The sequence below is a fragment of the Halichoerus grypus genome, chromosome 8 (genome assembly GCF_964656455.1).
Source record: "Halichoerus grypus chromosome 8, mHalGry1.hap1.1, whole genome shotgun sequence".
NCBI classification, from domain to species: domain Eukaryota; kingdom Metazoa; phylum Chordata; class Mammalia; order Carnivora; family Phocidae; genus Halichoerus; species Halichoerus grypus.
In genome coordinates, this window is record NC_135719.1 from 23284407 (window position 1) to 23356495 (window position 72089).

Below are 72089 nucleotides of genomic sequence, written 5' to 3' on the forward strand. Positions count from 1 at the left end.
TTAAAATAACATCTCTATAAATAAACACGTTGAGTAAATAGAAATGAATAAAAAAAATGATTCAGGTCTCTTACCTGTGCAGCCTCAATTTTTTTTTTTTCTGGAAAACGGGTACTATATAATAAATGATTGCATTTTCAATACCAAGTTCAAGCATTACATACAAACATTAATTTGGGTGAAACCTCGAGAAGAGCAGCAGCCTGAAAGAAACAATGAGGCACCAGAGGAATGCCAAGAAAATGACTATCAGAGAGAATACATGAAAAATGTGGTCATCATCATGAAGTCAGGTTACAGCGTGTAGATGAAAGCCAGTTCCACGACCACATGAAGAACACAAGCAAACCTCAATATGATAATGGGAATTTCAGCACCACTATATTGCACAACCTCAGGGGACACTGTTGTCATAGACTATAACGTGAATGATGCCCTTTGCATTTGTACACATCCTGGTTCTGAAGCTCTAAACATATCAGATGTGATTTGGAGGGGGATTGTAAGTGTTGCATCCGCTAGGTGCCATAAGTAGCTAAGAAGAGTGCCAATGAGAACACAAGCCTGCGAGAGGTATGGCAGTTGGATGGTGACACACTAGGTCAAAGAGAGTTGGGATAGGAAGTTCAGAGAGACAGATGGAACTAAGTGATCATGGGCTTTTATATAATTTCACTTTATTGGTGGGGCCTTGACGACATGAAAACTCTGGAATCTGGTATAAGTCTTGCTAAGAGAATTTCGGACATGTGGGTGGTTACAAAATGTGTGATGATCTCTATCCAGTAGAAAATAAGAAATGATCAGTGATTTGGGGGTAGAGAATTACCATGATCATACTGGTGCTTCAAACAAACTATTCTATAAATGTAGGATGAGTTTCAATGGGACAGAAGTGGATTACAGTGGCAGGTTATTTAAGAGGTTTGGAAATGAGATGTTTAGCACTTAAAAATAGTTTATGAAAAAAAAAAAAAACAACCCTGAACAACCAAAGACACTGAAATAAAAATCAATAGGACTTGATCACTTTGAAGTTCTTTTCAAATTGGGATGATTAGAAGAATGATAACGCTATCCACAGAAATGGAATCGTGGTTTCTGGCATTGGACATAGTAGAAAAATTGTTTTAATATTGAGATCATACCCATCAGCACAAGACCCATAGCCAAGCCCAGCGTCTGTGTGGGAAGACATTAGAAAGAATGTGGTAGAGGAATTGTTAAGGAGAATGCACTTCATATAAAGGCTTGCAGAGTCCCTCCATGGTGTTGCTAAAGAAGATGTGGCATCAGCCAGTTGTCATTATGATAACATAGCAGAGGGCCCTGGGATCGGCTTGATGATTTTTCTAGTGTATGGCCACAACCTTATCCTTGCAATTGGGAAAACTGTCCTAGTCTTCTTGAGTTTCTTTCACTGACATCTGCTGAAATAGCTTGAAAATATTATTAGAAGTTTCTTCTGCTCACTGTTGCTACCTCAGGTTATTTAGATGGTCTTCTGAACAAAGGAGAGTTCATATTCCCATTGAAAATTATCTTTACAAGGGTTGATGCGTGTATTTAAGATGCATTTTATTTATTTCAAATGGTCAGACTATTTTTCCCTAAACATCTTTCTTCTTCTAGAATTAAATAGCCAATGTGTAAACAATGTGCTATTTTAAAAGTGTTGGCATTTTCATTTTAATCCTGAATTTTTTTTTTCAGAGATCAATGTCATTTTTAACAGTGACAATCACTTTGGAAAAGACTTTACACAGCATGTTCAGTCATGGGATACCATGTGGACAAAATATAACATTCCATTCTGTACTTTTCAGTTTTCACTCAAATATTAGTTTTCAAATGAGCAAATATCTAACCTTCTACCAGGGTTTCTTCTGTGAATTGCAGGTCCATCAAGGTGTGAGAGATATGTTGACTTTCTAGGTTAGAAGAGCCTTCCGGAAGATGGGTAATATTACCTTTATTTATTTCCTACCCACTCTCATTTAGGTATTGTTTAAGAGATTGAATTGCTTTAAAATGTATAATTTAAATACTTTAAGTGGCCTTATGTCCTGAATGCAACTTTTTAAAAGGTCTCACTAGTGTTTAATTAGATAGAATCATGCTTATCTTCCCTTTATGTTCTATCAAAAAATCTTATTACCTAATCATTTTTCCTTAATGTTATCACTTTGTCTCACCAATATATATGCATCAGTGTTGAAGACAAAATAAATGAAATTAATAATAATAATAACAATAATAATAATCAGTAGTTGTAGTAGTAACAGTATTATATAGGAAAGATACTTATGAAAATTTTAACAAAGGGGTGTATATGAACTAATGGGGTAAAAAGGGCCGTCAGCATCCCAAACACCCAATTTTATTATTCTTCCTCTTCCCATGTGGTTTCCATCTGTTGCTTGTGAAAAATTTCACTGAGGTCCAGTTCACAGTAGGGCTAACTGAGCCTGACCTTCAACTGAGCATTTGGGTCTAAGGTGTAAGTCTTGGATCTGATTATGTCTCCAATTCTGGCCCAGTTCAGGAAATTAGAACCTGACCAGCTGCGTTTCCCAGTTCGTAGGTTGGAGGCTGTTACCTGGCTCTTTTTCATTCAGCTTGCTGTCTTTTACTTGGGAGTAGACACAGATGTATCCACTAAACCAGTTATCCCCAATGTTCAATCATGATTTTGCCATATCAAGTACCACCTACATTTTTTTTTTTTTTGCTTAACAGTTTAAGTGTGTGACATTGAGCCACTTTCTAAAATATTTAAATGTTTTAGATAAAATATTGTGTGACTAATACAATGGAAAATAATTGCTATTGTCTTAACTAGAAAGTAGATAACCATAAAAAAATGCTGTGGTGAAATCAAAGCAAAGTTTCTCAATTTGAGCTATATATATTTTGGCAGGCCAAAGCTCTGAGCCTGAGGTCTCCATATGTGAAAAAAGGAAACAAATGATCAAGTGTTTAAAAGATGAGCATCAAATGGAGCCTTCCTTCTTGATAGAGGCAGAGAGATGCAAACATCTTTGAAAGGAGAATTGCTTTTTCCCCTAGTGCTTTGTCATTTGTTTAAGGTTTTATTGGACCACCATTTCTAATCACTTTCTATAGCTGCAATGTCTTCTTCCTACATTTGGGGAAATACCATGTTAATCCAATTATAGCCCAAGAAGGCAACACTGGCCTCATTCAGCTGGTGATGTCTAGAGTCCTGCAGGGAAGGGAGGCATCATGAAATGAAGCTTCTGTGCGTCCATGAACTCCTTTGCCATCCTACACTCTCCAATCACAGATTCCAACGTCTTCTTTTTCTTCACTGTTTTTATTTAGGGCCCTCTCCGTGACCTTGTTCCAAGCCAAATGATATTCCTTTCGTTATGAACTAGTTCTGGACCCTGGCTCCTCATATGTTTAAGACCCTCTATAACCTAGTATATTCAATTCCTTGGTGGCTAATTTAGCTCTGAGAGGTTAGGAACTGGTGCGGCTGAAGCAATTGTGTACAGTATCTGGTGATGAGTAAAGTGCAGATTAATTTGCGAGATAGAGCACTTCCACCTTTTTCCCTTTGGCTTGAAGGTTTATTTAGAATTCATGAAGTTGTGTCTGTACTAAAAAGCTTTGAACCATTAAAGAGAATTATTTAACAAATTTCTAAAAATGCCAGTGCAAATTGGTTTGTCTTGAATTTCTGGTGCTTTGTTATTTTGCCACTGAGAAAAAAAGCTTAAAAAAAAAAAGCTTGAGGGAGAATATGAATGTAATAAATATTTCATTTTTGTAGCACATCGTGCATTGTTCTTCAGTTTCAGACCTTGCCAGCAGTCAACACAGTAGTAAATTTCAGCACCTGTGGACCTGTTTCAGTAATTTATGATTTCCATTAGATTTCCATTAGAGATGGGCAGGAACAGTTCAGGCAAGTTCATGCACCCCAGCCATGAGCATGGTTGGCCTGAGGGATTGTTTGCATGTGGGTGTTTGGCAGCCTATGCGGTCTTTGTTGTCTTTTGCTGTCATTGTTATCAGTTGGGGGCTGCTCAGAACACAGGGAGATGCTACAGACATCCGCCATTTAGGATTCCTCTGCCACCAAAATCTGTGCTTGTTTTATTCATTCATTTAACAAATATTTAGTGAGCACTTGTTGAGCCCATGGTCCTGGGATCCACAGATGACTAAGAGATGGCCCCTCATATCAAGGGGTTTCTACGGGAAGGAAAATACATTGAAAATAAATGCAATTAAGGATTACATCATAGTACAAAGTACAGCTAAACAAGTAGAGTACATGGCCAGTGCAATAGAAACTTCTGGAAAGAACTCTTGGAAGAAATACCAAGTGAAAAGGTAGAGGCAGCACTGAAGATAGGAGGAGGGCAGAGTATTCTTGGCAAGAAAACTGGTGTTGAGCAAATACTCAGTGACAGGAGGCCTCATTGGTCTGCACAAGAGGCAGGGGACTTCTGGGAAGTGGATTGGCAAGATAAGCCAGGAGCTTAGGGAGCCGTGAGCATTCCTAGAGAGCACTTGAGGGGTTGATATAATGATGGTAATATATTTAAACTATATTTTCTTTCATGAAGTTTTGTGGACTATACTTTTTCCCTAATCATTTCAAACTATGTGTTAGCCTGGTAGAGAAAGAGAATTAGCATTGTTAAAGCAGTAATGAGAAGAAACAGAGAGTTCATGCTCCTTTGACATCCAAAAGGGGGGTTTGTCTTCATAACAGGACAATGTACTTGAAATCCTGACTTTGTCAAAGGGGAAAAAAGAAAACGATGTCCCAGTCTCTCCACCTTGAGCAAAGGGCAGCCTGACACTTGATCTTAGAATTTCACTGGATTCCCAGAGTTGAAGAATTACAGGACATGGCAGAGGAAATGAAAGTTCTGGAAATGGCTCAGTGCTGAGCCAGAGGACTGTGGGCAAAAGAAGGGAAAAAATAGAAAGTCAAGAAATGAGAGTACTCATTCTTATTTCCCTTCTAAACCTCATTGTGTTGAGGGAGGAAGGATGGTACTTTGATTTCAACACCTATGTGTGGGACATATTTGTATAGGAGCACTACAGAAGAAGCTTATACTTTTTTTTATTATTATTTTTAGCAGACTCATATGCAGCCATGATACAGAAATAATGGCAGGATGTGGTAAGAGAAAACAGGTAGGAAGCTGAACTTAGAGCAATGCTCCTATTCCTTCGGGGACTGTTCTTGGCATGAAAAAGGCCAAGTTTGCAAGTGGCCCAATAGAGGCCTGGCATCCAAGGAAAGAAGCACAGGATGTGGGATTTTTGCAACAAGAACCAAAAGATTGAATTGAGTCTGTAGACATCAGCTTGTGTCCCTGAAAAGCTAAGCAGAACAAATGTCCCCTGGCACCCAAGTTAAGCAGTGGCCCAGACCAGCCATTCAGGAGCCCAATGAAAATCCACAGGGATTACCTTGACCTTCACTTTCACCAGCCTTTGGCCACCCAGAGGTTACATAAGCCTAATTCCACTAAACACAACTTGGAGAGAACATGAGAAAGGAAAGAAAATCTAAGACAGTGAGCATTTTACTTACATAACTGATCATGTGCTTAAAGGACTATATAAATATTTACATTGGGCTAGGTTTATTAGGAAAGACAGTCGATTATTCAAAAAATACTACATTATATGTGCCTATCAACCTTGATGTAACCTTTAATGAGTAAATATGCTACATTTTGCTAAAATGCGTAGCATAGTTTGATTTAATCTATTTTTTATTCATAGTCTGTTAAAGTCTAGGGACCTGGCCAAAAAAAGAAAAAATCCTAAAATGAAAAAACTCTTTTGGCATAAAGATGTTCATTAAAGCATTATTTATAATGGAAAAAAAATAGCAACAACTATATCTTTAACCTTAAAAAATTAATTATGCATACCATAGCCAAAACATAAAATTGAAGATTACATAGTTGTTAAAAGTCTTATGAAAAATGTTTAATAGCTTTAGAAAACTTGTATTTACATCATTAATTAATTAATTTATTTTTTATTTTTTATTGTTATGTTAATCCCCATACATTACATCATTAGTTTTAGATATAGTGTTCCATGATTCATTGTTTGTGCATAACACCCAGTGCTCCATGCAGAACGTGCGCTCCTCAATACCCATCACCTGGCTAACCCATCCTCCCACCCCCCTCCCCTCTAGAACCCTGTTTGTTTTTCAGAGTCCATCGTCTCTCATGGTTCGTCTACCCCTCCGTACATCATTAATTTAAATATATAAGATAAGATGCACCTAGGAATAAATTACTGATCAATTAAAGAAAATTGCAGAACATTAGTAAGAAATACACCAAAATATCAAAAGAATTTATTGCTGAGCATAGGTTTATGGGTTTTTTTTACATTGAAGAATTTAAAATAAACTTTATTGTATTATATAGTGCACATGTACTATTTTTGTCATTGGAAAACCTAAAACAAATTTACCTTATATAAACAAAAAGTGAAGAAGGAGGCAAGAAGAGGAGGTATGGCATAAGAGAGATCTTATCCCCATTTTTGGGGGGATCTTTTATCCCCATTCTTTGATAAATTTTGATAAGTGGAAATCTAGCAGGTGGAAACACTTATCCCTGATAGATCGAAAGCTAGTCCCAGGAAGCTGGGACCTCTCACAGAACGTATGAATCCAGCAACATTTAACCGATACTGTTAACCTACCATTTTTGTTACCTTTCTGATGTCCTCTCTCTATTCTTCTAAAACTTTAACTTAGCATAAATCTAAATAATTTATTTATATGTCTTAATGTGCCTTTCCCACTAGTCCTGGAAAAAGATAAAATTTCATCAATTTCTTTCAACGAACAATTGTCAACCCTTCCACAAGTAAATAGTAAAGGCATTATTGCTGTGGTCTTTAGTAGTTTTGCAGTCCCCAGGAGCTCAGGTATCATTAGACATCTGTTCTCCAGCATTTCCAAGGTGTGTGTCCTTGGTAGAAGATTAGTAAGCTTTCCATGGTCAGATGATTTTGGGAAATTCTAGGTTACACAAAATTACACAGGTCACGTTATGGGAGGATTTCTCATAGTTTGTATCTTGCTCAGGCATAAATTTTTGAGGAGGAATTAAGCATATACCATGTCATAATTTTATTTGACCCAAAGTTTTTCCTATCCCTTAAGAAAGGGAATTAAATTTCTTTTTTTTAATGAATCATATAATCTTTTTTCTTTTTTTTTTAAAATTTTATTATGTTATGTTAGTCACCATACAATACATCATTAGTGTTTTTTTTATTTTTTTTATCTTTTTTATTGTTATGTTAATCCCCATACATTACATCATTAGTTTTTGATGTGGTGTTCCACGATCCATTGTTTTTGTATAACACCCAGTGCTCCATGCAGTACGTGCCCTCCTTAATACCCATCACCAGGCTAACCAATCCCCCCTCCCCCCTCCCCTCTAAAACCTTATTTGTTTCTCAGGTCCATAGTCCCTCATGGTTCATCTCTCCCTCCAATTCCCCCCCCCATTTTTCCCTTCCTTCTTCTAATGTCCTCCATGTTATTCCTTATGTTCCACAAATAAGTGAAACCATATGATAATTGACTTTCTCTGCTTGACTTATTTCACTTAGCATAATCTCCTCCAGCCCCATCCATGTTGATGTAAAAGTTGGGTATTCATCTTTTCTGATGGCTGAGTAATATTCCATTGTATATATGGACCACATCTTCTTTATCCATTCATCTGTTGAAGGGCATCTAGGCTCTTTCCACAGTTTGGCTATTGCGGACATTGCTGCTATGAACATTGGGGTGCATATGGCCCTTCTTTTCACTACATCTGTGTCTTTGGGGTAAATACCCAGGAGTGCAATTGCTGGGTCATAGGGTAGCTCTATTTTTAAATTTTTGAGGAACCTCCACACTGTTTTCCAAAGTGGCTGTACCAATTTGCATTCCCACCAACAGTGTAAGAGGGTTCCCCTTTCTCCACAACTTCTCCAACATTTGTTGTTTCTTTCCCTGTCCATTTTTGCCATTCTAACTGGTGTAAGGTGGTATCTCAGTGTGGTTTTGATTTGGATTTCCCTGATGGCTAGTGATGATGAACATTTTTTCATGTGTCTGTTAGCCATTTGTATGTCTTCTTCAGAGAAGTGTCTTTTCATATCTTCTGCCCACTTTTTGACTTGATTATTTGGGTATTTTGGGTGTTGAGTTTGAGAAGTTCTTTATAGATCTTGGATACCAGCCCTTTATCTGTAGTGTCATTTGCAAATATCTTCTCCCATTCTGTGGGTTGCCTCTTTGTTTTGTTGACTGTTTCCTTTGCTGTGCAGAAGCTTTTCATCTTGATGAAGTCCCAAAAGTTCATTTTTGCTTTTGTTTCACTAGCTTTTGGAGATGTATCTTGAAAGAAGTTGCTGTGGCCGATGTCAAAGAGGTTACTGCCTATGTTCTCCTCTAGGATTTTGATGGATTCCTGTCTCACATTGAGGTCTTTCATCCACTTTGAGTTTATCTTTGTGAATGGTGTTAGAGAATGGTCGAGTTTCATTCTTCTGCACGTGGCTGTCCTATTTTCCCAGCACCATTTATTGAAAGACTGTCTTTTTTTCATTGCATGCTTTTTCCTGCTTTGTCAAAGATTATTTGACCATAGAGTTGAGGGTCCATATCTGGGTTCTCTATTCTGTTCCATTGGGGAATTAAATTTCTAGGACCTCTAAACACTGACAAGACTGCTGCTTCTATGAGAACAGCAGAGAAATACACAGATAAGATATGCAGCTCAGGTTTATCTCCAGGGGGAAGGGGAGAGAACTGAAAATTCCAGAGAACAGACACCTGAAAGAGGGAATAGATAATCTCAGAAGCCAGACTGAGGGATGGAGGTTAACCAAGAGGCTGGAGGTGTGCATGCTCCATGGCTCACAGAGGAATATGGGAGCAGGTTTAGCCACTCAATCTGCTTCTGTAATCTCCAGAGTTCCCCAGAGTCACCAGGCTTCCTTATAATCATCTAAGCATCTGTATGAGAAAGAGCAACAAGATCTTGGTAGCAAGGTTTGGTAACGTCTAGAAATCTCCCAGGATGCATCGCATGCCTCGTAACTTTGGTATTGCCGAAGATGGGAGATCAGCTCCCCGGATCACAGCAGCTTCAAGTCTTTTCAAAGCTAACAGGCAACATGCATTACACCCTTTTCTGGTCAACTAAGCTGAGTCAATGGCAGATTCTGCTCTGGCATGGATTTTGTGACGGAATCCTGGTTCTGGCATTGCCCCATTTCTTTGAGTAAGTTCATTATCCCCTTTAAATGTCAATTTTATCATTTCTAAGATAAAAATGTATCCATTTATGTGCCATAAGGTTATTCTGAGGATTAAATGACATGATATTTATAAAGTGCTCAGAGGACGCCTGTCACTTTTCAAGTGCTTAATAAACAGTAATTATTAGCATTGTCATTATCGTACTTAATACACAGTAGTTACTTATACTGGTGTTGCTATTAATTCTATATATTTATATCACATTAAACCTGAGAGGAGAATTAGATATTATCACAATATTGAATTGACCAGAAAATGTTTAAATCACAGAGGTTTTTGGCATGAGTACTCATTTTCATTGTATTCTATTTTGGCTTACTAATTCCTTAAACATATAATAAATTCATGCACAGCTACAAGCAGTGAGAATAAGGCACATGTTGGTAATTAAGTCCTCACTGGCTACCGAATGCAGAGACCATTTGAATAACTCCTCATGGGTCGTTGTTTTGACATTGTCAAGAACCACTTATTGATTTCAGTTTCCAAATATTAAAGTTTAACTATGTCAATCCCTTGTCATGCAAAAGAAACGTTGACTCTATAAGTCGTTCAGTGTTGTTCACCAGGCTGCAAACACAGACATGAGCAGAACCCACCAAACACCTCCCTCATGAAGCTTTATTTAACCCCAGTGTAACTTAAGCCTGCGGTCATGAAAGTCAAGTGAACAGTCAAAATATCTGCCAATTTGACTCTATCATAAAGGTTATAGATATTTCATCCTAACCAACTTCCCTGAATTTGTAGCCATTTTAGTCAGATGCTGCTCTAAACTTCTCCTACATGGATGACGGAGGGTAAGGACCTCCTTCACACTGCTTCTATTAAATTCAAACCTCCTACCGCTCACCATGACCAGACATAATATTCTCCTTGTTTGTCCAGTTATCCGCCCTCTTTAATTATTCTAATGGACCAGCAGAGTCACTGTCCTGGAAAAATGCTCTGACAAGGCCATTCTGAGGCTTTTGAAATTTCAAAACCTCTTTGGTACTGAATATAGTAATCATGACTTGAATTTCCAGCCCCAGGCCCTCCTCTTTCCATGCCCTGTTCTCCAGTCCAGTTGAATTCCTTCTGCTTCCTGCAAACATTCTGGGCTTCCGCCTTACACTCAGACCCAAAGTGCCGTGCCCTGCATCTCCATGTGAGCAAATCCCAACTGTTTCTCCAAGCTCAGGACAAATGTACTCCCTAAGTCCTTCCCTGTCAACAATAATTTATACCTCCTTGACTTCACCTTATGCACTTAGGGCTTTGGGGATACACACACACACACACACACACACTTATGTTTTAGTATTTATGGTACTAATAACTAGAGTTGTATATTTTCTATCATCAGGGCAAGAAGGCGATTGAAATGATAGGATATTTGTGTGTATCTCTGTTACAAAAAGGACACCCAAATGAGATGGACTCATAGAGTCTTGTGGTTCTATGACTCAATTGACTCTAATTTTTCTATTTTGGATCAGTTGTGGTCCTTTATCCATAAGGATATTAAAATGGCTTATGCCCCCTCCCTCAAAGCCTTTAGTAATCCTATTCCATACATTTTTATTTTAGCATAGGAATGGTTAAAGAAAAAATACTCCTGTTTCACTGTATCTTACAAAGATGTTCAGCAATAATGTATGGCTTCCTTTTTTAAAAAAGCTTTCTACCACCTTCTATGCATACAAACATGAGAGGACTGGGGGGATAACGTCAGTCCTATCATATTCTTGAAAACAAAAACTCCTGATATCATAGCAAGTCGTGAGTTGCTGTATTTAAGTGCAAACATCCTGCTCCTCACACGCTACACTTGGGAAGCTTTCTAGAATCTATCTTTTAGGCTGTGGGCCATCCTAGGGGGCATGTGTGTTGCTGTCACAATGTCTTACTACAAGTGCATTTTACAGTGATTTTCAAAAACCTGAAGAGTGACATTTTCACAGTAGGATTTCCATCCAGCACCTCATGCAGAAGGTCTGTATGGCTGGAGTTTAAAGCAGTGTTTAGCCACCAAGGCAGCAAATTTAGGGAGGTGTGGGAGTGACAGCTACAACCCTCCCACGGTATGACTCACATCAGATAAAAAATGAGGTGCAGGAGGTTTGCTTGTGTGTTTCTTCCTACAAGTTTTAAGGAATTTATTGAGGTTTCCTCACAATGAATTCCTGTGCCACAAAATTGGAGAATAAAAGAACAAATTGTTATTCCATATAGTTCCTCACATAAATGAAAGGACAAGAAGTGATCAATGATAGATAATAGATGATAGATAGATAGATAGATAGATAGATAGATAGATAGATAGATAGATATAGATAAATTTAAAGCATATTATTGGGTGACTTCTTCAAATATACATAGTTTACCTTGAGGATGTTACTCTTGACAATATCAACATGTCCATAACGTATGTGTAAGTGTTCATATATTCTTAAGTAGGAATATATTAATTAATGAATTAATTAATTTTACAAATATTTATGTGTTGCCAGGTACATAAAAAGTTCCCTAGTACTCAGAGCTTTGTAGGTAAAATGATTAATTAGACATAGGTCTTCTCTTAGTAACTTGGATCTGAGGTTTGCTGTGTGTTCTCAGTTTAGGTCGGTCCATGTTGGAGAGGGTTTTGAAGCAGTGCCTGCTCTGCATACCAGTGTTCTAATTCATAATTCTGAGCCTGTTCATTTCGATTCCATGCCTTCTGGCTGCTCTGCTCCAGCCCAACCTACCAGCTCTTTGCTGACTCTCTTATATTGTTTATGTATTTATTTACCCCTTTCTCAAGTTAAAACCCCTTTGAAGGCTGGGAAAAAACTGACTCAAAAAAATCCTTATTTTGTGGTATGCTCTCCTTCTCCCTCCATCTAATTGCAACTACTAGAGATTTACACCTGTTTATTCAATCAAATACCAAGTATGTCTACAGCACCTTTTCAGATTTAGGTATCATTTTATCCGGGAAATAATTTGGGGATACTTATAGAAATTTGGAATTTTTATGCCTTCAAGGCTTTTAAATGCAGACTGAGAGAGAAGATATGCCTAGTGCAACATTTAAAGGAGAACAGATTATTGCGACTCATGTTTTCATTATATGTTCATTAAGACATCCGATCAGTACTAAACAAGGCTCAAAGGAACCTTAAAATTAATATCTTTAAAACTACATCTCTGATCTTCTTTCCCACCATTCTCTTTCTGAGATTTGTTCTCACCCCATCCGGTTGCCCACCCCATACAAGTAAGAGTACTAATCAATCCTGCTGCTTCTCCGACTTCCCACATCTGATTCATTGTTAAGACCTCTCTCCAAATTCATACTTTTTTCCATTTTGAGACTCTAGCCCATCTACACTTCTCCAGTCCATGCAAACACCTCTTGCACTTGCTTTTGCCTCCTGCCAATCTATTTTCCACAAGCAAACATGATATTTTTCCATTTTGTTTATTATTGGAGAATAATTAACATAGTGTTCTATTAGTTTCAGGTGTACAACATAATGATTCAACATTTCTATACGTTATTCGGTGCTCCTCACAGTAAGTGTGCTCTTAATTTCCTTTATCTATTTCAACCTCCCTCCCCCACCTACCTCCCCTCTGGCAACCACCAATTTGTTCTCTGTGTGTAAAAGTCTGTTTTTTTGTTTGTCAGTTTTTTCTCTTTGTTCATTTGCTTTGTTTCTTGAATTCCACAAAAGAGTGAAATCATATGGCATTTGTTTTTCTCTGTCTGATTTATTTCATTTAGCATTATACCCTGTAGACCTATCCAAGTTGTTGCAGATGGCAAGATCTCAGTCTCTTTTATGACTGAGTAATATTCCATATTCCATCTTCTTTATCCATTCAACAAACAGTGGACACTTGAGTTGCTTCCATATCTTCACTACTGTAAATAATGCTGCAATAAACAGACAGGTGCATAAATCTTTTTGAATTAGTGTTTTTGTTTTCTTCAGGTAAATGTCCAGTAGTGGGATTACTAGGTCATCTGACAATTCTATTTTTAATTTTTTGAGGAACTTCCATACTGTTTTCTGCAGTGGCTGCACCCATGTGCATTCCCACCAACTGTGCATGAGGATTCCTTTTTCTCCACACCCCCGATAGTTTTAAAATGCAATTCTGATCACTTAAACCCTTCAAGAGCTTCTCTTCAATAAAGACAGAGTTCTTTAATATGACTTCTACGAACCTGCTTGAGCTTCCCCTACCCCTCTTTCTCCTTCTTCAACATCAGCTAGTTTCTCCACTTAGCCTGGCTTTCTTTCAAATCTTATTAAGCCTGCTTTCTTTGTCCAAGACCTTAGTACATGCTGTTCTACCTGGAGCACTTCCCATTCCTCCTTTTGTCTAGAGAGTTCCTTCCTATTCATCAGATCTCAGATGCAATGCATCCTTCCCCGACTGCCAAGGCTGCTCAGAAATATTACTGGCCCTTAATCTACCACAGAGTTGCAATTTTACATTTAGTTTATTTCACTTAATGTGCTTTATTAAAAAAAATAATGTGTCTTATTATTGAAATCTAAACTCTGTTAATGTATATTTGTTGAATGAGTAAACAAACAGAATTCAATAAAGTTGATCTCTGTACTACTTGTGATGCCGGCTAAGCTACCATACAAACACATCGAATATGAACTGTCTTAAATGAGATAGAAACTTATTTTTTTTCCTCCCCAAATAGTCTCCGTGGCAGCCATCCATGGCTGGAGGGGTGGCTGCTCTGCTCCAAAAGGCCTGATCTTATTTCTCTGCCATCTCCCCAGGTTGTCCTGGTGATTATGATTGAAGCTTGGATGTCTGTCAAATCCTCATCTCCTGTTTGATGAGGCATCTGTTGAAGTCTTTTGCCCATCCTCCAATTGAATTGATTTCTTACTACTGACCTCGGAGAGTTTTTTATTTATTCTGGAAACAAGTCATTTGTCAGATATTGCAAATATTGTATCCCAGTATGTGGTTATCTTTTTGTTCTCTTAAGAATGTCATTCATACAACAAAAGTTTTAAATTTCAGTGTTGTCCCATTTAACAGTTTTATAATTTTAAGGGCTCTGTTTTGGATGTCATGCATAAGAATATATCATCTACCCCTAAGTCACAAAGATTTTCTCTTGTTTTCTTCTAAAGGCTTTATACTTTTATATTTTAAGTTCAGATCTATGATACATTTTGAAGAAGTTGTGGTATATGGTGTGAGGTGTAGGTCCAGGTTCATTTGTTTTCCAGTGGATGTCCATTTTCTCCAAGATTGCCCTTGAAGACTGCTTTCTACATTGAATTGATTTTGCAACCTTGTAAAAATTCAGAAGGCTGTCTCTGTGTGGTTCTATTTTTAACTTTCTATTCTTTTCTATCCATTGATCTACCTGTCTCTCCTTCCACTAACACCATTCTCTCTTGACTATTGGAGATATACAGAAAGTCTTAAACATAGGTATTCTTTTTTCCCCCAAATTTGTTTATTCTAATTCCTTTGTCTTTCATATATATTTCAGAACCAGTTTCACAACATCTACACAAAATCATTCTTTGATTTAGGAATTGCATTAAACTGATTTGGGGAAAACTGACATTATACTACATTGAATCTTCAAAACCATAAATACCATATGTCTCTCAATTTATTTAGATTTCCCTTTATTTCTTTCATAAGCATTGGTCATTTTCAGCATATAGATACTGGTTATGTTTTTTAGATTTATATCAAAGGATTTCATTATTTTGGAGCTATTGTAGAATGTACGCTATTTTTCTATTTTTGTGTCTATGTACTTATTGTTAGTATATAGAAATAAAATTGATTTTTGTGTGTTGATCTTGTATACTATGACTTTGCTGAACTTATTAGTTTTTAGGTTTTTTTGTGTTTTTTGGGGTTTTGTTTGTTTGTTTTTGCTAGATTCCTTGTTACTTTCTACATAGAAAAACCATGTCACCTTGAAGAAGAGATCAGTTTTATTTTTTTCATTCTAATCTCTTTGTCTCTGATTTTCTTTCCTTGCTTTCTTGCACCTGCTAGGATTCCCAGTACTACATTGAATAGGAGTAGTGAGAGTAAACATCCTTGCCTTACCCCTGATCTTAGTGGGGTAAAGAGTCAATTTTTCACTACCAAGTACAATATTAGCTATACATTTTTAAAATCCTCTTTGTGAAACTGAGTAATTTCCCTCATAATGTGTGAGTCTTTTTATCCTATATGGTGGTTGAATTTTGTCCAGTGTTTTCTGTGCATTAATCAAGATGGTTATACAATTTTTCCTCTTTAAACTGTTAATATGTTGGTTAGCCTGGTGATGGGTATTAAGGAGGGCACGTACTGCATGGAGCACTGGGTGTTATATGAAAACAATGGATCGTGGATCACCACATCAAAAACTAATGATGTATTGTATGGTGATTAACATAACATAATAAAATTAAAAAAATAAATAAATAAACTGTTAAAATTGTTGTATATGCCAATAGATTTTCAAATGCTAAATCAGTCTTCCATTCTTAAAACAAACATCTCTTGGTTTCCATGCATTATTATTTTTCTATATTGTTAATCCAATTTGTTCAGATTTCATTTTGGATTTTGTGTCTATATTTATATGGAATATTGGTTTATGTTTTTCTTTTGAATTGTCTTTGGTTTCCATATCAAGTAAATTCTGGACGCATAAATTGAGTTATCACTTCTGTTTCCTGGAGGACATTGTGGAGAATTCATATTATTTCTTCATTAAATATTTGTTTGCATATTATAAGCGAAATCATCTAGACCAGAGGGTTTCTCATTTAGGTGTCTAATAATAAATTAAATGTCTTTATTAGTCATAGAAATATTCAGCTTATCTACTTCATCTTGGGTGAATTGTGATAATTTGTGGTTTTCCAGGAATCTGCCCATTTTACATAATTTCTTGCATTTATGTGATAGAAGGTTTTTTTTTTTAATATTCTCTTATTATTTTGCTAATATCTTAGCTTCTGTAATGGTAACTTTCATTCTTGATATTTGTGAGTCACATATTCCTCTCCTTCTCCTTGGTCATTCTTGGCAAGATAATATGGATATCTTATTGATATATGAAAAGTATTAGCTTTTGGTTTGATGCATTTTCTTTATTGTTTTTCTGTTTAAATTCTACTGATTTCTACTGTAAGCTTATTTCTTTCCTTCTACTTGTTTGGGATTTATTTTGATCATTTTTTTCCATTTCTTGAAGTGGAAGTTTAAATTATTGGTTTGAGACTTTTTCTGTTTTAACATAGGCAGTTTATACTAAAAATTTCCCTCAAAGCACAGCTTTCACTGCATCACATGGCTTCTGACATGTGTATTTTCATTTTCACCCTAGTAAGTATGTGTGTGTGCAATTTTGTTTTTTTTGTGAAATAATTATAGGCTCACAGTAAGTTGCAAAAATAATACATAGAGAACCTTGAGCCCTTCTTCCATCTTTGCCTAATGGTGGTATCTTATTTAACACCTATTCCTGGTATAATATCAAAACAGGAAATTTACATTGGTACAATACTGTTGACTACACTACAGATCTTATTCTGTTTTCACGAGTATTTACATATGTGTGTGTGTGTGTGTGTGTGTGTAGTTCTATGTAATTTGAACACATATATGTTTAACGTATTCTTTTCTAATTATTCTTAAGGCTTTTTTCTTGGTCCATGAATTACTCAGAAGTGTGTTGATTAATTCCTATGTATTTGGATATTTTCCCATTTTCTTTTTCTTTAATTGATTTCTAGTTTAATGTCATTATAGTCAGAGAACATACTTTATATGATTTTAGTTCTTTTTAATGTAATAGAATTTTCTTATGAGCCAGATATAGTCTATCTTGATTACTATTTCATATAGACTTGAAAATAACATGTACTCCTCAAAACTGTTAAGATCATCCCAAATGTCTGAGAAACTGTCACAGCTTAGAGGAGGCTAGAAAGGCATGCTATCTATATGTAGCATAGTATCCAAGCTAGGATAGAAAAAGGTTATTGGGGGAAAAAAAACAACCCAATATAATCGGAATAAATTATGGGCTCTAGCTGATAATAATGTATCAATATTATTTCATTATTTGTGACAAATGTATCATAGTAATATATTAATAATAGGAGAAAATGAGTGTAGGTTATATGGAAACTTCGCAATATCATTGCAAGTTCTCTGTGAATATAAAACCATTGTAAGATAAAAATGTTACTAAAATATTTTTTAAAACTAAAAACACTGCTAAATGGGAGAATATTTATTAGATTATTTTTCTTTGTTCCTTCAAAGGTAAGATATAGGAACAATAAACAGATGCTAAAAGGAAGTACATTTTAGTTCTGTGAAAGAACTTCTTTTCAAATAATTCGAGCTGTCTTCTGGGCTGATTTAGCAGTGGAGGTAATCGAGTTGTAGTTGGAAGAACATTTGCTCAAGATTTGGAGGAGTAGGTTAAACTAGAAGGGGTAAGCTAGACATATTGAACAATGTCATGTTCAATATTATTATATAATATTCAGTCATATAGTAATGTTCATTATTTAATTCTCCTAACATTTCCACTTACAGACAAGGAAACTGAGTTCCTATGAATGACAGGGACTTGCCTGAGGCTACCAAGAAAGTACACAGCTTGATAGAAACCATTGCTGTCTCAATCCAAAGTCCATGATCTTTCCATTCATGAGCATGTCTTCTTGGCTGAGAAGATGTGACTAGGATGTGACCAAGACGTGACTAAGAAGAAGGGTTGATTCAAGAAGAAAGAATTTCATGGAAAGAGAAGATGACAAAGAAGCAATCTAAAGAGCTTGGAAGATACTCAGGTCCAGGGAAGAAACTAAGCAAGTGATTTGTGATGAATTCCAAGTTAAGTGTAGAGCAAAAGGAAAATAATATTCCTGCAAAGGTACTTAATCCACTTTAAATAGTTTTCTTTGGACTTTGTCACTAAATATCACTAGTTGGCAGGAGATACAGACATTTAACCAAATAAAATACATTGGACTTCAATCCACATTTTTCATAGTATGGGCATAATCATGTGTGTTTAATTAACATTGCAGGACACTCTGTCCCAGCAATAGGCAAAAATAAGGCTCACATCGGAGGCATTTCATGCTGTGAAGACTGGTATTTATCACCAGGGAGGAAGAGAATGTGTTGTGGTCAACTAATTTTATGGGAAAAAAATATACACGATAGACTTCATAAGATTTTACAGTGTCTATGTTGCCTTTGAGAAAATTGCCCAGGGCTTATGGAACACACTTATCTTAATCTCCCCTACCACCATGTTCTCCCACAATTAATCAGTAAGCAGAAAAGAAATACCAAAATTACCAGCATTACCGACTTAGACATGTGAGCATTTCTTTTGTAAAGGGTCAGTTGTTCTCAGAGTCTTGAAGTCTGTTCTGGGTGACTGTGGGTTATTGATCTCCCTATTGTGGAATGTGTCCTAGTTGAAGGTTAGCCAGGAATGCTCACAATGGTCTTTCTGCAGGCTAGCTGCCTTCCTCTGTTCATGATGAAACTGTTTAATTCATAAAGCTTTGATGCTTAAACTGCTTCTGACCTTCTGTGAGCACTTCAAAGGGGAAAATTAGCTGCCTAGAAAAATATAATGACCTAAATCCAGCAATTTAGGACATACATGTTATAGTCTGTTGAACTCATGTTGACTATTTATACTGTTTCTTTTGGGAACAGATTGTCTTGGAAGCCCATAATTGGAGAAAGGTGCTAATTTGAAGAGTTTGGAAATGACTATGTATTGATCCTTCATTTAAGTGTCATTCCTCTTAGGGTCCCCGCTCAGAAGCAAGATGTTAGAAGCTGTGCATAAAGGTTGTTTCTCTGCATTTGGCCTTTATTATTGACATTTGCTAAAGTGAAATGACACTCATGATAACATACAAAGCAGCATCTGTGCAGTTGTTTTTTTTTTTTTTTTGCTGTTTTGATTTATTTTTGTTTTTCCTTTTCTATAATTAATAAAATTTATTTTTAGAACAGTTTTAGATTCACAATAAAATTGAGAGGAAGGTGCAAAGAGTTCCCACATACCCTGTCTCAACATATACACAATGTCCCCCACTATCAATATCCCACACTACAGTAGTGCATTTGCTACAATCAGTGAACGTACACTGACACATCATTATCACCCAAAGTCCATAGTGCTCATTAGGATTCACTCTTGGTGTCATACATTCTATGGGTTTTGACAAATGTGTAATAACATGTTCTCAGCATGATAAATGCTACATAATAGTTTAACTGCCCTAAAAATCCTCTGTGTTCCACCTATTCATCCCTCTTTCCTCCCTATCCCGTGAAACTACAAATCTGTTTGTTGTCTTCATAGTTTGGGCTTTTCCAGAATGTCAGATAACTGGATCATAAAGAATGTGGTCTCTTCAGGTTGGCTACTTTCACTTAATAATATGCATTTAAGTTTCCTCTATGTCTTTTCATGTATTGATAGCTTGTTTTTAGTGCTAAGAAATATTCCATTGCCTGGATGTACCACAGTTTATTTATCCATTCACCTACTGAAGACCATCTTGGTTATTTCCAAGTTTTGGCAATCATGAACAAATTTTCAAGTACAAGTTTTTGTGTAGACATGTCTTCAGTTCATTTGGGTAAATAACAAGGATTGCAATTCCTGGATTATATGGTAAGAATACGTTTAGTTTTGTAGGAAACTACTTAGCTCCATCATTTAGCATTCTCACCAGACATGACTGAGAGTTCCTCTTGCTCTACATACTTGACTGTATTTGGAGTTGTCAGTGATTTAAATTTTGGCTATTCAAATATGTATGCAATTTTGTTGTTTTAATTTGTAATGCCCTGATGGTATATGAGGCTGTTTTTATATACTTATATTCCATATGTATATCTTGTTTGGTAAGATGTCTGTTCAAGACTATTGCCCATTTTTTAATTGGTTATTCATTTTCTTATCGTCAAGTGTTAAGAGTTCTTTGTATATTTTGAGTAAGAGTCCTTTATCGGATGTTACTTTGGCAAATATTTTCTCCCAGTCTGTTACCTGTTTTCTCATTCTCTTGATATTGTATTACATAAAGCAGAAGGGTTTTTTGTTTTGTTTTAATAAAGTCCAGCTTATAAATTATTGCTTCCCTGGATTGTGCTTTGGTGTTGTATCTAAAAATCATGGTCATACCCAAGGTCATTTAGATTTCTTCCTGTGTTATATTACAGGAATTTTATAGTTTTCCATTTTACATTTAGGCCTATGATTAATTTTGAGTTAATTCTTGTGAGGGGTGTAAGATCTGCATCTTGCTTTTTTGTTGTTGTTTTTTGGTATGTGGATGTCCAGTTGTTCCAGCACCATGTCCAGCTGTTTTAGCACCATTTGTTGAAAAGATTATTTATGCTCCACTGTATTGCTTTTGTTCCTTTGTTAATGATCTATTAACTATATTTATGTGGGCCTATTTCTGGGCTCTCTATTTTGTACTATTGATCTATTTGTCTGTTCTTTTGTCAATCCCACACTATCCTCTTTACTGTAGATTGTAGTAAGTCTTAAAGTTGGATTCTGCCAGTTCTCCAACTTTTTTTTTTCTCCTTCAATACTGACATGGTAGTGTGTGTCTTTGTCTCTCCTTATAAAGTTTAGAATCAGTTTATTGAATTCCTGTATGAGTTCTAGCAGTTTTGTGTGGAGTCTTTTGGGTTTTCCACATAAAGTATCATATCATTTGCAAAGAGTGAGAGTTTGACATCTTCTTTGCTGATTCTTATTTCTTTTTGTTGTCTGATTGCTGTGGCTAGGACTTCTAGTACTATGCTGAATAGCAGTGGTGATAGTGGACATCCCTGCTGTGTTCCTGACCTTACAGGAAAAGCTCTCAGTTTTTCCCCATTGAGAATGATATTCGTTGTGGGTTTTTCATAGATGGCTATTATGATATTGAGGTATGTACCCTCTATCCCTACACTCTGAAGAGTTTTAATCAAGAAAGGATGCTGTACTTTGTTAAATGCTTTTTCTGCATCTATTGAGAGGATCATATGGCTCTTGTTCTTTCTTTTATTAATGTATTGAATCATATTGATTGATTTGCAGATGTTGAACCAAACTTGCAGCCCAGGAATAAATCCCGCTTGACTGTTAGAACTCATACAGGAATTCAGTAAACTGACAGGATATAAAATCAATGCACAGAAATCAGTTGCATTTCCATACACCAACAACAAGACAGAAGAAAGAGAAATTAAGCAGTCGATCCCATTTACAATTGCACCCAAAACCATAAGATACCTAGGAATAAATCTAACCAAAGAGGCAAAGGATCTGTACTCAGAAAACTATAAAATACTCATGAAAGAAATTGAGGAAGACACAAAGAAATGGAAAAATGTTCCATGCTCATGGATTAGAAGAACAAATATTGTGAAAATGTCAATGCTACCTAGAGCAATCTATACATTTAATGCAATTCCCATCAAAATACCATCAACTTTTGTCAAAAAAATGGAACAAATAATCCTAAAATTTGTATGGAACCAGAAAAGACCCCGAATAGCCAGAGTAATGTTGAAAAAGAAAAGCAAAGCTGGAGGCATCATAATTCTGGACTTCAAGCTCTATTACAAAGCTGTCATCATCCAGACAGTATGGTACTGGCACAAAAACAGACACATAGATCAATGGAACAGAATAGAGAGCCCAGAAATGGACCCTCAATTCTATGGTCAACTCATCTTCAACAAAGCTGGAAAGAATGTCCAAAGGAAAAAAGTCTCTTCAATAAATGGTGTTGGGAAAACTGGACAGCCACATGCAGAAGAATGAAACTGGACCATTTCCTTACACCACACACAAAAATAGACTCCAAATGGTTGAAAGACCTCAATGTGAGACAGGAATCCATCAAAATCCTAGAGGGGAACACAGGCAGCAACCTCTTCGACCTCAGCCACAGTAACTTCTTCCTAGAAACAAAGGCAAGGGAAGAAAGAGCAAAAATGAACTATTGGGACTTCATCAAGATAAAAAGCTTTTGCCCAGCAAAGGAAACAGTCAACCAAACCAAAAGACAACCGACAGAATGGGAGAAGATATTTGCAAATGACATATCAGATAAAGGGCTAGTTTCCAAAATGTATAAAAACTTATCAAACTCAACACCCAAAGAACAAATAATCCAATCAAGAAATGGGCAGAAGACATCCAAATGGCCAACAGACACATGAAAAAGTGTTCAAAATCATTTGGCATCAGGGAAATCCAAATCAAAACCTCAATGAGATACCACCTCACACCAATCAGAATGGCTAAAATTAACAATTCAGGAAAAGACAGATGTTGGCGAGGATAAGGAGAAAGGGGATCTGTTGGTGGAAATGCAAGCTGGTGCAGCCACTCTGGAAAACAGTATGGAGGTTCCTCAAAAAGTTGAAAATATTGCTACCGTACGATCCAGCAATTGCACTGCTGGGTATATACCCCAAAGATACAAATATAGGGATCTGAAGGGGTACGTGCACCCCAATGTTTATAGCATCAATGTCCACAATAGCCAAACTATGGAAAGAGCCAAGATGTCCATCGACAGATGAATGGATAAAGAAGATGTGGTATATATATACAATGGAATATTATGCTGCCATCAAAAGGAATGAAATCTTGCCATTTGCAACGACATGGATGGAACTAGAGGGTATTATGCAAAGCGAAATAAGTCAATCAGAGAAAGACAAGTATCATATGATCTCACTGATATGAGGAATTCTTAATCTCAGGAAACAAACTGAGTGTGCTGGAGTGGGGGGGGTGGGAAGGATGGGGTGGCTGGGTGATAGACATTGGGGAGGGTATGTGCTATGGTGAGCACTGTGAATTGTGTAAGACTGATGAATCACAGTCCTGTACCTCTGAAACAAATAATACATTACATGTTATCAAAAAAAAAAAAAAAAAAAAGAAGAGAGTAGGAAGGGAAAAATGAAGGGGGGAAATCGGAGGTGGAGACGAACCATGAGAGACTATGGACTCTGAGAAACAAACTGAGGGTTTTGGAGGAGAGGGGGTGGGGGGATGGGTTAGCCCAGTGATGGGTATTAAGGAAGGCACATATTGAATGGAGCACTGGGTGTTATACGCAAACAATGAATCATGGAACACTACATCAAAAACTAATGATGTAATGTATGGTGATTAACATAACATAATAAAATAAAATTAAAATAAATAAATAAATAAAATATGATTTCAACTGGCAGAAAATAAAAAATCAGTTTATTGAAATCCACAAAATAAATTGCTGGGATTTTGATTTGGATTGTATTGATAGATGATGTTGGAAAGAACTGACATACTGACAATATCGAATATTCCTGTACATGGACATGGGCTATCTCTTCATTTCTTTGTTTCTTTGTTTTCATTCATTGGAGTTTTATAGTTTTCCTCAAAGAGATTTCATGTGTATTTTGTAAGAATTATACCTATGTATTTCATTTTCAGGGATTCTAATGTAAATGGTAATGTGTTTTAATTTTAAATTCCACTTGTTCATTGAAGATATATAGGAAAGTAATTTATTTTATACATTAGTCTTAGATTCTTCAACCATGCTATAATCATTCATTAGTTCCAGGTGGGATTTTTTGTCAATTCCTTCAGATTTTCTAAATAGACCATCATGTCATCTGTGAACAAAGACAGTTTTACTTCTTCCTTCCTAAAATGTATACATTTTATTTACTTTTCTTATCTTAAATTGTATTAGATAGAACTTCTAGTATGATGTTGAAAAGCAGTGGTGGGAGGGAACACCATTGTCTTTATCCTTAGCAGAAAAGATTCAAGTTCCTTGCCATTAAGTATGATGTTAATGGGAGATTTTTTGTAGATGGTCTTTACTAAGTTAAGGAAGTTCTCCTCTATTCTGAAGCTGCTGAAAGTTTTTATCATGAATGAGTGTTGGATTTTGTTGCTTTTTCTGCATCTATCAATATGATCATGTAATTTTCCTTTAGCCTGCCAATGTGATGGCTTACATTAATCAATTTTCAAATATTGAACCAACTTTGCATACCTGGGATAAATCCCACTTGAACATACTGTATAATTCTTTACATATATTGTAGGATTTGATTTGTTAAATTTTGTTGAGGATTTTTGCATCTATGTTCATGAGGGATATTGATCTTTAATTTTCTTGAAATGTCTTTGTATGGTTTTGGTTTTAGGATAATGCTAGCCTTGTAGAATGAGTTAGGAAATAGTGCCTCTGCTTCCACATTCTGGAAAAGATTGTGGAGAATGGGTATCATTTCTTCCTTAAATGTTTGATAGAATTCACCAGTGAACACATTTGGGTTTTTTGTTTTGTTTTGTCTTGCTTATTTGTTTTATTTGTTTCTTTTTTAAGGTTATTAGTTATTCATTCAATTTCTTTCATTTATATCACCTATTTAGATTATCTATTTTTTCTTGTATGAGTTTTGGCAGATTTTGCTTTTTGATGAATTGGCCAATTTCTTCTGGATTATCAGATTAGTGGCACTGAATTGTTCATTGTATTCCTTTATTATCCTTTTAACTCCCATGGGATCTGTATCATTTTTGATATTAGTAATTTATGCCATCTTTTTTTTTTTTTTTCTCTTAACTAGCCTGGCTAGAGGCTTATTGATTTTATTGGTCACTTGAAGGAACCAGTTTTAGTTTTGTTGATTTTCTCTATTAATTTCTTATTTTCAATTTTGTTGATTTCTACTCCATTCTTATTTCTCTTTTTCTGTTTACTTTGGACTTAATTTGCTCTCCATTTACTGGTTTCCTGAGGTAGAAGCTTAGACTATTGATCTTATTCTTCTTTTCTAATACATATATTCAGCGCTATGTTTCACTCTAAGCACTGCTTTTGTTACATTCCACAAATTTTGATAAGTTTTCTTTTCATTTTGCCCAAAATATTTTAAATTTCTCTTGTGATTCTTTTTTTTTAACTATGTGTTATTTAAAGGTGTGTTGTTTAATCTTATATATTTGGGGAGTTTTTAACTGTCTTTCTGTTATTGATTTTTAGTTTAATTCCATTAGTCTGAAAGCAGACACATGATTTCTATTCTTTTAAACTAGTTAAAGTGTTATTTTATGGCCCAGAATGTTGTGGGTCTTGGCAAATATTCTACATGAGCTTGAAAAGAGTTTGTAATGTGCTGTTGTTGGATGAATAATGATAGGTGTCAATTATATCCAACTGACTGAGTATATTATTGAGTTCAACTATGTCCTTCCTGATTTTCTGCCTACTGGGTATTTTCTTCTGATAGAAGGTTGTTAAAGACTCCAAATATAATAGTAGATTCATCTATTTCTCCTTGCAGTTTTTGCTTTATATATTTTGATAACCTGTTGTTAGGGGCATACACATTAAGGATTATTAATTCTTCTTGGAGTATTGACACCTTTATCATTTTGTAACACTCCTCTTAATCCCTGATAATTTTCTTTGCTCTGAAGTTTGCAATGTCTGAAATTAATATAGCTAGTCTCACTTTATTTTACTGTGAGCATGGTATACCTTTCTCTGTCTCTGTAATCTGTGTATATTTAAGGTGAGTTTCTTTTTTTTCTTTTTTTTTAAGATTTATTTATTTGAAAGAGAGAGATCATGAGCAGGGGGGAACGGTAGAGGGAGAAACAGACTCCCCACTGAGCAGGGAGCCTAGTGTGGGACTTGAGCCCAGGACCCTGGGATCATGACCTGAGCTGAAGGCAGAGGCTTAACTGACTGAGCAACCCAGGCATCCTAAGGTGAGTTTCTTGTAGATTAATATACAAGGGTCTTATTTTCTGATGCACTCTTATAATCTTTTTTTTAATTGTTCTGTTTATTTATTTTATTTATTTTTTGGTCTATTGAGACCATTAACATTTAAAGTGATTAGTGACATAGTTGGATTAATATTTACCATATTTGTTATATTTTCTATTTGTTGTATTTGTCCTCTGCTTCTGATTTTATTTTCCATACATTTTTTGCCTTTGTAGTTTTAATTGAGCATTTTTAATAATTCCATTTTCTCTTTTCTTAACTTGTCAATTATAAATCTTTTTTTTTTTTTTTACCTTTTTTAATGGTTACCCTAGAGTTTGCAATAAACAGTTACAAGTAATCCCAGTCCATTTTTATATAACACTATACTGTTTCACAGATAATACAAGTGCTTTATAATAACAAGGTATTCCTAATTCCTCCCTCCTGTCCCTTGTAACATTGTTGTCATTCATTTCACACACACATATATATATAAAAGTATAAGTATACAAAAATATATTGTTGCCATTATTGTTTTGAATAAGGTTTTATGTTAAATCACTTAAGAATAATAAGTTTTAACTTTACTTTCACTTATTCATTCACTATTGCTCTTCCTTCTTTATGTGGATCCAAGTTTCTTTTTTTTTTCTTTTGTATCTTTTTCATTCTATCTGTGGAATTTCTTTTAACATTTCTTGCAATGAAGTATTACAGAACAAAAAAAAAGTTCTCTCAATTTTAGTTTGTCTGAAAACAAGTCTTTATCTCTCTTTCACTTTTGAAGGATAATTTTTCAGGGTACAGAATTCTGGGTTGGTGGTTTTGCTTTCCCAACATTTTAAATATTTCACCCCATTACTTTTTTGCTTGCATGGATGTAGTTTAAAATTTGGGCATAATTCTTACCTTTGCTCCTATGTAGATAAGATATTTATTCCCACCCTGGCTTCTTTCAATATTTTTTCTTTATCTCTGATCTTATGTAGTTAGAATATAGTATGCCTAAGTGTAAATTTTGGGGGATTTATCCTGCTTAGTGTTCTATGAGTTTCCTTGATCTGTGGTTTGGTGTTTTGCATTAATTTGGGGAATTTTTTGGTCAATAATTGTTGTTTCAAATGTGTATGTTAAAACTTTTTGAAGTTGTCCCACAGTTGTTTTTTTTATTTTTTTAAAAGATTTACTTATTTATTTTAGAGAGAGAGTGTGGCAGAGTGAGGCAGAGGGAGAGGGAGAGAGTCTCAAGCAGACTCCATGCTGAGTGTGAAGCCCAAAGGGGGGCTCAATCACATGACCCTGAGATTGTGACCTGAACTGAAACCAAAAGTTGGACACTTTACTTACTGCATCACCCAGGTGCCCCATTTTCTTCTTCTTCTTTTTTTTTTTTTTTTTTTTGGATCTTTTTTCTTTGCTTTTTAGTTTTAGAATTTCCTATTATTATATCTGCAAGTTTAAAGATTCTTTCCTCAGCTATATCTAGTCTACTAATGAAACCATCAAAGATGTTCTTCATTTATATTACAGAATTTTATCTATTGTATTTCATTTTGATTCTTCCTTAGAATTTCCATCTCTCTGCTTATATTACCCATATTTTCTTGCGTGTTGTCTACTTTCTCCATTAAATACCTAAACATATTAATCAGTTTCTTTAAATGCCTGGCCTGATAATTCCAATATTCCTGTCATATCTGACTTTGGTTCTGATGCTTGTTCAGTCCCTTCAAATGGTGTTTTTTCTCTTTTAATGTGTTTTGCTATTTTTTGTTGAAAGATGGTCATTATGTATCAGGTAAAATGAACTGCAATAAATAGGCCTTCAGTAATGTAGTGATAAGGTGTGAGGGGAGGGGAAGCATTCTATTGTCCTGTAATTAGGTCTCAGACTTTTGGTTAGCTTGTACTCCTGGATTGTGAACCTCAAAAGTGCTTTTCAGTTTTTTTCCTCTCCTTATGTGGGACAAGATGCTTACAGGGGTTGGAGTTGGGTATTTCTCTTACCCCACAGGAGGGCTAGAGAAAGCTGATGTTAATATCTCTCTTCTTCCATGTCCAAGGCTAGTGCTGACTGGGATTGAGTATTTCACTTCCCCAAGATATGTTAGACTCTGATAAAACCCCAGCAGGTTAGTTTTACTCATTTAGTTTCTCCTGAAGCTAAGCTTTATTAAGAACAGAATGCTCTGGTATTTCAAAATGGTTCCTTTTCCCCTCCACGTATTTGAGGCACAAGGGGATTTTTCTCTGATATTTGCTATGAGGACCTGGTAGAGCTCCTAGGAGTAAAACAAAAGTGTGGGGTTCCCTTTGACTGGGCCCCTAGAAGTTTTTAACTCTCACACTTGTCCCCAATAAGACACCAACAATTATTCAATTACAGTAGATTTTCCTATGACAGAACTTAGACCTGCAGAGGTTTCTGCTCCAGTAAGTCATGATTTTTTGTATCTGCCTGTCTATCTTACAATTTGTGGGTCAGTGGTTTGTCCTGTGACCTCATTTCTCTGATGGATCTAAGAATTGTTCATTTTTCAATTTGTTCAGCTTTTTATTTCTTGTTAGAATGAAGTGACAACTTCCACACTCTTTATATGCCAGACTGGAAACCCAAATTCCAGTCATGAGTTAGGTTAGAGGCCTGTTCATAGATATTCTTACTTTCAGTATAATTTTAAAGCAGTAATTCCCCTCAATACTCCTAATATATGAAGTTAATTTTAAATTAATTTTACACATTATATCATATATGTTATGTATTATATGTCGTAAATTATGTATTATATACTATATATTATATATGTATACATAAACTTTCTATATTAGTGAATAATTTCTTGACAAAGATAAAATTCAGACCAATGAACTATTACCAGTTATAAAATTTAAGGCACAGCTTACAAAGCAATAATCCAAATCTTAGAATTCTGGGATGGAAACCAACAGGACTCTTACTATGAAAAAAAACAAGAGGAAGATATGTCAGTAAAAAATGCAACGTACGTAGATGGGCAAAATTGAATGTCTACAATCCAAGATAATCCTGGTATGCCTGTGATCACCTAGAATGATCAAGAGTCATAAATAATGGATGAGCAATAACTAATGGGATCATATTTCCAGTGTGCTCAGGACAGTCCTGATCTGTACCTATTTCCTGGGTATAATAATTAATAGCATCCCTAACTTGATTTATACACTAAATTTTATTGTCACACTAGTAATAGTTAGCATCTGCAAAGAAAGTCTCTAGCACCATGATACCAAATTTTTATGAGAGAATGTGAAAGAAAGTAGATGTTATTATGTTAGAGAAATCATTGATTCTACAGGCTAAGGGAGCATGTTTTGGGAATGATTTCAAGATCTTCATCAATTTAAGTACCTTCTGCTGCTGAATGAACAATCATACATCATCCATCATTTTTGAGATATAAACCCAGTTTTCTAGTTGCTTCCTGGACATTTCCACATTGATGTTCTACAGCATTATTGACACATTCCCAAAGAAATATTCCCCTCCACACATTTGCCTTCATTATTGCTATTAGTTGCATTATCATTCATCACTTACTTAGGCCATTATCCTGTGGCACCTGAACTTCTCCCTGTCCTTCATCCGCTAGAGCAAAGGGATCACCATTCTCTATTTATTATACTCTAAAATGTCTCAAAACTGCTTTAATTTAGACACTCTTTCCTTCTGTGTCTCAAAATCTAGACTTTTTTTTTTTTACCAGTCTCTGCCAACAATTCCATGTACTATGTACATCTCTAAAATAGATTATATTACTTAAAATTGTGAATGTTTTCCCACTGCCTTCAGCATAGTAAGTCATACTCCTAAGAAGAGAATAAAAGGTGCTTCACAGTGTGGCCCCAATCTCTTTTCATCTTGTACCTCCTCTCTCCCTTACCCCCAAGTTGGGTAAAAGAACTGGAACCAATCCTATGGAGAGGACATTTACATCTTCATGTTCATGCTCCTATCCACATGAAATGGGTCCTTAATGTCTCCCTTTTCCCAACTGCCAAGTGTTAATTTGTTCACCAAATATATTCTCTGTGATGAAGTTTTCAACTACTATAGGCTGACTGGGATCACTCCCTTGTATGTGTCCTGCCAGAACAGCATCTGGTCTTACCATAGCTGTTAGTTCATTGTATCACATCTACTTTTTCAGTCATCTTTCTCCTCAGTGAGAAAGTTAGCTACATAAGTGATGTGAAATTCATTTTTATCTTCTGCAATAGACATAGTGTCTGACCATGAGCAGCTTCTCAATTACAACTTTTTGCTTTTATAAATTAAACTCCATTTTAATTTATTGTTTATTCTAGTAACAAAATCGAAATGATGGGACAGTTGTTGGAAGGGTAAGGGGATGTGCATAATAACTTTTTTTTTTTAATTCTTTTTTTTTTATTTTTTTATTGTTATGTTAATCCCCATACATTACATCATTAGTTTTAGATATAGTGTTCCATGATTCATTGTTTGTGCATAACACCCAGTGCTCCATGCAGAACGTGCCCTCCTCAATACCCATCACCAGGCTAACCCATCCTCCCATCCCCCTCCCCTCTAGAACGCTCAGTTTGTTTTTCAGAGTCCATTGTCTCTCATGGTTCTTCTCCCCCTCCGATTTCCCCCCCTTCATTCTTCCCCTCCTGCTACATTCTTCTTCTTCTTTTTTTCTTTCTTAACATCTATTGCATTATTTGTTTCAGAGGTCCAGATCTGAGATTCAACAGTCTTGCACAATTCACAGCGCTTACCAGAACACATACCCTCCCCAGTGTCCATCACCCAGTCACCCCATCCCTCCCACCCCACCCCCCACTCCAGCAACCCTCAGTTTGTTTCCTGAGATTAAGAATTCCTCATATCAGTGAGGTCATATGATACATGTCTTTCTCTGTTAGACTTATTTCGCTCAGCATAATACCCTCCAGTTCCATCCACGTCATTGCAAATGGCAAAAACTTATTCCTTTTGATGGCTGCATAATATTCCATTGTATATATATACCACCTCTTCTTTATCCATTCATCTGTTGATGGACATCTTGGCTCTTTCCACAGTTTGGCTATTGTGGACATTGCTGCTATAAACATCGGGGTGCACGTAGCCTTTCGGGTCCCTACTTTTGTATCTTTGGGGTAAATACCCAGTAGTGCAATTGCTGGATCATATGGTAGCTCTATTTTCAACTTTTTGAGGAACCTCCATACTGTTTTCCAGAGTGGCTGCACCAGCTTGCATTCCCACCAACAGTGTAGGAGGGTTCCCCTTTCTCCGCATCCCCGCCAACATCTGTCATTTCCTGACTTGTTAATTTTAGCCATTCTGACTGGTGTGAGGTGGTATCTCATTGAGGTTTTGATTTGGATTTCCCTGATGCCGAGCGATATTGAACACTGTTTCATGTGTCTGTTGGCCGTTTGGATGTCTTCTTTGGAAAAATGTCTGTTCATGTCTTCTGCCCATTTCTTGATTGGATTCTTTGTTCTTTTGGTGTTGAGTTTGATGAGTTCTTTGTAGATTTTGGATACTAGCCCTTTATCTGATATGTCATTTGCAAATATCTTCTCCCATTCTGTCAGTTGTCTTTTGGTTTTGTTGACTGTTTCCTTTGCTTTGCAAAAGCTTTTTATCTTGATGAAGTCCCAATAGTTCATTTTTGCCCTTGCTTCCCTTGCCTTTGGCGATGTTTCTAGGAAGAAGTTGTGGCGGCTGAGGTCGAAGAGGTTGCTGCCTGTGTTCTCCTTTAGGATTTTGATGGACTCCTGTCTCACATTGAGGTCTTTCAACCATTTGGAGTCGATTTTTGTGTGTGGTGTAAGGAAATGGTCCAGTTTCATTCTTCTGCACGTGGCTGTCCAATTTTCCCAACACCATTTGTTGAAGAGACTGTCTTTTTTCCATTGGACATTCTTTCCTGCTTTGTCAAAGATTACTTGACCATATAGTTGAGGGTCCATTTCTGGGCTCTCTATTCTGTTCCATTGATCTATGTGTCTGTTTTTGTGCCAGTACCATACTGTCTTGATGATGACAGCTTTGTAGTAGAGCTGGAAGTCTGGAATTGTGATGCCGCCAGCTTTGCTTTTCTTTTTCAACATTCCTCTGGCTATGCGGGGTCTTTTCTGGTTCCATACAAATTTTAGGATTATTTGTTCCATTTCTGTGAAAAAAGTGGATGGTATTTTGATGGGGATTGCATTGAATGTGTAGATTGCTCTAGGTAGGATTGACATCTTCACAATATTTGTTCTTCCAATCCATGAACATGGAACGTTTTTCCATTTCTTTGTGTCTTCCTCAATTTCTTTCATGAGTATTTTATAGTTTTCTGAGTACAGATCCTTTGCCTCTTTGGTTAGATTTATTCCTAGGTATCTTATGGTTTTGGGTGCAATTGTAAATGGGATCGACTCCTTAATTTCTCTTTCTTCTGACTTGTTGTTGGTGTATAGGAATGCCACTGACTTCTGTGCATTGATTTTATATCCTGCCACTTGACTGAATTCCTGTATGAGTTCTAGCAGTTTTGGGGTGGAGTCTTTGGGATCTTCCACATAAAGTATCATATCATCTGCAAAGAGTGAGAGTTTGACTTCTTCTTTGCCAATTTGGATGCCTTTGATTTCTTTTTGTTGTCTGATTGCTGTGGCTAGGACTTCCAATACTATGTTGAATAGCAGTGGTGATAGTGGACATCCCTGCTGCGTTCCTGACCTTAGGGGGAAAGCTCTCAGTTTTTCCCCATTGAGAATGATATTCGCTGTAGGTTTTTCATAGATGGCTTTTATGATATTGAGGTATGTACCCTCTATGCCTATACTCTGAAGAGTTTTGATCAAGAAAGGATGCTGTACTTTGTCAAATGCTTTTTCTGCTTCTATTGAGAAGATCATATGGTTCTTGCTCTTTCTTTTGTTAATATATTGTATGAGGTTCATTGATTTGTGGATGTTGAACCAACCTTGCATCTCAGGGATAAATCCCACTTGGTCGTGGTGAATAATCCTTTTAATGTACTGTTGGATCCTATTGGCTAGTATTTTGGTGAGAATTTTTGCGTCCATGTTCATCGAGGATATTGGTCTGTAATTCTCCTTTTTGATGGGGTCTTTGTCTGGTTTGGGGATCAAGGTAATGGTGGCCTCATAAAACGAGTTTGGAAGTTTTCGTTCCATTTCTATTTTTTGGAACAGTTTCAGAAGGATAGGTATTAATTCTTCTTGAAATGTTTGGTAGAATTCCCCTGGGAAGCCATCTGGCCCTGGGCTTTTGTGTTTTGGGAGATTTTTGATGACTGCTTCTATTTCCTTAGTGGTTATAGGTCTGTTCAGGTGTTCTATTTCTTCCTGGTTCAGTTTTGGTAGTTGATACATCTCTAAGAATGCATCCATTACTTCCAGGTTATCTAATTTGCTGGCATAGAGTTGCTCATAATATGTTCTTATAATTGTTTGTATTTCTTTGGTGTTGGTTGTGATTTCTCCTCTTTCATTCATGATTTTGTTGATTTGGGTCATTTCTCTTTTCTTTTTGATAAGTCTGGCCAGGGGCTTATCAATCTTGTTAATTCTTTCAAAGAACCAGCTCCTAGTTTCGTTGATCTGTTCTACTGTTCTTTTGGTTTCTATTTCATTGATTTCTGCTCTGATCTTTATGATTTCTCTTCTCCTGCTGGGTTTAAGCTTTATTTGCTGTTCTTTCTCCAGCTCCTTTAGGTGTAGGGTTAGGTTGTGTACTTGAGACCTTTCTTGTTTCTTTAGAAAGGCTTGTATTGCTATATACTTTCCTCTTAGGACTGCCTTTGCTGTATCCCAAAGATTTTGAATAGTTGTGTTTTCATTTTCATTGGTTTCCATGAATTTTTTTAATTCTTCTTTAATTTCCTGGTTGACCCATTCATTCTTCGGTAGGATGCTCTTTAGCCTCCATGTATTTGAGTTCTTTCCGATTTTCCTCTTGTGATTGAGTTCTAGTTTCAAAGCATTGTGGTCTGAAAATAGGCAGGGGATGATCCCAATCTTCTGGTACCGGTTGAGACCTGATTTATGACCTGGGATGTGATCTATTCTGGAGAATGTTCCATGGACACTAGAGAAGAATGTGTATTCCGTTGCTTTGGGATGGAATGTTCTGAATATGTCTGTGAAGTCCATTTGGTCCAGTGTGTCATTTAAAGTCTTTATTTCCTTGTTGATCTTTTGCTTAGACGATCTGTCCATTTCAGTGAGGGGGGTGTTAAAGTCCCCCACTATTATTGTATTGTTGTCGATGTGTTTCTTTGCTTTTGTTATTAATTGCCTTATATAATTGGCTGCTCCCATGTTAGGGGCATAGATATTTACAATTGTTAGATCTTCTTGTTGGATAGACCCTTTAAGTAGGATATAGTGTCCTTCCTCATCTCTTATTACAGTCTTTGGTTTAAAATCTAATTTGTCTGATATAAGGATTGCCACCCCAGCTTTCTTTTGGTGTCCATTAGCATGGTAAATGGTTTTCCACCCCCTCACTTTCAATCTGGGGGTGTCTTTGGGTCTAAAATGAGTCTCTTGCAGACAGCATATCGATGGGTCTTGTTTTTTAATCCAATCTGATAGCCTGTGTCTTTTGATTGGGGCATTTAGCCCATTTACATTCAGGGTAACTATTGAAAGATAGGAATTCAGTGCCATTGTATTGCCTGTAAAGTGACTGTTACTGTATATTGTTTGTGTTCCTTTCTGGTCTATGTTGCTTTTAGGCTCTCTCTTTGCTTAGAGGACCCCTTTCAAGATTTCTTGTAGGGCTGGTTTCGTGTTTGCAAATTCCTTTAGTTTTTGTTTGTCCTGGAAGCTTTTTATCTCTCCTTCAATTTTCAATGACAGCCTAGCTGGATATAGTATTCTTGGCTGCATATTTTTCTCATTTAGTCCTCTGAATATGTCCTGCCAGTCCTTTCTGGCCTGCCAGGTCTCTGTGGATAAGTCTGTTGCCAATCTAATGTTTCTACCATTGTAGGTTACATATCTCTTCTCCCGAGCTGCTTTCAGGATTTTCTCTTTGTCTCTGAGACTCGTAAGTTTTACTATTAGATGTCGGGGTGTTGACCTATTTTTATTGATTTTGAGAGGGGTTCTCTGTGCTTCCTGGATTTTGATGCCTGTTTCCTTCCCCAAATTAGGGAAGTTCTCTGCTATAATTTGCTCCATTATACCTTCTGCCCCTCTCTCTCTTTCTTCTTCTTCTGGGATCCCAATTATTCTAATGTTGTTTCATCTTATGGTATCGTTTATCTCTCGAATTCTGCCCTCGTGATCCAGTAGTTGTTTATGTCTCTTTTTCTCAGCTTCTTTATTTTCCATCATTTGGTCTTCTATCTCACTGATTCTTTCTTATGCCTCATTTATCCTAGCAGTTAGCGCCCCCATATTTGATTGCACCTCATTGATAGCCTTTTTGATTTCGACTTGGTTCGATTTTAGTTCTTTTACTTCTCCAGAAAGGGTTTCTCTAATAACTTCCATGTTTTTTTCAAGCCCAGCTAGTATCTTTAAAGTGATGATTCTGAACTCTAGATCTGACATCGTACTAATGTCCGTATTGAGTAGGTCCCTGGCAGTCGGTACTACCTCTTGTTCTTTTTGTTGAGGTGATTTTTTTCCATCTTGTCATTTTGTGCAGAGGAGAATAGATTAATGAGAGAACAAAATGCTAGCAGGGTAACAACGTCCCCAGAAAATATACTCTAAACAAATCAGAAAAGACCTGAAGCAGTGGGAAAAGAAAGGGAAAGAGAGAAAAAAGAAAAGGAAAGAAAAAAAGGAAAAAGAAAAAGATAAAGATAAAAACAAACAAAAGCAGAACAAAACAAAACAAAACAAAAACAGAATGTGATCAAATATGATCAGGCTGGATTATAGATCAGTGCCACACACTAGATGTTGGGTGTATTTTGGTCTGTTAAAAGAAAGTCCCTCCCAAAATTTTAAAGAAAGAAAAACTTATATATGTACAAAAATAAGGGTTGATATGATGAAGGGATGGAATATGACTGTAAAGATGGAAATTATAAAAAATTTTAAAAAAGGATTTGATAAGTTGTTTGAAAAAAGAAAGAAGAGGATTAAAAAAAAGAAAGAAAGAAAAAAGGGAGAGAATGTGATCAGGCAGGGGAGTAGAAAAAAACCATACACTAGAGATTTAGAGTATATTTTGATCTGTTAGAAGAAACTATCTCAAGATTTTAAAGAGAGAACAACTTATATATATATGCCAAAAATACGGGTAACTACTATGAAGGGATAGAATATGACTTTAAAAATGAAAAATAAAAATGTTTTTTTTTTTTAAAAAAGGGATTGATAAGATGTTGGTTGAAAAAGGGAAAAAGAAAAATTCAAAAAAAAAGAAAAAAAGACAGTTAAAAAAAATAATTAACTTTGAAAGACTAAAGAATCATGGTAAAAAAGCCATGAATTCTATGTGCAGTATTCCCCTAGCGCTGGAGTTCTGCCATTCTCACTGATCGGTAAACTTGGTCTTGGCTGGCTGTTCTCGCTGATCTTGTGGGGGAGGGGCCTGTTGCCGTGGTTCCCAAATGTCTTTGCCGGAGGCGGAATTGCCCCGCCCTTGCCGGTCCGGGCTAAGTAATCTGCTCGGGTTTGCTCTCCGGAGCTTTTGTTCCCTGCAAGCTCTCCGTACAGCTTTGGAGGCGGAGAGTGAAAATGGCGGCCTCCCAGTCTCCGCCCCAGCGGAGCCGAGAACTCGGGTCCCGCTCCTCAGCGAGCCCCCAGAGAAAAGCAGTCAGTCACTCCCGTCTCCCCGGTCTCCGGCCGCACTCCGTGTTCACCCGGCCTGTGACCGCGCCTTTCTATCTGGCACCCGACCCCGGGTCGAGTCTCCAAACCCAGCAGATCCCCGCAGTGCGCTCCCGCACCTCTCCTCCCGGGGGGAAGAAGGTGAGTCTCCCCGGATCTGCCGCTTGTTGGGTCCCTGCTGGAGGAGCAGTGGCCCGACTGTGCTGCGGATCACGGTTTATAGCAACCCCGAGCTGAGAGCCCGCGCCTGGGCTCCGTCTCTGCAGCCGGCTTCCCTGCTCTGATACCTGGGAGCTCTGCCGCACTCAGGCACCCCCGGTCTTTCTGTGACCCCGAGGGTCCTGAGACCACACTGTCCCGCGAGGGTTCCACCCCCCACTTCGCCACCAGAGTGATGTCCCTCAGCGGAGCAGACTTCTAAAAGTCCCGATTTTGTGCTCCGCGGCTCTATCACTTGCCAGAAGCGGCCGTCGGAGGCCCCTCCCCCGCCATCTATCCTCCCGAATATCGCCTCGGATTCACTTCTCCGCACGTCCTACCTTCCAGAAAGTGGTCGCTTTTCTGTTCAGAGAGTTGTTGCTCTTCTTTTCTTTGATCTCCTGTTGAGTTTGTAGGTGTTCAGAATGGTTTGATCCCTATCCAGCTGAATTCCTGAGAGGAGACGAAATCCAGGTCTCCTACTCCTCCGCCATCTTGCTCCGCCCCCGCATAATAACTTTTTTAAGACCACTCACACTGCCCAACTCCCCTTTACAAGGAAAGAACCAGGAGAAAGTTTTAAGTTGTTGCTAAGAAACAGGAAATCAGGATTCCTTCTATTCCTTGGATGAGGGTGAGGTTATAGTTAGTTTGTGTAACATGATATCTAGGACATAAAGGTTTCTCACTCCATCGCATCCAAGAAAAACTATTAAAAACTAGAATCTATTTCACTTAGCATAATATCCTCTAGTTCCATCCATGTCATTGCAAATGTATGATCTCACTGATATGAGGAATTTAAGAAACAAGACAGAAGATCATAGGGGAAGGGAGGGAAAAATGAAACAAGACGAAACCAGAGAGGCAGACAAACCATAGGAGACTCTTAATCTCAGGAAACAAACTGAGGGTTGCTGGAGTGGAAGGGGTGGGAGGGGTGGGGTGGCTGGGTGATGGACATTGAGGAGGGTAAGTACTATGGTGAGCACTGTGAATTGTGTAAGACTGATGAATCACAGACCTGTACCCCTGAAACAAATGATACATTATATGTTAATAAAAGTATTAAAAAAAAAAACTAGAATCTAAGTTAAATCCTTAATTATCAGCAGATATGATTTTCAAATTATTCTTTTAGGTGAAACATGTAAACTATTAAAAATTTAATGCTGTAGCAAAGAACTGAAAATGAATCAAACACAAAACCCCTTAGGGTATAATCTAGGTTTAGTATATATTTAGCTCAGTCTGCTTCCTCTAACCACAGAATCTTTAATACTTCCATGACGCTATATGCTAACTAAAGTGTATGCACATTCCTTTGCAAACACGGACCTCTTCATAGTTCTGGAAGGTGGGTGGGACAAGTGCTACACTTTCACCTTACAGAGAGGAGAGAACTGAGTTGCAAGATGGGAACTGGTCGAGATACAGAGCAAACTAGTGACAATGATAGAAAAAGCATGTGTCTTTTATTCCTTTTCCTTTCCTCTACAGAATGTTATGTCTTTCAGAATAAAAAAAAAATAAAGTTTTTATAAAATGATTATTATTTAAAAAGCTCTGCTTTTTGTCTGTACTATTTTCACTGGCAAGAAAGGTGGATTAATACATTTAAGGCAGGTTTAAGCCACAGGTGTGTTAAAATGAGAAGACATTTTGGATGACTCTCAGTTAAACTGAAAATTCAATTATGCTAACCTATTCTGGCTGTTTGTTTGTTTTACAATAATAACAACTATAATAAAACCTGACCTTGAATATCCACAGTGCCTTTCCTTTCCAGAACCCAAAATATCATGAAGATGATCCTACATGCTTGTGATGGACCTGAGAGAGTTTGTTATAAAAACACCTATTCAGAGTGTGCTTGCCTGCTATTTGACCCTTAAAATTAAGATATTGATGGATCTGCATTGAAATCCATTCACTCTCATTTTCAGCAGCAGCCTTCATCTTCACTCACTTAATTCATTTGGTATTCTAAATATATCATATGCTGTACAAGTCATTTTATAAAAAGAAATACATAAACCCCACACTATGCCTCAGTTTCCCACCAATGTGATATAGATATCAAGAATATCCTTTGTATTTGTCATGCAAAAGTTAGTTCTAAATGCTTTAGTTAAAGAATAATATTTAGAGAGCAAAATGCTTAATTTACTAAGGGTAACCTTGCTCCCTGAGATATTAAATCAGATAAGCTTTTTTTTTTTTTTAAAGATTTTATTTATTTATTTGACAGAGAGAGACAGAGTGAGAGAGGCAACACAAGCAGGGGGAGTGGGAGAGGGAGAAGCGGGCTCCCCGCGGAGCAGGGAGCCCCACACGGGGCTCGATCCCAGGACCCTGGGATCATGACCTGAGCCGAAGGCAGACGCTTAACGACTGAACCACCCAGGCGCCCCTAGATAAGCTTTTTTTTTTAACCCAACAACTAATTCTCCTTGTCCCCAATTCTGCCCAGGGGAGCATATTAATTATTTTAATTCATCATAAGCCAATGTCTGTGAATAAATAATAAACCTACTTTTCTCCAGAAAAATGTAACTTATCTTTCATCTCTTTCCAAGATGAATGAAGGTTCACATCCTCTCCTTAGTTGGAGACACAAACCCATTGACTTCAATGGAAGATCCTAGCGTAATAAGTACATTGTGTTCATGGACTTGCTCAATCAATGGAACAATCCTTCACATTCATCAGTCAGTAAGGAAGTCACCCCAAACTTGGCCCATGGCAGAATATGGGCACCAGCAAACCTGGCTTCTGTGGAGACTTATATTGGTGTTTCAGATGGTTTATATTTTGCTTCAATTTAATCTCATTACTCTAGCTTGGAGGTCAACTCCTAAGTCAATTAAATTACTTTTGCAAAGTCACAGAAAGTGTAGGAATTTTTTCTTAAAATTCAAGATACTGTTGACTATTGAATAACTAAATAAAAAGTAAATAAATTGTATTAACAATAACAAATTGAGAGTTGGAGTTGGAGGATGGGGGAGATATGCAGCTGAATAATCAAGCATCTAAGCAACAATTAATAAAATAGTATGACTGATTTACCTTCTCATTTCATTCTATTTTATCGCTATCATTAACTATATTTTCACTACAATGAGATATATGCATAATGGAAACATGTATATACATTTAAGCATTTGACATGTTTGAAATAAAATTGAATGAGGTTTCACAGGATACTTCAAGATATCAGATTCTGAGGCTTTGGAAGGGTATCCCTGTGGGAAAGTGGGATGTATAACATTTTTGTTTAAACTTAAAATGTGAGGGTTCCTTGATGAAATGACAGCTAAAACTTTGAACAGAGTTCAGAATTCTTGGCAGGGATCTTCAATTGGAATAGGCCTTGGAAGTTGCCTTGATGGTGAAAATCGTGAGTGATATGGTTGAGTTGCTAGGGATTTAAGATATATTTGCTGAGAGTTATTATTTCTAATGACAATAATATCAGGATATGACAAGTTTATAACTAGGCTAACTTTTGGAAATAGACCTGGAAGTCATCAAAAATCATTGTTCATGACCAATTTCAAGATGAGCTTGTTTAAAATTCCCTCCCGCTTTAATCATTGAAAAGAGGAAGGAGGGGAAAGAAAGAGATGGGAAGAGAGAGAAAAAACCCTAAGCTAGAAATTTACCCATAACTGTGATTCCCTGTTTTACTGCCATATTGTTGCTTCCCTGAAATGTTAAAAATCAATTATGAATGAAGGAAATTCCTTTGCTTGTGCTATAGTTCAGTAGCTTCAAATTTTACCCTCTCAAATCACCCATAGTTCCAAGTTTGAGGAATATTGCTTCATTAACAATGATGTTTTTTGTCATCATCATCATCATCATCATCATCTTATAACTGGTGAGATGGATGAAGTAACACTGCATAAAAAGGGATCTCTTGATGATTTCTACTCCATTTAGGCAGATATTAAAAAAACTGGACCGATATATACAAATAGGCATCACATTCTTCTGAAGACTTCAAGAAGGAAATTTCTCAGTAATCTACTTTATGCCAACTATTCTTTATCAAGTTATACATGGTTAAATACTGTGTTTCTGTCACTTAAACTCAGCCATGGGTTGAGATGGCCCCTCCCGTGAACTTGCACAGTAGGAAACTATCATGGTCTTTTTGATGTTGATGCGATAAACCTCTTCTCTGGTCCTCACCTTCCACTTTTAAAATAAGTAGCTAAATATTTTACTTATTTATAATTTTATTATTTATAATTTTATTTACTTATAATATTTAGTATTTATTGGTATACTTAATGTGTCTATATTTCTTGGACATACATACATACCTATCTACTATGAAAAATAAAATCTATTTTAATAAGTCAAATATCCATATGGAATAAAGTTCAAAAGGTGAAAGAGAGTAGTTATTACAAAATAAGTCTTTTTTTCCCCTTATCCATTAGGTGTCCAGTTGTTCTCAGGTACCTAGATTCAATCACCATTATGAGTTTATTGGTGATTTTGAGAAACTTTCAATGCACTTGCAAGCATAAATTGTATATGGGTATATCTGTGTGTATGCATGTTTAATGCTGGCAAACAATTCAGTTTTCAGTAATATATTTATGTGTGCACACATGTGCATGCATGCATGTGTGTGTGTGTGTGTTTAACCATAAAAATATATTTTGGGGATAGTTCTTTATAAGAATCTATAGACTTGTCCAATTCTTTTCAAAGTTGGTATAGCATTCCACTGTACAGTAAGATGATCTTATTATTTTATAGTGCTCTTATTTATCCCATTTAATTATGTTTGCCCTAAATTCAACCATTTTAAAAATTAAGATTATAATTATATTGTTTGATTTATATTTATATAAAGATTTCCCTAAAATTTCATAATGAACCAATAATTATAGTTTTTTTCTTAGAGTCAAGTTTTACTGAGAAATTGCTTTCATGCTGTTGAATACACTGTTGTTTATCTTCCCAGTAACCATCCTTTCTTAATTTCCTATGTCTCATGATGGAAGCAGAAAAGTCTAGCTACTCCCCTCTATCCTCCCTTGGGGAGAGGATTATCTATGTGGACCAGTTCTTCTAATGAATGTTGGCCAGCAGTGTTCTGGGAAAAGTATCCTTTCAGAAAGAAAGGGTGATGTGCATGAAGGAGGCCCATGTTGATCTCCCTTTGAAACATGGCTGTGTGGGGTTAAAATGCTTGCAACCACTTTGAATTCTTGATGTGACAAGGTTGTAGACAGCATGACAAGGGTGGGTACGTGAAAAGAGTGAAAAAACGGTATATATGAACCATAATCCGACACTTAGTTCCCCTAATGTTAGATTTCTTCTCATGTATGAAAAATAATCTTTATTTTTATATGACTTTTTTTAAAGATTTTATTTATTTATTTGAGAGAGAGAGAGAGAGAGAAAGCAGGAGCAGAGTGGGGGAGTGGGGGAGAGTGAGTGGCAGGAGAAGCGGACTCCCCGCTAGGCAGGGAGATCGTTGCTGGACTCCATCCCAGGATGCCGGGATCATGACCTGAATGGAAGGTAGACACTTAACCGACTGAGCCACCAGGTGCCCCTACATGACTTTTGGTTAGCCATTTTATCACTAACAGTCAAAGACATTCAAGCTGAAAGAGACTCTAACATACTCTCAGGGACTGAGCATAGAGCATACAAGAACAAATAGAACACTTCACCCCTGTATAAGACACATTATGTCTTTCTGTATCAATGTTCTAGTTCTTTACTTGTTGACTAACCCATATCTTTGCTAGAATCTATGCTAAAAACTATTGTGTTTGGTTATTCTGGATTACAAGCACTAGCAAACTGTATTTTTAGACTGTCATAAAATGGAAATAATAGTAATTAGCAATACTACAAATGACTTTTTCTTAATGGGTCTTAAATTCGTAAATTTATTTTTGGAAGGTAATAATAATATATTACTACATAAAATATCATTTTTACATAATCTTTATTTCCTGGCAAAAAAAGATGCTGATTTCACTTATGAAATGAAAGTGACTACAAAAAAAGACCTTAATGGTATATGCATTTTTGCATCGTATTTTGTGATGCTAATATATAATAACTGCAGTATAAGGTGCACTTATGGGTTTTACTTTAGTATTTTGGAGAAACAACATTCATGAAATGTCAATAACATCACTTTGGTCTCTATAAAGAAAGAATAGAGTATATTTTATGGTTTTTTTTTTCCAAGAAAGAGAATGAAAGTAGTAAGAAAAACATGATTTTGGTAAAAGTATATCTGAGTTCTGTTTCCTGGACCACCCAGAGATGTCTGGAAAAGATACTGAGCAGTAGGTTGGACCAGAAGTTCTGGCTAGATGCTCTCTGGCACAACAATGTAGACGAGAATTGCTGACATGACAAGCTCCAAGCAAAACCTTTGGGAGAAAGAAGGATTCAAGCCTAAACAACAGAAATCAGCTTGGAACGTGAAATGCAGGGGCTTCTGGATTCCTCCAAGGAACATTAGCCAGCTTCAGACAAGACTGGAAAAAATGCAGGCCAACAAGAGGGATGATCCTAGATGTTTACTATGAATGCTTTTACCTACAGATGAGTAGATGGTAAATGAACACACCAGACAACTATACCAACAGTACAGAATCTGAGCAGAAAGGAGACTTATATTCAGAAATTGACTTAAAAATATGTTTTATTTCTAATTCTTTAGATCTTGACTTTATACTATTCTATCAAATGGTATGGGTACTTAAAGAAATGTGACAAAACAAAACATAAAAAACTATACCAAATTATATAACAAAAGTCAAAGTGAATAGATATTTCTAGAAGATCTATTCCATAAGGAAACAGGTGGGAACCTCTTCACCTTAGTAAGATCAGAGGAGAAAGTAAACAGAGTTGTCAGATTAAAGTGCCACTGAAGATTTCTAAAGGAGAGGATAATATGGGACTAACACAATCACTTCATATTTATTTGATAGTCATAAAGCCCTAACGTTCATTGAGGAAAAAAATGCAGTTAATTATGTGGCAACACAATTAAAATAACTATTAAATTTTAGAATCATAAATATTTTTATTGCCAGGGGCGCCTGGGTGGCTCAGCCATTAAGTGTCTGCCTTCGGCTCAGGTCATGATCCCAGGGTCCTGGGATCGAGCCCCACATCGGGCTGCCTGCTCGGCGGGAAGCGTGCTTCTCCCTCTCCCGCTCCCCCTGCTGTGTTCCCTCTCTCGCTGTGTTTCTCTCTCTGTCAAATAAATAAATAAAATCTTTAAAAAAAAAAAAAAAAAATATTTTTATTGCCACAATTAGATGGTGAAAAAGAATTGCTAAATTTCGCTGGCATCCTTCAACATTAATCTGCATGATCCCGCTTTATAATGCATTTACAATCACGTAATCTCATCTCAACTATGTAAATCAAGTTAGATTCCTTTTTCGTTCATTTGCAGCACATTTTGCTGGCAGTGGCTAGATAAATGTTTCGGTGAGGGATAATTTGGTTGCCCTCCAGCACTTGAATGTCTGATATTGCACAATCAAGGAATCGGTGTCACATTAAGTCAATTCTTATAATATAATCAAAGTTCTCATGTTGCACTCTCCTTCAGATGAAACAAACTAATGAAATGTATTGACCCTCCTCACGCACTTCTGAAGCAAAATGACTAAGCAGTATTGAGACTACATGAAATACACTGACATTGATTGTGAAGTCGGCTTTTCCCAGTCACATTGGTGGCTGATTAAAGTGTCACATTGACAATATAGCCCCTTTTGAACAGGAAATTAATACCAGCGTGGTGGCAAAAAGAATCATCTTCCACAAGGAAACTCGCATCATCGTTAATCCTTCTTAGGAAAAAAAAAAAGTCATATCTTTTGCACGAGCACAACCTTGAGTTTTCTTGTTATGAAAGAATAATCAGAAGTGTCATCACTCCAATTATTTCAAAAAATAAGATGCTTCCGGTATTTCATGCTTATTTTGGTTATGAATAACTCTCCAAAATAAGGAGACAAAGAAAGAGTAAGACGTTTTTGAACCTCTCACTAACTCATGTGAATGGGCATTTAGTGTAAATAGCACAAGGTAAAGATTTTACCAATATTACATCAGTATTTAGCATGATTCATTTCTAATACATGAAATATGAGAAGAAACAGCATAATTCTTAAATTCTAGTCGTTTAATGTTATACTCAAACATGTAATTCTATCCAAGGTAAATTTCTCTTTGTAGAAGCTACCACACGCCACTATTCTAGGATTCCAAACGTGAATGAACCTACAAGATAAAGGATCCAAGTGTGGACACACTTGATTTGCCAACTCCCTAACATTCTGTTCCCTCTTGTCATGGAGGGAGGAAGTAGTTACTCTACATTTCAGGTTTTCCGTTATTTCATTAATTTCCCCTTTAATCTTGCTTAATAATTCACTCAATAGATAATACAATGTTGACATTCCTTACCTTAATTAACATGTAATTGACTTGAGTATAGGCATTGTCACTAGGCTTCCTCCAGCTTCTAGAAGGGGTATGGGAGGAATGAAGTGGATGAAGAAGGCGAGGGAAGGGATGACTATGTTACTAGGGCTATCTTTTTAAAAATTCAACCGTAAGATCAAGGGTAAGATCACATGCAGACTGAAGTTCTTCTTGCTGGATGTAGAACCCAGCCAAGTTCTGCATTGTTCTCACATGATTTCCATTCCCCTTTTGCTAGCTCTCACTTCCACTGAGGTCCCCTCACTTCTGTCCTACAAAGTTGGACAATAATTTCCATGTGAGGCTGGTCCTCCCTTTCCCACCTTCCTGCAGAATTTGATAGATTTTAGTCACACTGTGTTATAATGAAAGAGTAAGTGTTTAGGAATCAAGATTCCTGTTCCTCCTTCCCCAACCCCCACCTCCCAAAGTTATACATCTCCGCCTTGAGTATCTTTTGCTTGGGCCAACCTGCTTTTCTTCTCAATTACTTTCTCATAAACTCACCAGCTTTTCGACCTAGTAGTTAAGTAGTAATTAAAGTAGTAAATGCCTCCTCTATTTCTAAATGCCCGCATAGGAGCAAAGAGAGCTGTTTCCTTTATCTGATAATTTGTAACACTAGAAAACAAATGCAAAAAGAAAAAAAAACACCTCAAAAGAAATAGTTTCTCACTCTAGGGATGCCTTCAATACTTTGCCTTCAAAGTTTAGATCCCACCAGCACATCAGTTCAGGCTTCCTGGCCTGAATTAGGTGAAAACCCCTGTTTAAAAGGGGGGTGGGGAGTTACAGTTGCTGTGAAGGATATTTAAATGCTCGATGATTACACTTGGTCCAACATTTCAAACACTGAGTGGGTTTTAGGAGTTCTATATATTCTGGATATCAGTCCCTTTTCAGATGTGTGGCTTGCGAATATTTTCTCCTATTCTGTGGATTGTCTTGTTACTCTATTGATAGTGGCTTTTTGATGCACAGAAGTTTCACATTTTTTTTTTTTTTTTTTTTAAAGGATTTTATTTATTTATTTGACAGAGAGAGAGAAAGCGAGAGAGGGAACACAAGCAGGGGGAGTGGGAGAGGGAGAAGCAGGCTTCCCGCTGAGCAGAGAGCCCGATGTGGGGCTCGATCCCAGGATCCCAAGATCATGACCTAAGCCGAAGGCAGTCGCTTAACCGACTGAGCCACCCAGGCGCCCCAGAAGTTTCACATTTTAATGAAGTCCAGCTTTACTTTTTCTTTTGTGGTTTATGCCTTTAGTATCCTATCCAAGAAATCATTGCCAAACCCAATGTCATGAAGATTTTCTTCTGTGTTTTCTTCTAAGAGTTTCAGTTTTAGCTCTTACATTTAGGCCTTTGATCCATTTTAAGTTAGTTTTTGTGGGCAAAGGACTTGAATAGACATTTCTCCAAAGAGAGGCAAGTGGCCAAAAAGCATAAGAAAAGATGCTCAACATCACTAATGAAGGAAATGCAAATTTGAACAACAATGAGATACCGTTCACACCTATCAGGATGGCTATTAACAAAACAAAAAAGCAGATAATAGCAAGTATGACAAGCCTGTGGAGAAATTAGAAACATGGTACCTAGCTGGTAGGAATGCAAAATGGTGCAGTCGCTATGGAGAACAGTATGGAGTCCCCTGAAAAAGTTAAACATAGAATTTCCAGGGTGCCTGGGTGGCTCAGTCATTCAGGGTCTGCCTTAGGCTCAGGTCATGATCCCAGGGTCCTGGGATCTAGCCCCATGTTGGACTCTTTCCTCCGTGGGTAGCCTGCTTCTCCCTCTCCTTCTGCCTCCTCCCCCTGCTCATGCACATGCTCTCTCTCTCTCTCAAATAAATGAATAAAATCTTAAAAAATACAGAAGAATGAAACTGGACCATTTCCTTACACCACACACAAAAATCGACTCCAAATGGTTGAAAGACCTCAATGTGAGACAGGAGTCCATCAAAATCCTAAAGGAGAACACAGGCAGCAACCTCTTCGACCTCAGCCGCAGCAACTTCTTCCTAGAAACATCGCCAAAGGCAAGGAAAACAAGGGCAAAAATGAACTATTGGGACTTCATCAAGATAAAAAGCTTTTGCAAAGCAAAGGAAGCAGTCAACCAAACCAAAAGACAACCGACAGAATGGGAGAAGATATTTGCAGATGACATATCAGATAAAGGGCTAGTATCCAAAATCTATAAAGAACTTATCAAAGTCAACACCCAAAGAACAAAGAATCCAATCAAGAAATGGGCAGAAGACATGAACAGACATTTTTCCAAAGAAGACATCCAAATGGCCAACAGACACGTGAAAAAGTGCTCAACATCGCTCGGCATCAGGGAAATCCAAATCAAAACCTCAATGAGATACCACCTCACACCAGTCAGAATGGCTAAAATTAACAAGTCAGGAAACGACAGATGTTGGTGGGGATGCGGAGAAAGGGGAACCCTCCTACACTTGGTGGAAATGCAGGCTGGTGCAGCCACTCCGGAAAACAGTATGGAGGTTCCTCAAAAAGTTGAAAATAGAGCTACCATACGATCCAGCAATTGCACTGCTGGGTATTTACCCCAAAGATACAAATGTAGGGATCCGAAGGGGTACGTGCACCCCGATGTTTATAGCAGCAATGTCCACAATAGCCAAACTGTGGAAAGAGCCAAGATGTCCATCGACAGATGAATGGATAAAGAAGATGTGGTATATATATACGATGGAATATTATGCAGCCATCAAAAGGAATGAGATCTTGCCATTTGCAACGATGTGGATGGAACTGGAGGGTATTATGCTGAGCGAAATAAGTCAAACAGAGAAAGACATGTATCATATGACCTCACTGATATGAGGAATTCTTAATCTCAGGAACAAACTGAGGGTTGCTGGAGTGGGGGGTGGGGTGGGAAGGATGGGGTGACTGGGTGATAGACACTGGGGAGGGTATGTGCTCTGGTAAGCGCTGTGAATTGTGCAAGACTGTTAAATCTCAGATCTGTACCTATGAAACAAATAATACATTATATGTTAAGAAAAAAAAAAAAGAAGATAGCAGGAGGGGAAGAATGAAGGGGGGGAAATCGGAGGGGGAGACGAACCATGAGAGACGATGGACTCTGAAAAACAAACTGAGGGCTCTGGAGGGGAGGGGGGTGGGAGGATGGGTTAGCCTGGTGATGGGTATTAAAGAGGGCACATTCTGCATGGAGCACTGGGTGTTATGCACAAACAATGAATCATGGAACACTACATCTAAAACTAATGATGTAATGTATGGTGATTAACATAACAATAAAATTTTTTTAAAAATCTTAAAAAATATAAATCTAGACAAAAAGCTTACACCCTTCACAAAAAAAAATAACTGAAAATGGACTGTAAACCTAAATGTAAAATGCAAATCCATGAAACTCCTAGAAGATAACAAAGGAGAAAACTTAGATGATCTTGGATACAGTGATACTCCGAGATAGTAATAAATGAGTGTTTGTATCACAGGGTATGCATGGTCAAAATTCTTCACTGATATTTTGGATATTTTTGGATGACCAGAAAATTTGGAGAATTGAGGAACTTAACAATAAAAGCTCAATTATAAGTAAGCAAAGAGTGTAGCAAAAGCAGAAATAAAGCAGTTCTGTAAGGAAAGAATCCTGCATTTGAACCTTTAGACATGGATTGATGTGTACTTTTTGGGCTTGTGGAGCAAGACAGGAAGGTATTATAAAGAAGAGAATAACGTTTTATTTTTTATTTTTTTAAGATTATTTATTTTAGAGAGAGAGAGTAGGGGGAAGGGGCAAAGAGAGAGAGAGAGAGACTCTCAAGCAGACTCCGTGCTGAGAGCGGAGCCCAACATGGGACTCCATCTCATGACCCCGAGATCGCCACCTGAGTGAAAACCAAGAATCAGATGCTCAACCGACTGTGCCACCCAGGTGCCCTGAGAATAACATTTTAAGACATCAATAGAGGAGTGAGGGAATTTATCAACCTTGGTGAATCTCAAATATTCTGAAATTACTTGAAAGTGCAAAATGCCCTTCAGGGAATGATAAAACGTGGTTGAGCAAAGGAAGGCAAGGACTAGTAATGAAAGTTTTTTCATGCTCTACTCATCTCACACACAAAGGGGAGCCTTTGAAGATTGTGAGGCTGGGAATGACACTATTTGCTTTAAAAAAATAATTAGCCCCAAAATGATCTCAAAAATAATGTATGGTGGTTAGTCGAAAACCAGATAACAGTTCTGATGAGAAATGATTAGGACCCAAAGCTTGTTAGTGATTTATTAGTATCTGGGGTGTAAGTTCATATCTATTAAAAATCTTCATTCTTACCTTTGTTTACTTTTTAGGTATTTCTCACATATTTTAAGTATATTAATAGTAATAGGCTTTATTATTAATTAAAATGCACAATATATCCTTCTAAAAAGTGTACTTTGAAGCAAGGAGCTTTCTATAGTACTTATTCTATAGATAAGAATTCTTAACCTGGGGTCTGAGTATCCCTGGGAGCTAATGGGTGGGCACCAGGGAGTCTGTATTCTCCCTGACATGGTATGAAAATGTGTTTCAGTGTGTGTATGCACCCACATGATATTTTCCTGGGCAAAGCATCCATAGCCTCCATCTAACTCTCAAAGCCTCCAACACTGATAAAAAGTTTGGGGAATTTTATCACCCTCTTACAAACTGAGGAAAAGGGTCTAGAGTTAGGCTAGAAGTGGGAATGCTGAGCACTGGTCTGTGATTTCAAAAGAGTTCATAATGTTCTCATCCTTAGGGGACTTTAAGCAAATAACTCCACACATGTACTAGTTTACAAAATCCAAAATTAGCAAGGCACTTGTTGTTAAGACACAAGGTTCTCAGCCTGCTATCCAGATTTCTTTTTTTTTTTTTTAAGATTTATTTATTCATCTGAGAGAGAGAGAGGGAGGGAGTGGAGGGGCAGAGGGAGAAAGAGAATCCTCAGGCAGACTCTCCACTGAGCACAGAGCCCGATGGGGTGCTCAATCCCAGGACCCTGAGATCATGACCCCAGCCTAAATCAAGAGTAGGCCGCTTAACCCACTGAGCCACCCAGGTGCTCCTGCTATCCAGATTTCTGTGTTAGCTTTGCATAAAGGGACTAAATCTGATGGCCTTGCCCGGACTCATGTGCTTTTTTTTGTTTTTGTAGAATGGACAAGCATCAAAAGGATTGCCAGAGAGGTGGGTTAGGAAGAGGGTAAAGGGTACTGGCTTCTTGTAAACAAACAAACAAACAAACAAACATCTGGATGTAGATGAAAGTTTTCTTTTTATTATTTTATACACAAAAACAGGTAGCAAGTTTATGGTAGAAGTTTAGGGAACCTCAACAGATAATGCTTACTTGTTTGGGTTTGTTTTTTTTATTTTTATTTTTGTTTTTCTACCAGTGAGTGTGAAATAAAGAAAGCATTCTTACAGTTGTTCTGATAGTGAAATGTCCCCTAGGATTGCAAGTGTAAAATATCATTTCTATCAAGAATAATCCTTTTTCTGGAATGAGGGGTATGGATGGGAGAGGTAGACCCATGGTTTCTTAGAGGAAAGTTTCAATGGGTGGTTTTGTTTGTTTTTTAAGACACAAGTATTGCCTTTCACTATAGCATAGGTAATTCAGTGGTCAAAGGCAATATTTGTGAAATACACACATTAGCAAATAATGTCAAACCTTGGAACTGGCATCACGGTCACAGATCCAGGTGATGGGACTCTGCCATATGGCTTCTTGTTATTTATAACATTCCTGAAAAGGTGGCTGTTTCATCCACATGAGCCTTGACTTATTATAGTGTCCAAGTTTCATGGAAGGAGCCTGCTAACATTACCCGATAGCTCTTGTAAGCAATGCTTAAATCAACGGATCTTTTGTAGTTCTCTTTAATGGAGTCTGGATGATGAATTTACATCTATATATCAGAAACATTGTCTTCTGCCCTACATTACTAATGTCAGAAAATTGCCTCTATATAATTCATCAAAGTATTTCTATAGACCCACTCTTTTATTATCTTTTCTCTTGCAAACTGTATAATTCCCCTTCATTCCACGTCAGGGAAGACCTTTAATCTTGCCTGGCTGCATTCTGTGGGTCTTTTACATTAAAGGGCTTGAGCAGATGCTACTGTAGGTAGTAAAAATGGGAGCAAGCAGTGATGGGGACAGTCTCATGGCAGTGACTTAAAAAAATAGCTAGACAGAAAACATTCTCCAATTGATCACAGCCTTTAAAAATGGTTTTAAATGCCTGGTTGACAAAAATTATATGACCCGTGTTTACACATTTCTTTATTTTTTTCCTTTAGAATTTCCACCCCATCATATTAATTTGTCCTCCTGGCCCACTCCCAATACACACACTTTAATTCTTTGTCCTCTTTAATAACAGAGACTAGAAAGAGTGAAAGTCTGACAATGTAGTCAGAGCATTTCCATCCTAGTGTTATAATGGAACTCTTGGAAATGACAGACAAGCTTATATGATTCATAATCCCAAACCTTTGATGTCTCAACGCTTATTCCATTCTTCTCTTAGAGTTTGTTCCAGTCGTCTATGGTGGGAAAGTAGAACTGAAGCAGACCCTCTCAAGGGCAGACATACTAATGACAAGTGTATTAGGAACAATGACAATACATTGAAAGGATAAAATCAATGATATTTTTAGATGAAATAAAAACACATAGATTTTAAATGTGAGTTTAAAACCCTGACAAAGATCCCAAAGGATGGGTTAGATACACCATGGGAAGTCTTCTTCCTCGAGCTGGCGGATGCAGCATGCAAAGAACCAAAGATCATTTGGGTTATTTGTGTTCTCAAACTGTGAAGGTTGGGCTCAACAGGAGTAAAGTTTTTTCTGAAAGTTGTACAGAAAATTTGCCTTTAGCTGTGAAAAGTAATGAAATAAACTGTCCAAAGAATAACTGAGAAAAATAGAGGGCTGTAACAGAGCCTGATTTGTATTTATCTCTATTTCTCCAAGCACTAATCAACATACCTGATATACAGTAATTGTTCCATAAATGGCTTTGGGAGGGGGCTTGTACACATTATGGGTTTCTCGGAGTTTTTATTTCCTCATCTATAAATTGAGTATACAGTGGGGTTAAGAACTGAAGCTGTGGAGTCATATAGTTGAGAGAGTACTAAAATACAAGCAGAGTGGGGAGAGGGTTTCCCAAGATTCTCTTCCTTGCATGGGCCTAAGTTAAAATTGGTCTTCAAAGATTTCTGCATGAGATTTAGAAAGTGGAAATGAGGTCAATGGGAGGAACCCAGAGGTCATCATTGGATCCCTCATTATCCATGATCTGCCATATTAACCTCATAGGTTTGGGGCAGCAATCAGACGCCTCCAGCTCCTCCCAGATTGGCTCCTTCAACTGCCTTATGTCCTAGACAGAGATTTTTTTTTTCCCCATGGGAAAAGGAAAGAGTCCCTCATGCAGTCCATCTGCATCATCAGGTGTAGATGCAGTGATCAACAGAAATGGGATCCAGTTTGCCTTCATGGGTTCTAGTTTGTTCTCTCAGGTTCCAGATTGCTCATGCTTTGCACCCAGTTTTCCTCCCTATCTTCCATCTTCTCTCCTGATGACATTCAGTGACTAGAAGACCACCACCAGATGGTCCTGGTGGTCTTCGTTAAACTCCTTTACCACCCTCTCTTTATGGTTTCTGATTAGTGACTTTTGTCTCATCCTCCAACTATCTACTTTCAGAACTTTACTTTCCCAGCTTCTTCCACAATTGTATAAATTCTAATCTCTATAAAACACCCCATTCTTCAAATGACTCATTATAATTTAATCCTCCTTGTACACCTTAACTGATATAGTTATTAGTACCAGAAGAGGTTGCATATAGGCTTTCCAAATTGGTTCTGGTATATCTGGAATTGGTTTTCTGATTTGATTCATTTTAAAGGAATCAATGACCCTATCTGCAGTGGTAAAAGAACACTGATTGTTCATGCCATAGAGTAGCAAATTTCTTAAGTTATCACCTTAAGTGTACATAAGTTATGTACACTTAAAATCAAGTAGCTATGGAAAACACAACTTGGGGTAATCAAGTAGCTGCTACCATAGTACATTTCTTTTAAAATAAGAAGACTGAGGGTTTAGTTGACTACTTCTAAGTGCAGTAGAGAACTTGAGGATCCACAGAGCCTAGATTTATGAAGACAATCCTGACTTCTCTTTCTGTGGGTTGCTGAATTACATTTCAAATGCAATTCACACCCATCCAAAGTCTCTTATGTCTCTTATGTCTCATTAGGGCATTGAGGAAATGAGATGGAGTGAAACTCTGACAATTAGGATGCAGTCATAGGAAGAGATTCCCGATGAAAATGGGGTCTTTGACACTCTAGAGTCTGAAAAACTTCCTTTCCAGTACAAACAACCTTTCATTCCCAACTAAGGGATCATTCCCACCTTTCTTGAAGAACTCATAGTGGCCTCCTCTGTTGTAGATGTCTTATAGGGGACTACTGAACTCCTCAAAGTCTAACCCAATCACTCTCATTGTATCTAATCCAATAACCAGACAAGTTTTGGAAGACACTAAGAGAACAACAACAACAACAAAAATTGCATGGTTTTCTAATTTATACTGACATACCCTGGGATACATATATGGAAATGGATCCATAGGATGTTGGATAATAATAAAAGGAAAATAGTGTTAGGTTGAATCAAATGTGTAGATGCGGTTGCACTAAACAGAGGGACTGTGAGTGGCTTAACATTTTGCTTCCTTGGTTGGTGGAAATATGGAACCATCAGCAGCACTGAATGAAGCTGAAATACCAGTAGGTTTTTTTGTTGTTCTTTTGTCTTTTTTTTTTTTTTAAGGTGAGACCTGATTACTCATTCCCTAACCCTGGCCTCCAATAGAGGCCAGGGAACACTTCCTTTATCGTAACTTTGAGAATACACTTGTAAGCAGAGTACCAGTAGCCTTAAGAACTCTGTGGTGGCTATTTCCTGCAGGCCAGATGTAAGAGTGGCAAATGTGGCCACCAAACTGGGTTCCCCGAATTCAACATAAATGATGGAGACTTGAGGTTAGAGGAAACGGGTAGAAGCACTTCATCACCAGGGGCAGGCTGTGTGCGCTAACCACAGGGAGAGCAGAGCTGTAGCACTAATCAGAAGGTGTTGATACACAGAGATCTTTGGTATTGCCTAAATGATTCTGGTGTTCTTCTAAATTAAAGAGATGTGCATCCTACTAATATTTTAGGTATGAGTGGAAAATCCTTCTGTTGGTGAAAAGATATATGAAGGAGTCACCACATTGAAGAGACATGGGCCTTCAACAAATTCCCAGATTTGAGTCAGTTCACAGTCCCAGAACAAACTTGCATAAGGCAGGAGGAGGGGAGTTAAGTCCACTTTAAGAATGACTTTACTGTTCTACCAAAAACTTATACCATAATTGTTCCTCCTAGCCTTCTCCAGAGGGATCTGCAACTATTTATCAGGGTGACATGCACTGAGAAAGAAGAAATAACCTAATTTTCCAGAGATAACTAGTCACTGACTCTGAACCAACATTAATTACTGAAACCTAAGACACCGCTGTGGTCTACCAGTCAGTATGGGAGCTTATTATAATCAGGTGATCAATGCAGTTTTGGCTTGTGTCCATCTCACAGTGGGCTCAGTAGGTGCCTGGATCCACTCTGTGGTTATTTTCCCAGATTCAGAATGAATAGTTGAAATTGACATCCTTAGTAATTGGCAAAATTCCTATATTGGGTCCCTGACCTGTGGAGTGAAGATTGTTATGATAGAAAGGGACAGGGAGGCAGTAGAGTTGCCTTTAGCTACCAAAGTAATAAAGTTAAATAAACAAACCCAGTTCTGGAGTGATTGCAGAGATTACGAACCTGATCAAGGACTTGAGATATGCAAGACTGTGATTCTTACCTCACCCTCTTCAGCTCACCTATTTGGTTTGTGCAGAAAACAATACTCTTCACTGTCCCACCTCAGGGCCCTATCAAGTTTCTGGTTCTTTGTCCTAATCTAATTATCAGGGATCTTGACCATTTCTGCATTCCAGAGGGCATTATCTTGCCATATTTCACTGTATCATGCTGATTAGAGCTGTGAGTGGGAAGTCACAACTATCCAAACTTGGTAAGGCATATGAATGCCAAAAGAGTGGGTATAAATGCCACAAGAATTCAAGTGTCTACCAGATCACTGAACTTCTTAGGGTTCCACTTGTTGACACTTGTTGAACTATCCCTTTCAAGGTAAAGAAAAAGAGTTTGCATCTGGCTACTAATATATGAGAAACAGTACCTAGTAGACCTCTTCTATATATATCTCCAATATACATCTCATTTAGGTGTGCTATTCGAACCTAGTTACCAAGTGACACCAGGTTCTGAGTAGGGCCCAAAAGAAGAGATAGTCTGCAACAGATCCAGGCTGTCATTCAAGCTTTTCTTACTAAGATCAAATGACCAAGAAGATCTGATGGAAATTATGGGCCTCTGGTAGTTAGGGTTACTATATGGAGTCTTTGGCAGGTATCTATGGGTGAATACCAATGCAGACCTTTTAGATTTCAAAGTATAACTATATAACTCTCTGCAGATAAATATTCTCCGTTTGAGAAATGGCTTCTGGCTTAGAGAAGACTAAATGCTTGACCATGGACTGCTAAGCCACCATGCAACGGATACTGCTCATCATGAGCTGGAGGTTTTCTGACTTACAAGTTATAAAGATTAGCTTTTAAAGCAGCATTCTATCAAGCAGAAGTAATATTTATGAGAACAGACATTCACAACTCCTATTCCTACTACATTGCCTTCTCTTTCTCAACTCATGGAAATGAGCTTAAGTGAAGGCACCTATGGGCAGCTGACTAAAAAAAAAAAAAAAAAGTCATTTATATCTAGTTCTTTTACAATATGCTAGCTTCACCTGAAGACTGACAGCCTGTATGATATTACACTTTCAGTGTAGGGTGGCTCTGAAGGATAGTGATACAGGAAAATCTTCCTAGTGAGTAGAACTTCAAACAATACCCCTTATTTATTTAGTCTAGGAGGAGAAACTGTGATGGGTCATGACTAAGAGTTGGTCTTAGGGTCCTAGAAAGAATAAATCTGGAGAATTCATTTTAGGGAAGCCTGGGGAAAAGTTTGCAGACAGACTTCTTTGGGTGCAAAGTGAAGATCTTTTGCTTCCTGTGACTGTTCACCAAAAGGAAAGCTCAGCAGAAGAGTATCTTCATAATCAGATAGACAAGATGATTATTTCTATGGATGATTATTTCTATGGATGTCTTTCATTCTCTTTATGCAGTCACTCTTGCCCTTGCTTAATGGGCTACTGGAGGACTTAACCAGGGTAGCAGGAATAGAAATTATCCATGGGCTCAGCGACAGGACTTCCAATCCCCAAGGATGACCTGCTATCACAACTGCTGAATGTTCTACCTGCTAACAGCAGGTAGAGACCATGAGCTCCTCATGTAGCACCGTCCCCCAGGGGATCATCCAGCAGCCTGGTAACAGGTTGATCGTATTGAACCTCTTCCATCATGAAAGGGAAAGTACTTTGTTCTTACTGGAGTACACACATATTTTAGATGTGGATTGACCTTTCCTGTCCACAATGCCTCTGCCCAAACTAACATCTATAGACTTACAGAATGACCTGTGAAACTTCACAGTATACCCCAGAGTGTTAGCATTCACCTTATAGCAAGTAAAGTTAGCAATGGACTTATGCTCATGAAACTCATTAGCCTTACCATGTTACTCAGTTTCTCATCATGCTGAAGCAGCTAGCCCAACAGAATGGTGAAATCACCATTTGATGCCAGCTGGATGGCCTCATCTTGCAGGGTTGGGATAATGTTCTCCATAATGTACTCTATGCTCTATATCAATGGTGAACATATGCTGCTATTTCTTCCATAGCAAAGACTCAAGGGTTTGGGAGTCAAGGGATGAATCTGAGAGCTTCTCTTCTAGCTCTTACTGCCAATGAAACATTAGTGAAACTTTTGCATCTTTCTCCTATAACTTTAAAGTACTGATATAGAGGTCTTAGTTTCCAAGGAAGGAATGTTTTTGCCAGAGTTTACAGGATAGATTTCATTAAAATGGAAGGTGAGACATCTCCCTGACCACTTCGTGCTCCTTATACTAATGAACCAGCAGGGAATGGTTGAGATTATTGTATAAGCTGACATGGTTCAACTGACTATCAAGGAGGAGTTGGGTTGTGACTATAGTGGGCATAGAGTGAATATGCCTGGGCTGTAGGAGGTCCCTAAGTTACCTCTTAGTATTCCTATGTCCTCTGATAAAATTTACTGGAAAACTAACAACTGGATACACGCAGGCCTACTAATGGACCAGACAGGAATAAAGGCTAAGGTCACTCTACCAGACAAGGAAGCATAGCCACTCAATTTCTTGCTGAAAGCAAAGAGAATATGAACAAGATAGTGAAAGAAGGATAAAATATCTCTGCCTTATCTTAATGCAACTATATTTGCACATGTATTAACTAATTTTATTTTCTGTTCAATCCTGATTTTATAGGTTATCAAATGGGGAGTGTGACTCCACATGAATAGGAATAAATATCACCCAAAGATGGATAAACTGAAATTTGGGCTTTGCATCCTTTCTTGGGAAAAGTTCAGTGGTAAAGGGGATGATTACATCATCTTAGGCAAAAGCGTGATTTTGCTATTTTCCTTATTTGGAAGTTAAATATAATTAGAAGAGCATATGAATGTCCAGTTGACAAAGGGTGAATGGTGCTGTTCTATACTGTGTAGACCTGGCTACACTGCAACTGTCTATCCCAGGATTCTCTTCCATATATAGTTACAGGCTTGGTGGAACACAAGGAAAATAGCACAAGAGTTGGGAGGCAGAGTGAAGCAACAGCCACTATGTTTGGAGTTGAGTGGAGGGCCAGCTACTGCTGCAGTTTGTAGGGTGGGGTAGCAGCTGGACCCACAGATAACTCCAAATGCAGCCACGGGTCTTTTCCTCCTGCTTCTCTGAGTCCTGGGCCATGGATATGTGTCCCTGTGTAAATGGGAAACTGTCTCTTCTGAAAGTCACCAGGTGTTGGAGTTTAATGCAGTGAGGAACAGATGTAGGTTCTGGCTTATCCTTGTCTTTCTTCTTTGTGCATCAATCTGTCTTACCTGCCTGTCCAGTTTGTTGACCTCCAGAAAGGTCAGTCTCACCATCAGCCTTTGACACCAGCTCACCTTCTTAATTCTCAAGCTTAGTGATGTTTTTTTTCTGATTCTCCAACTGATGCCTTATTTATCTTTATTTTACTAGCTTCTTGCATAATTGTGTATGATCAAATAATCATTATAACTTCTTTTTTGATTAAATAAATTCTTATTTATATCATTTCAGCTTTCCTGATCAAACCTGAATTGATACAAACTTTGAGTCTGAAACTTTTATTAAATGAGGTCCCAAGGCATCCAGCATAGTCATCCCATATGATTCACCTTTAGATTCCTTGAACAGGTGTCATGATGACAGAGTGGGGACACGGTTCTTGGAGCCCCATTGTTACTGGGATTAGGCATGGGTAGGAGTTAGTTGGCCTAGGGACAAAACTCACCACTTTTTGCTATTTTGCCCATGTTTGATTTTGCACAAACCCATTTACTTTTCTATGTTTATATTTCCCGCACTTTGTGCATTAAGAGGGGATTGAATTTTGAGAACTGTTGCAAGGGGAAAAAAGTGGGCTGGGGTCAAAACAGCATTCAACAAAAGATAACTGTCCCCAAATTATTACTACTCATTGCTTCAAATACAAATGATTTTAAATATTTCAACCACCAATATTACTAAAATGAGTACGATTCTCATTTGCAACCAAGAAGTATGCGAATAATTTAAACTCAGTAGAGAACTGCACACATTAGTACATTATATGCAATGAAATACACCAAGTCAAGTTCATCCTAGATTTGCAGCGAAACAGATAAAATTCAGATAGAATTCTTTTGTCTTGCTGTTCCCCTTAGATGATATAATTCACCTCCATGGCTTCAACTGCAGGTCAAATGCAAGTGACTCCAAAATCTATGTCCAGGTTCATGAGGATGCTCCACTGATGTTCCTGAGAGGTGAACCTCAGAGATGGAGGGCTGTGTTCACAGAGGAAGCCACATGGAACCAGTTAGAAAACAAATCACTGCAGATGTGTGTGCATGAACACACATAAAGAATTGGTCGAAAGCATTTTTCATAGGATGTCCAACACAGTCCTGGCCTACAGTGCATGGATGTGAGATGTACTTAGCATAGTTTACAGTAGCAATGTCCTTTTTTAATACATCACTACTTTTCAGTGCCTTGCTATAAGGGTATGCTATTGTCCATGCTTTACCTATAGGAAAAAAAAATTTTTTTCTTGCAATGAATTACATAGTTTCGCTCATTCCATTCCCTGGCCTGTTTGTGGCTTGTTGCTCTGGTACAATGAATCGTGGATCACCACATCAAAAACTAATGATGTATTGTATGGTGATTAACATAACATAATAAAATAAAATTTAAAAAAAAGAAACATGAAGCAAGTATGTCATTTAAAAAACATCAACTGCAGGGGCACCTGAGTGGCTCAGTCATTAAGTGTCTGCCTTCGGCTCAGGTCATGATCCCAGGGTCCTGGGATCTAGCCCCATGTTGGACTCTTTCCTCCATGGGGAGCCTGCTTCTCCCTCTCCCGCTACCCCTGCTTGTGTTCCCTCTCTCACTGTCTCTCTCCCACTCCCCCTGCTTGTGTTCCTGCTCTGGCTGTGTCTCTCTCTGTCAAATAAATAAATAAAATCTTTAAAAAAAAAATCAACTGCTAAGGATAAATGTGCTCTGAGCCCATGCACAAAATACTCGATAGTAAAAAAAAAAAAAAAAAGGAAATTAAAAGGATAAGAGCTTTTCAATCAATTTGATAAAAAATTTAAGTTAATTAAAAGAAGACTCTATTTTTCCCTAGAAGGCGACACTGATCTTTATTATTAATGCATACCAGCGTTCCATAACTGTGCATAATGATGGCCTGTAACATCAGGAGCAGTTTCATCTGGAGCCTAATTTGTTATAAAATCTTCTCTAGTATTCTTAAAGTGTGGCCTCTGCCACTGCTTCCCTCCTACTTCTGGGTTAGTTCTGAACTCTGAGAGAATGTCTTCCTTTCTGCCTTCACCTGAGAATTAATTTACAGGATTGTTTTTAGCTTTAAAGTAGTTTTCCAACCTTCAAAAAAAAAAAAATCACTTATAAGATTTTCACTTTGCCTTCGTTTTTTTTGTGTGTTCTATAAATAGAAACTATTGTCAGAACATCACACGCAGGCAATCTTCTCTTCTGTAAGAACAGCTCTTAGCAGGGAGAGCAAAGAGAAAGGCGATTGAAAGATGTTACATTTTAATTCAAATATTAGAATTAGAGAAGATTAAAATATGCCCAAAATAAGTGTATCAAGTTTAGTTGAATCATTCATGCCTACATTTATTCACGTGACTAAATATTTATTGGGGTGCTTTGCCAGGCACTGTATTGGATACTAGGAAGATAAAGATGTTTAAAAGTTTCTACAACTGAGGGGATTATGGTATTTACTACCTCGTACTTGTTGTCCCAGATACAAGAATAAAAGGAAAATTAAGTCACAGTCCTTACTTTCAGGGAATTACAATTTCATACAAATATACAAAGTAGGGACGCCTGAGTGGCTCAGTCGGTTAAGTGTCCGACTCTTGATTTCTGCTCATGTCATGATCTCAGGGTTGTGAGGTAGAGTCCCATGTTGGGCTATGCGCTGAGCATGGAGTCTACTTGAGATTCTCTGCCTCTCCCTCTCCCCCTTCCCACCCCCATGTGCTCCCTCTCTCTCTCTGTCTGTCTCTCTCTCTAAAAATAAACAAATCAATAAAATCTAAATAAATAAATAAATAACAAAGTAAAACTCAATATAGAACAATGTTCCAGCCCATGTGTGTAAAATGTGTCAGATGTGAAAGTCCATAGGGCCAAAGGATTTGAAGGAGATAATCCTTAAGTTGGATCAAGAAGGATGGGCAGAAATCATGGCACATCAATACTATATAATATTCGACAGTTAGTTAAAGAATGTTTTGTTGTTGAGTAAGACAAAGAAAGTTGTAAAAAATATATATGGTATGATTCACTATTCATAAAAATAAAAATCAAAACCTCAAAAAAAAAAAAAAAAGGATAGTCTGAATTTGGACAGATATTTAGAAAGGAAAGATGTGGCAGCCAGTAAATATTTCCAGAAGGCAAAGGGTATTCCATATTCAGGGACAAGGAAAAGACTGGGCTGTCCACAATAAATGTGGGGTATGGAGGAATCATCCCAGTAGAAAAACATGACAATGTGGGAGGAGATTGACATTCTATGTTATAATCTGTAAAGCAAGAGCAGTATCAATTGCAGTTATCTTCTCTTGCATAAGACATAACCCAGCACAGGTGTAACAGCCTGGGAGTGCCTAAGGTCTAGACATCTATTTACCTTCTTTTTAAAGAAAATTCTGGAGAAAATGGCCAGCTACCAGAAGATACCAGTCCATGAGATAAAATGTACATAAGGTGTACCTATGGTCATATATTACAGGAAGTTATCCAGAGATTAAATACAAAGTATTTATGAAGTAAATACAAAGATGTACAGATATAATATTGAAAATTCCAGATAGGAAGCTGATTTACATTCTACAATAAAAAGCAGAAGGGAGAGAAAAAAGATACAGAATTAGATCTAATATCAAGATAGAAGAAGGGATGGGGGAAGAGAGACAATAGAGAAAGCTGCCCAAACAAACCAGTTTAGATAAGTGGGAGAAAGAGGGGTAAAATGGAGACCAAATGAGAATCGAAGTAAGATTTGCCTGTGCTATCTCTTAGGTGAAATGGGCTCTCCTCAAGGCTGCTGGGAAGGAGCAGAGGAAAAGTGCAAAGCAGACCTCTCCCATTACAGTTCTCTTATCCATTTAATTCTGTGGAAGGAAGTCCTAGTAAGAAAGGTAGAAATTAAATACCCTGAATCATCAGTTTTCCCAGTACCGGCTCATTGGTAACATGGCCCGGGATTCTCAAACGTGGTGAGCTCTCAGTAGTTCTCATTTTAGGAAGAAGGTAAGAGAAGTAGAAGGAGTTGAATTTTAAGGATCATTTAGCCAACAAATACATTCTTAAGGTCAATAATAGAGTGACATTGCACTTTGCCTGTGGGTTAGTTCCTAAATTAAGTGTCTAAGGTGAAAACTACATGTGCTCAAAGTGAGTCTTTGAAAGGCTTAGAGTACAGACTAAGATGTTCTAGAAAAGAAACTGTAAAACACAATGATTCTCTCAAGCCACAGTCCAGGTGCGGGGGACAGGCAGGACAGGAGAGCCTGGCAGCTGGGCTGCAAGAGATCACTCAGGGACCCACGTTCTTTTCCTCTCATGATTCCTGTGTATGATCAAGACAGGATCAGAGGAAGTGGAAGAAAATCAATTTCTTTTTAAAGAAGCTGTATGCAATTTGGTCCCATCACTTCTACTTACATGTCACTGATGAGAAATTAGACTCCTGGCCACACTGAGCTGCAAGGGATGATGGTAAATATAGCCTCTAGCTGAGTGGTCATGGCCACCCTAAGGAGAAAGTGGACAGATTAGAGAGAAAGCTCAGGAAATGAATTTTGAGAGAAAACCAAGATTTTTCCTTAGTCTGCCTTTCATAGCTAATCAAACCATGCACTCCCCCTCCTGACAGATATTTACCTCCACTCAAAGGGAACACCTCAGCATCTCATTCACTAAGTGTAACCAGTTCAAAGCCCCAGGCCTATGGATGATATGGATTTCCCTTCATCAAGCCCAGCTACGGTTCCTTGCAGTTCAGTAATCTATAAACTAATAGACAAGTTATCTGTCCTTCACTCCAATCCAGTATATCATGGTGAAGAAGAATTTAAGGCATCCCTTAATCCCCAGAGCTCAATTTCATTCCATTTTGCCTGCACACAGGCTCATTCTTGCTCAAGCTTTCTCTCTTAAAAGATTTTCCTAGAAGCAGCAAGGAACATCCAAAACACAAAATCATTCTGAGTTGTTCTAACTAGTTTCCTTGGAGCACAGTCTTGAAAAAAAACTAAAGATTTCACTAGCTTCCCAAGCTGTTATATGTTTTTTTCCACTCAACATTAAATCATTAAGAAAATACCAAGCATGGCATGATATATTCAAAGTGCTGAAAGGAAAAAACTTACAACCAAGAATATGCTACCCAGCAAGGTTTTCATTCAGAACTGAAGGGAAGATAAAGAGTTTCCCAGACAAGCAGAAGCCAAATGTCCATCAGCACTAAATCAACTTTATAGGAAATATTAAAGGGACTTCTTTCAGTGGAAAAGATAGGCTATAACTAGAAATAAGAAAACACAAGAAATAAAAATTCTCATTGGTAAAGACAAACATCTAGAAAAGGTGGTGAATCAACTAGTTAAAAAGCTAGTATAAGGTTTAAAAAAACAAAAGTAGTAAAATGAATATATCTACTATAATGAGTTAAGGGATTCACAAAATAAAAAGATGCAAAATATGTCGTCAAAAACATAAAATGTGGCAGCGGTAAAGGTAAATGTGTAGAGCTTTTAAAATGTGCTCAAACTTTAACCAACAACTTAAAGTAGACTGTTATGTACATAGGATGTTATATATGAACCTCACGGTAACTACAAACAAAAATCCTGTAACAGATACACAAAAAATTAAGAGAAAGGATTCTAACATAACACTAAAGGGGGTCATCAGATCACAAGGAAAGAGTGAAGAAGAAGAAAGGAACACAGAAGAACAGCAAAACCCACCAGAAAGCAGTTAACAAAATGGAAATAAATACATACCTTTCAGTCATTACTTTAAATGTAAATGGATTAATGCTCCAATCAAAACACATGGTGGCTAAATGGATAAAAAAACAAGACCCATTTATATGCTGCCTTCAAGAGACTCACTTTATTTATTTTTTTAAAAAGATTTTATTTATTTATTTGAGAGAAACAGAGAGAGCATGAGCTGGGTGAAGGGCAGGGGGAGAAGCAGGCTCTCCATTGAGCAGGGAGCCCGATGCGGGGCTCAGTCCTGTGGGATCATGACTTGGGCAGAAGGCGGACACCTAACCAACTGAGCCACTCAGGCGTCCCAACTCACTTTAGATCTAAATGCATCCACAGACTGAAAGTGAAGGGATGGAAAAGATATTCCATGCAAATGGAAATGAAAAGAAACCTGGAGTAGCAATACTTATATCAGGTAAAACAGACTTTTTTTTTTTTTTTACTGAATATTTTTTTTAATTAACATATAATGTATTATTTGTTTCGGGGGTACAGGTCTGTGATTCACCAGTCTTACACAACACACAGTGCTCACCACAACACATACCCTCCCCAATGTCCATCACCCAGGCACCTCATCCCCCCCACCCCCCAGCAACCCTCAGTTTGTTTCCTAAGATTAAGAGTTTCTTATGGTTTATCTCCCTCTCTGGTCTCATCTTGTTTCATTTTTTCCTCTCTTCCCCTATGATCCTCTGTCTTGAGGAATTTAAGATAAAATAATAAGACAAAATAGACTTTAAAAACAAAGAGTGTAGGGGCGCCTGGGTGGCTCAGTTGGTTAAGCAACTGCCTTCGGCTCAGGTCATGATCCTGGAGTCCCGGGATCGAGTCCCACATCGGGCTCCCTGCTCGGCAGGGAGTCTGCTTCTCCCTCTGACCCTCCTCCCTCTCACTCCCTCTCATGCTCTCTGTCTCTCGTTCTCTCTCTCGCAAATAAATAAAATCTTAAAAAAAAAAAAACAAAAAAAAAACAAAGAGTGTAACAAGAGACAAAAAAGGGCATTACATAATGATAAAGGTATAATCTAACAAGGAGATATAACACTTGTAAATAGGTATGTACCCAACATAGGAGCACCTAAATATATAAAGCAAATATTAACAGCACAAGAGAAAAATTGACAGTAATACAATAATAAGGGACTTTTACACCTCTCTGACATCAGTGAATAGTTCATCCAGATAGAAAAATAATAAAAAAATTGACCTTGAACAACACATTAGTCCAAAAGGACTTAATAGATATGTACAGAACATTTCATCCAAAAGAGCAGAATATACATTCTTCTCAAGCACATCCAGAACATTCTTCAGGTTAGATTACATGTTCGGCCACACAACAAATCTCAAATTTAAGAAGATTGAAATCATATCAAGTACCTTTTCTGACCACAACAATATGAAACTAGAAATCAATTACAAGAAGAAAATTGAAAAAAAAAAAAAAAAACACAAATGTGGCCCCTAAACAATATGTTGCTAAAAAATGAAGGTGTCAGTGAAGAAATCAAAGAGGACACAAATATATATATTGGGGATATATACTGGGGGTGGAGGGTTTTGACAAATTGGCTCATGTGATTATTATGGAGGCTAGGAAGTCCCATGATTTACCATTTGAACCTGGAAACTCAGGGAAAATGGTGGTTTAATTCCAGTCCCGGTCTAAAGACCTGCAAACCAGGGGAGTCAATGATGTCCATTCCAGTCCAAGGACAGGAGAAGACTGATGTCCTAGCACAAGCCAACAGACTGGGAAAAAATGCAGATTTCTCCTCCCTCTTCCTTTTTTTTTCTATTCAGGCCCTCAACAGATCTGATGATGCACACCCACATTGGAGAGGGCAATCTACCTTACTGAGTCCACCAACTCAGATGTTATTCTTATCTGGAAGCACCTGCACAAAACACACCCAGAAATAATCTTTGTCATGGGCACTCTACACAGCAGGGGAATTAACACATAAAATTAACCACCACAAGAACGATTCCCTTTTTCCAAGTGTCAACTCTTGCCCATTATCTGTCTCTTTTACTCACTTCCCAGTACCTTTAGGAAGTTGCTTTTTATATTTTATCCAGAGTTTTTGGTTGTTCTTTCTTAGAGGTTTAGTCCAACAGGATCTAGTTTATATTGCTAGAAGCAATTCCCACCAACTCAACTCCATTGCTTGCATATAAGATAATGGCTGCATTGCTTATTTTCACATTCAAGACTGCATAATCTGGCTTTAACCTTTGTCTTCCATTTCACCTTCATATAGATTACCTTCCCTTCCTTACACATTGCATCTTATGCATTCATTAAACAAGAGACTTTTGAGCTCTTCTCATGTACATGGCAGCTGGAGACAAAGCCAGTATTACTCTTGCATTCTTGAAGCAGACAGCATAGACGTCTTTCAAATGTGCTTCGTCATTACAGCTTGGAGTCTTTGCTGATACGTGGTTACTTCCTCTATATTTTAATTCCTGCAAATATTCTCTTTTATCCTTTTACATATCAAATCCTGCTCATCCCCAAATTCTGTTTCATCATACCCTTTGTTAACTTTATTTATTGCATCCTTTTCTCTTCTTGAATGAACTAAAGAAATATTGTCAGGAATTCAATGCCCTTTCTTTGTGTTGCAGTGTCCAGTCCACTGCTGGTGTATGGATATGCTCAGTAAATGAATTAATGCTATTAACTTCTTTAGTCTTGATTTGTAACTCATCACAATATTGAATATATAAAAGTTTGTTGCTAATAAAGCAAAGGGTTATGTTGAAGGCTGTAGGTTTTTATTGAAAAATGAAAACGGGATTTTATAATATCTTTCAAAGCCTTTTGGTATTTTTATGCATTGAGAATAATTTACTTGCATACTTTTCATGCTAATCTGAATTATAGGCATATGGAGGAGAAAATCATTAGAATTCCATGTTGATGTTTCACTGTTAATTAATTTGTTTGGTTCCCTTGGTCATGATAATGTCTGAAATGCTTTTGCAGTAACTTTTATGTTCTTTCAACCCAGGACTAAACCAAGAGAATCTGAAGGTCATAGGAACACATTCTCTTTATTTTGCCTATTTGCATTCATCAATTTATTTTTCCTCCCATCTGCCAGCCAAGAATGGCCTCAGCAGTTAGTGGTGCAATGGGAGCTATTCATGTCAAATAGACTGGTTCAAGTCCAACAGAGGTCCGGAGAATAGTTTTTGATACTTGAAACCATAAGTCTTTACTTAGAATTTATTGCATATGCATTAGTGCCTTTCTCTTAAAAAAAAAAAGAGAAGCACATATGTGCATGTTCAGATAAAAGCTAGATCATTGTTATCCATCCTATGGGAATCTATCTCTTGAACCACAAATCAAAATGCTGACAAAGGTTTCCGTGCCACTGCTGAGTGTAAAAGGATGTATGTGAAGTATAGGTTACATAATGAAATGCCAGAATTTCAGAATAATACGGTGACTAATAGAGCTGAGTAATAACTGGAATCAGAACTGCCCTGAACAACCCAAGGCATACGACCCTCATAGGTTTTCATTTCAATGCAGAAATGGTGACCTTTATCATGTCTATGAAGATTCTGAGTTTCTCGAGACAAAGTCTGTATCTTATTTTGGATCCATCATTGTCCATTGTGCAGTCCTGGGAGCACACAGGCGGGCTGACATTCAGCAGTGTGCTCTAGTATGGCCAAAATGATGGTTTAGTTACCATCTGTTCTGACTGTCAGTGCCCGAACCATATCAGTTGTTAAATATGTTTATAATATTCTCTCTCTCTCCTTAAAAAGGTGTTTTATTTTAGACTGCTGCTTTTCCCTAGAGGGAATGGAATACACTGCGGAAGGGAGGTAAGACCATATATTTTTGCATATCGACATAATATGTTCCTTTTACATTTTGTCAGGAGACATGTATACACGTGTATGTTAAGTCCAAGTTAATGTCCAAGTCATTGGGTGCTAGATTGTTTCCTGAGATGTGGATGGGACAGAGTGGTGCATTAAGAGCAATGAACAGGAAGAGGAAATGGAACTTGAAGCAAGCAGCGGCTGCTTTCAAGGGCCAATGTAGATGCCATAATAGTAACAATCAGATAGGAGAGGAGAGGAAGAAGACAAGTAGACATAAGCTTGAGAATCAGACAGAGCAGAATGGGAGTCTCAGTTCACCAGTTTACAAACGCCCTCTGTTCTGTGCCCACAGGGCTGCCTCACAGTTTTACTACATTGTTTTTTTCGTAAATAGACTTTCCTACTTTTAAAGAGGACTGGAGGATATCAAATGGTTCCCATACTTGTCAAGCCCTCAACTCGTCCCCTCCTCAACTCAATTCTATGATTTATAGACAAAATAGAAGCCACTGGATGAGACCTTCCTCAAAACCCAAAAGTCTGGGGCACCTGGGTGGCTCAGTCAGTTGGGCATCTGCCTTTAGCTCAGGTCATGATCCCAGGGTGCTGGGATCCAGCCTAGCTTTGGGCTCCCTGCTCAGTGGGGAGTCCGCTTGTCCTTCTCTCTCTGACCATGCCCCTTGCTCATGCTCTCACTCACTCACTCACTCTTTCTCTCAAATGAATAAATAAACAAAAATCTTAAAAAAAAAACAAAAAACACAAATATTCCTGTCACCAGTCTCTCCTCCATCTTCCTACTGTGATGGGAGAGGTGTGTCTTCTCCTATCGGGGGCCACTCTTCCCAAATGGGCTCCACTTCCTGTCCTCTCCTGTCTCCTCAGGAATCTTTTCTGGAAATGTTGGTGTGATCCTCTTTTATACTTTAATACTGACCATGGTTCTAAACGACATTGATAAGGTGATGATTCCTGTATTTTGATCTTCTACTGCATCTCTGGGGTCTAGACTCCTATCAAATGTTTGACTTAATACCTCAGCTTTGATGCCTGACAGACATTTAAAACTTAATGTAACCAAATACTTGATTTTTCTTTCTTTTTTTTTTTTTTTTTTTTTTAAGATTTATTTGTTTGAGACAGAAAGAAAGTACATGCGGGGGGGTGGGGGGTGGCGGCAGAGGAAGAGGGTGAGAGAATCTAAAGCTGACTCTGCCCTGAGTGCAGATCCCAACAGGGAGCTCGATCCCAGACCCTGAGATCATAACCTGAGCCGAAACCAAGAGTCAGAAGCTTAACCGACTGAGCCACACAGGTGCCCCCTTGATTTCTTTATTTTTGTACTCTTTCTGGTTTCCCCATATTAGTAATTTATAGAGCTTTTGCTCAGGCAAATACTTAGGGTCATTTGTGATCCTGATTTTTCTCATAGTCACATTTTTAAAAAGTAGGGTGGTTATGTTAACTAGAATTTAGATAAAAATTTGAAAAAATCAAAATAAAAAAATAAAAAGTAGGGAGGTTATCATACCCCGAGCACACTTAATATTGTTTTATTTTCTCTACATTGGCAAGTGGAGGCTACAGCAGATTTTGCTGGAAAAAAGAAAAAGTAAAAAGGATATATGAATTTGGCAAAAATATTATGAAACAATACCCAAAATTATTTAAAGGTTTTGAATTATATAAGCCATGCAGCAGTAAGTGAAAAGAAAATTATGATTGCCTATATACTACAACATAATAAATCAAATGGTAAAAGAACATGCATCTTATAGTCCTCTTTCCCCATGAGAACTAACGCCCTTCTTAATTGGTTTTTTTTATCATTCCTGTGAATTCCTCTGAGCTTTTATTACAAAAGAATAGATTAATTAATAATATAAAGAGATTTTTACATGGTGTAAAATGGTTTATAAATGATATTATATACACTCTTGGGTGATTTGCTTTTTTTTCTTTTCAGTATTTCATTTCTGAGATGCAATCATTTTACTACCTGTGACTCTAGTTCATTTCCACGGATGAGAGGATTCTATTCTGTGAACATACCACAGCTCTTCCCATTCTTCTGCTGATGGGTGTGATACTATTTTTAAGTTTGTGATTTTATAAGCAATACTGCTCTGAACATTCTTTTTCATGTCTTCTAGTATATATGTGTAAGAGTTTCTCCATGACACATACTAAGGAATGAAATTGCTAGGTGATAAAATATAGGTATCTTTAACTTAACTGGATATTGTTAAATCTTTTTTCAAATAGTTTAAGTCAAAAATATCACTAGAAATTGTCAAGAGTTCCTTTGTTCACATCCTTGCCAACACTTGGAATTGTCAGACTTCTTAATGTTCTCCAATCTGATGGGAGTAAAAATGTATCTCATTAAATTTTTATTTTATTTTACTTTATTAATATGATTGAGAATATTTGATATATTTTTTTGCCCATTCATGTTTCTTCTCTGTAAATTACTTGTTCAAATCTTCTGTTCAATTTTATATAATTCTTTTTGTTTTCTTCCTTAGAATACTATTTTTCCCAAAGATTATTCCAAAAGAAAATAGTTGAAAAGATGCCTCTCCCATGAATAAAACAGAATATATGTGAACTTGGTCTTGGCCACTAGATACTTTTTATTCTCCGAAAAGATAAAACAAAAAGACTCAGGTAAAGTTTATCAGTGGACCACAATAGTATTTGGAATCTCATTAAGTTACAAGTAGGGCATTGAGAAGGCTTTCTTTCCTGGCAGTAATAATACTGGAGGGGTTGCTTGATCATGGTGGTCTTCTGGTCTGGAAAGGAATCTGATATAGCAGTGGAGAATGCCTTGGACATGCCCAGGGAATACACTGTGAAGGGCCTGAGTCCAGCCTTGACTTACTTTGATTTGTCTCACTCTCACTGATTATAGAATGAGAGTGCCATCCAGACCCTACTGTCTCTTCCAAGCAGATGTGTGCAGGTGGCCTGGAATCTTAAGTGCTCCTCTATAAATAAAATTTATTAGAGGATTAAGTGATCACTTGTCAGTCTTGAAAGGAGTAGATTGGATCCCTGAGTCTGACCATTCAAAGATCTGAGGGATGCCCTGGCATCTCCTTGTCCGTGGAAACTTTCTTTTCTAGATCTGTCTGTGTCTCTCTACCTCTAAAGACTTCAGAGCATTTTTTTTTTATACAAAATACACAGCCCATAAGCAATGTAATGTATTAGATTATATAGGGCGTAATAAAGCATTCATGTTTTTCTCTCTCAACAGATAGAAAACAGATGTGTTTCTGAAGCAGCTCAGAAAGTGAATGTGTAAGGAAGGAAAAATCATATCTTGCAGCCAAGAAAATAAAAGAACTGTATTTCAGACTTGGGTCATGTTGTACGTATGGGCTCACCTCCACACCTGCGTGAGGTCATTTGTCAATTTAAAAAGGGAGAGAAGTGAGTGATCCATTTGAGCGTAAGTTTTCCGTGCCTGATATTTGTGGTTACATTGAGATGTCCATATAAATTAATGACAATAATTATGA